This window comes from Schistocerca piceifrons, chromosome X (assembly GCF_021461385.2).
Source record: "Schistocerca piceifrons isolate TAMUIC-IGC-003096 chromosome X, iqSchPice1.1, whole genome shotgun sequence".
In the NCBI taxonomy this organism is placed as follows: Eukaryota; Metazoa; Arthropoda; class Insecta; order Orthoptera; family Acrididae; genus Schistocerca; species Schistocerca piceifrons.
In genome coordinates, this window is record NC_060149.1 from 706,830,961 (window position 1) to 706,903,049 (window position 72,089).

At 42.8% G+C, this 72,089-nt stretch overlaps 1 protein-coding gene across 1 annotated transcript; it reads left to right on the forward strand.

The window, feature by feature from the left end:
• The first annotated feature begins 44,306 nt into the window (after positions 1 to 44,306).
• LOC124722280 lies at positions 44,307 to 59,407 on the forward strand. Its single transcript, XM_047247467.1, has 6 exons — positions 44,307 to 44,426; positions 54,420 to 54,516; positions 56,110 to 56,190; positions 56,730 to 56,819; positions 56,928 to 57,029; positions 59,163 to 59,407. Exons 1-6 carry the CDS (start codon positions 44,320 to 44,322, stop codon positions 59,337 to 59,339), a joined length of 654 nt encoding a protein of 217 aa, XP_047103423.1. The 5' UTR covers positions 44,307 to 44,319; the 3' UTR covers positions 59,340 to 59,407.
• The last annotated feature ends 12,682 nt before the right edge of the window (positions 59,408 to 72,089 follow it).

The window sequence follows — 72,089 nt, forward strand, 5'->3', positions numbered from 1 at the left end:
GAGTCACAAGAAGCAAATACAGTGCGTGGTAATTACCATTAAAAACAAAACAGAGAAAGCATTATTAAGCTACACTACTGTTGCCCAAAATCTTGTAACATCAATTGCGCTCAGAGTCGCGAGCATAAGTCCTTCTGCGCAAGATGCAAGGACAGTTGATGTTGTGTTGGCTGAAGAGCCAACACCGTGTTACTAGAGGAGGCCGAAATGCACGCGTTTTAGCTCACGCAGGCTGGCGTGAGGAGGGAAGAACTATACTGACGTGAGGTCTGGAACATGACAAGGAATTAGAATTCAGAAAGCGGACGTCATTAGTTGATACTTAACTTTAATCCATTAATGATGAACGTCGCTCTTGACGGTACATGATTCACAATATTATCTGTTCAGAATAGTAACTGAATATGGCGCCTTGCTAGGTCGTAGCAAATGACGTAGCTGAAGGCTATGCTAAACTGTCTTCTCGGCAAATGAGAGCGTAGGTAGTCAGTGAACCATCGCTATCAAAGTCGGCTGTACCACTGGGGCAAGTGCTAGGGAGTCGCCCTAGACTAGACCTGCCGTGTGGCGGCGCTCGGTCTGCAATCACTGATAGTGGCGACACGCGGGTCCGACGTATACTAACGGGCCGCGGCCGATTTAAAGGCTACTACCTAGCAAGTGTGGTGTCTGGCAGTGACACCACAGTTGACATACCCGTAGGTGTTCCATGGCGAGTTCTCTGCAGTCACGGTTGGTGATATCCACAGCGAAGTGCCACTTCCGGATGTTGCTCCTGAATATTCCAACTCCAGATAGAAATCGGCTGTGATCTCGACACTATCCAATTCTGTCCAGATGAGAGGGTTTCCGACAGGGGTGGCCAAGTAGAGGTATTCTCAAGTCGGGAAATCCATAGTTGTTTCGTTGCTGTAGCTGCTGTTGTTGCCCACACTGGGTGTTGTTGGCCACTCCGCAATGTTCTTGAGGAAACTTCTCTGGACCTGAACCTTAGGGCTTCTGTAATCTGCCCATATGATGAATGGTTTTCCAGCTAAGTCTGATTTGTTCTCTCCGCATGGGCAGCTACTTTACGACGAATATCAGGTGGCGCTAAGCCTGTGAGCTGATAGAGCTTTGCAAGTGGCGTAGGTTTCAAACCTGCTATAGTAAGAATATACGTTTCGTTCAGTCTCTTGTCAATTTTGTTTGAGTGCGTAGATTTGCACCAGACTGGGCACGCATACTCTGCAGCACTGTAAAATGTTACTAGTACCGTCGGTCTCAGAGTTTGTGGTCAAGAGATCCACGTACCATCCGTGATATTGCGTAGGATGTTATTAAATATATTGATATTAACAAAACCGTTTCGGTGTTGGCTACATCACTTCTCCTTGGCAATCCCGTTAATCATTCAAGTATAAAGTTAAATCTTTTTGAATCATTGTAAATGGCAGCATCTCTTCTTTCTTCATTTAATTATTAATGTCTGAAAAAGACATAATTTCTAAACATTGTTGTTCGTGTTACTGGAGGACGCTTGTACGAGTCATGCAGTTACAACAGTTGCAAGTGAGTAGAGTAGTTAGAGCAGATCAAAAAGGACACAGAAGATGTTTATGTAGTTAGGTTTCGTATCTTTAATGTATTCATGAAAAAACTCACTGACTCTGTGGCACCTAGTGCCTTATTCATGATAGTATCCACATGATTTTTTTTATTATTTTAGCAGTGTTAAAAATTGTGAGATACTTTCTTCTTTATTCTTTTAGATAAAACAGACAGCAATTACATGATTTCTTTTGGCAACGTTGCGTGTGAGGTTCTTGATGTTCAGTGCGCTTGTAAGAAGGTACACCCAAATAATAAAATTTATAATATTCCGTATCAGTCATCTTGAAAAAAGTGTAACTTCAAATTAATTTCAGTTTCATGTGTGGGCTAAATAGTGGTTACATACAACGAATCATCAATTAGTAAGTTCTAAGAGACTACGTGAAATTAGTGCACGGATACGGGCCAAGTGTGAGTGCCAACGTTTGACAGTGGCCGCTGCATGGTCCCGAGTGTTTACTGGGAATACTACAACGAAGGAGGAAGATGCTGAAACGCGCCGTGGGCGACGCAAGGATTGCTCACACCTGCTCCACGAACGTGACCGATGACGGAGGACGGCTATCGAGAATTCTGTGAGACAATAGAATGGCGTATTAGCTGGCATGACATCATCGTGTTACGACTACGAGGCTCATTCCGAGAGTACAGCACGTACTCATTTCGTGCATTTCAGACAACATACACTACCGGATAAAAATGTAACACATTGAAAGTCTGTGTTCAGTGGCACCAGGGTAATTATACGTGCATACTGAGGGGTTTCAGTGTTACTGATTCATTTCTTACGGTCATTGGCGATCAAAGAGTGCCCAGGAGGTCTGTTTGTGCATATTCTGCTTTGAGGTGAATGGTGTTTGAAACATTGATTCTAGGGTACAACCATGCCCCACCGACGAATTCATACTCCTGTTGAACAGCTTCATTCATTTGAACATGGTCGCATTGTGAGCCTGTGGGAAGCTGGATGGATATATCGATGGATTGCTGTATACAAGGTGTTACAAAAAGGTACGGCCAAACTTTCAGGAAACATTCCCCATACACAAATAAAGAAAAGATGTTATGTGGACATGTGTCCTGAAACGCTTAATTTCCATGTTAGAGCCCATTTTAGTTTCGTCAGTATGTACTGTACTTCCTCGATTCACCGCCAGTTGGCCCAATTGAAGGAAGGTATTATTGACTTCGGTGCTTTTGTTGACATGCGACTCATTGCACTACAGTACTAGCATCAAGCACATCAGTACGTAGCATCAACAGGTTAGTGTTCATCACGAACGTGGTTTTGCAGTCAGTGCAATGTGTACAAATGCGGAGTTGGCAGATGCCCATTTGACGTATGGATTAGCACGGGGCAATAGCCGTGGCGCGGTACGTTTGTATCGAGACAGATTTCCAGAACGAAGGTGTCCCGACAGGAAGACGTTCGAAGCAATTGATCGGCGTCTTAGGGAGCACGGAACATTCCAGCCTATGACTCGCGACTGAGGAAGACCTAGAACGACGAGGACACCTGCAATGGACGAGGCAATTCTTCGTGCAGTTGACGATAACCCTAATGTCAGCGTCAGAGAAGTTGCTGCTGTACAAGGTAACGTTGACCACGTCACTGTATGGAGAGTGCTACGAGAGAACCAGTTGTTTCCGTACCATGTACAGCGTGTGCAGGCACTATCAGCAGCTGATTGGCCTCCACGGTTACACTTCTGCGAATGGTTCATCCAACAATGTGTCAATCCTCATTTCAGTGCAAATGTTCTCTTTACGGATGAGGCTTCATTCCAACGTGATCAAATTGTAAATTTTCACAATCAACATGTGTGGGCTGACGAGAATCCGCATGCAATTGTGCAATCACGTCATCAACACAGATTTTCTGTGAACGTTTGGGCAGGCATTGTTGGTGATGTCTTGATTGGGCCCCATGTTCTTCCACCTACGCTCAATGGAGCACGTCATCATGATTTCATACGGTATACTCTACCTGTGCTGCTAGAACATGTGCCTTTACAAGTACGGCACAACATGTGGTTCATGCACGATGGAGCTCCTGCACATTTCAGTCGAAGTGTTCGTATGCTTCTCAACAACAGATTCGGTGACCGATGGATTGGTGGAGGCGGACCAATTCCATGGCCTCCACGCTCTCCTGACCTCAACCCTCTTGACTTTCATTTATGGGGGCATTTGAAAGCTCTTGTCTACGCAACCCCAGTACCAAATGTAGAGACTCTTCGTGCTCGTATTGTGGACGGCTGTGATCCAATACGCCATTCTCCGGGGCTGCACCAGCCCATCAGGGATTCCATGCGACGGTGGGTGGATGCATGTATCCTCGCTAACGGAGGACATTTTGAACATTTCCTGTAACAAAGTGTTTGAAGTCACGCTGGTACGTTCTGTTGCTGTGTGTTTCCATTCCATGATTAATGTGATTTGAAGAGAAGTAATAAAATGAGCTCTAACATGGAGAGTAAGCTTTTCCGGACACATATCCACATAACATATTTTCTTTCTTTGTGTGTGAGGAATGTTTCCTGAATGTTTGACCGTACCTTTTTGTAACACCCTGTGTACTGCGTACGCTGTATCGTTGATGTGTCGTTGTTTTCAACAGTGGCCTCTTGAACATTCCCATAGCTATAGACCAGATTCTGGACGTCCAATTAGTATAGACGCACGTCAAAATCGACGCGATGTTACGAGCAGCGCTGATCGACCGAACATCATCCAAGGACAAAATCTGGGCACATGTTGCACCTGCTGTGCCATCAGGGACCATCTGCTTGCAGCAGGACTAAGAGCACGTGTGAGTCTGGCCAGGCCACCATTGACACTCCAACACCGCCAATCATGACTACTCTGGCGTCATCAAAGAGTTGAGTGGAAAGTGGAATATCGCTCTGTTGTGTTCAGTGATGAGAGCAGGTTCTGCCTCTCTGCGAGTGAAGGACGAACACTTGTATGGCGCAGACCTGGTCAGCTGCCTTTTCCAGAATGCATTCGCCCACGACACATAGATCTCATCCCAGGTTTCGTGGTGTGGTGGCCATCAGTTACAACTCACGGCCAAATCTGGTGTTTCTGCAGGGTAAAGTAACCAGTGTCCGCTACAGTGCACAGGCTGTTATCCCCGTGCTACTCGCCTTTCTTCCACAGGAAGATGATGCGCTTTTCAGGAGGACAACGCACATCCACATATAGCTGCTGCGGCTGCACATGCTCTTCGTGGTGTACAACAACTACCCTGGTCAGCAAGATCGCTAGCTCTCTCGCCAAATGAGACATGATGAAGGGGGAACTTACTCGTTCTCCAAGGCCTGCAATAAATATTACTGAAATGAAACAAAACGCCCAAGGTGCTAGGGACAACCTATTGCAGGATGCCATTCTGCATCTTTATGATCGTTTGCATGCGAGAATACACACCTACACTGCAGCCAGAGTGGGATAAACTGTGTAACGATGCAACTGTCTGGGCACCGTTTACTGTGACACATGTATTTCATTTGGTCTGAATTTATTATCATATATTCCTACAATGGTGAATTACCTGACACCTCACTTGTCAGTAAAATGACCTTGTCCTTGAGGGTGTCGCATTTTTTTCCGGCAGTTTAGTAGCAGAGAAGGCCATCAGATTTCCACTAACAAGAACACAGCACAGAGGTGCTTTGTTTCGACAAGTCACTATGGAATAGAAGCCTGTAGATACACTTGTGATTGACTGTATCAGCGATACTTAGATTGAGTGACCAAATATCATGGAAAGGGTTGTCCCCTTTGAAGATGTACCGTGTACGACGGCCGAATGTTGCGGCTAGAAGCGGCGTATGAAGCGAGAGTATACAGTACGACTGACCGGTCGACAGGGGTGTGGTGATATGGCAGCACGTCGCAAGTTAACCGCTTTGTCATAACATATCGAAGATCACCGAAGAATCCTGTTACCCAAGGACAACAGCTACTAGGGTGTATCTTCAGTACAGTAGAAATGTATCCACACGCGTAAAGCGCTGCAAAGGTCGACCACAGAAGTTTGACGAAACGACGCCACGTCTCTTCGCTGTCATACGAGGCGATCGACAGTTTACTTCATTCTACTCTGTTCGGAGTCAGATCGGTGGCGTCTTGAATCTGAGGCGTTAGGAACCCATTTGTGCCGTGAATGTAGGAGGACAAATGTACAGTAGAGGATTCAGTAGCCAATGACTAACCTGTGTCTCAGAACCTACTATCGCGCAGTAAGAGCTTTCGCTCTGATGACAACGAGGACGTATCGTGGTATAATCCCCATGAAGCACTTTTTCATACGAGGAGCGTTCTTCTAAGAATTTGGACGCAATTAGACAGCGATGATGTTATCCATTGCCTGACTGTAGAGACGTGCGATGTTGGCAAATCATCGATGCTGATTTCCTTTTCATCATAGACGTCTTGATATCGATAGCCAATAATGCTCGACCCCAAAACATCGATGTTTTTAACATCGATGTTAAACTATCAGTTTATAGATGGTGTAAATATGACAATAAGAGTGGATTGCAAAAAGTAAGTTAAACATGTCGTCCCACGCTAAGACCATTGACCATTGCACAACAAGCGTGGCACCTCTCAGAAGAGAGTACATGTTCTGGGTTTCCTGCAGAGAAATTGGTGCTGCAGTACGGTGCACCACACTATGTGAATGAAATGATGAGATAGCTGAAAACGTACTCCAAAGTTGTAGTGAGAGGGACAGTATGATTCTTATGAGCAAAACGTCTAAATTGCACACAGATCACGGAGGAATTCTGGCGGTATATGCACCAAATGCTACGTCCCTTCCAGCCGCAGTGAAGTGGTTCCAACAATGTGTCTAAGGCCGCAAAGACGTGGGTGATGCTGATTGGAAGGATGGCCATCACATCGTCCACAGACAACAATGTCCAGGTAGTCGGGGAACTGATTCGTAGCAATCGCAGATTTTTAAACTACGATGACGTTCACACGGCGGTTCTCGAATGGCTCCGTTACCGATGAGCGGATTTCAGTCGTCGAGAAATCTAACGATTGGTAGAACAGTCCGTCTGTTATTCACAGTGACTATGTTGAAAGAGAGTGTCATGTGTCTTTGTTTCTTTAAAGTGTTGTATACTTTCGATAAAAGTTACTTCGCCTGCCATAATAATATTTAATTTACTTTTTAAGTCCACTCGTACAAATTAGTCAAATAAAATACCTATTAACCAACAAAGACAGCAATAGTTCACATTACATATGCCGCAACTTCTCGTCAACAGACTGAAACGCTTTTTTTATTTCCAGTTGCTAGTCCCGTAATGATCCAAATATAAACTGATTCTTACTGTTCACTTCACATTTAATGTAACACGAAATTCACCTCCGTTTTTTGTAGTACTTTTCGGAACAACTCAAAAGTTGAGAAATGAAAAAATAAGGTATCAATAACTGACTCGTCAGAGAATACGACGCTCCTACACTGCTGTATCATTCCGTAATCATCTTCAATGTCAACACAGGCCGCGTGGAAATGAAATTGTGCTGAAAGCGTTTGTTCTTGGAAATAACGATCTCTCAAATTAACAAACCAAAAGAGGAAATTATTGGAGTACTGAGGGAACAGAAACATTTACTTGGATTAAATAAAAAAATTAAGTATAACGCTGATAACCTCGTTGTTGTGCGCCCTAAAACACGATTAAATATAATCTTTCGTATCCTAAACGAAAAATGTACTTACATAATTCAAAATAACATTTTTAGCACTTATAAAAGCTATTCAGGATAATATGGATACACACTACTTGACACCACGAAAACATTAAATGAATTACCAAACCAGCCGTTTCTTGTTATTTTTAACCGTCTGCTACTACATCACAACAATTTCAAATATGTTACTATACACAGATAAGGGGTGCTAACCTCTTCGACATGAGTGCATCTGCAGAAATCTTGTGTACTGGGATGGACTTGGACTCGTCTAGCTGCATTCATTCACGACACGCGGAATATAGCGGTCTACTTCTGGTCAGCTGCATATTAAATCGGTGGTGCAGGGCGGGCTGGTCAAAGATAGTGCGAAGGGGTCTTTCAGTCTCTAATTTTATCCTAAGACTGCGAGAATGCTCTTAGACTCCCATCTGCATAGAGATAGATCGAAAATTATGCACTATGCTCGAGGTGCTAGAAATATGTAGAGCGCTGTCTGGTATACTTTGATGATGTATGTGTTCCAGAATTAACACTGAATGAATGTACTGCACAAGTACTCGCAAAGTAGAGAAGGGCCGGTTTAGCTATGATACTGCAATTGGGAAACATGCTGTTGCATCATTGGTCGGTGTTGAAATTACTGTAAAATTGCTAAAATTGTTCGCACTATCAACTGTGAAGATGTTCAGCAGAAAAAACGATGTTTCAAACCACAACACATGGTCACAGGGAGCATCTATTGTGACTTACAGTAGGGTTTGAGGGATACAGTCATCCTCCTACGGCACGGGCGATGCAACTTTACACTGGTCTGTGCAATGGATCAATACCTGTATATTCAATAGGATCGTCACATGTGCTCGATGCCTGCATGCAGATGGTATTTGTTTTCGATATATGGGATGAGAGAGATGCAGAAAAAATCTTATCGAGTGTTCTATTGGATGAAGTTAGTGAAGCTTTTATAGTTTGTAATTTTTCTCTGTTGGATGGTTCAGAATAATGATGATAGCATGTTGGGGTGATAGACGTTAATGGGACCTGAGGGACGCAGATCTGCTTTGGACAACAGTACCTGTATGCAGTTTGGGGACGTACCACAATGCTGTAGCAAAATCTCGTCCTTTGCCCAGTTCCTGTACTGTTTTTTCTACTACCTCATGTTGCAGGAGCAGGCTTCGTTTGGCGCTCACCTTACATACCGTACACTGTTGGTGGAGCTACAACAACTTGTTCCCATTTCCACCGGATGGTCAAAACATAGTCCTGTCGCACTAACTCAGGTAACTCTGTTTCTACATGGGTTGCAGAAGGTGGTAGATACGGCTCTCTCCGACTTCTGCTCAGTTTCTACTTAAATTGGAACAATCACATGCTCAAATCTGCAGAAATGACAGCAGTTGCAAGAAGCATAGGAACTATCTGAAATTTTACTGTAGCAGATAGGTTCTAAAAAAGTGACTCGTTTCGAGATATGAGAGTGCCAGAAATATGATTCACTAGTGGCTGTAATCATTAAAGGACTTCTCCATTGGATACAACGCAGATATGTGGTTGAATGGAAAGACTTGATTCCAAATCATAGACATCATTTCTACTAGAAAGCGTAGCACTAGAGATCTGAAAAGCTAGTGTACATTTCTTACGACCCCAATCAGCACACCATCTACTGTTTGGATCCTTCTCAATCAACCATCGCCTATAACCCAGTCGATATATCACTGAAGCTCTGACGTGGCATCGAGACAGAGTGCATTAAAAATACTGGACAAATATCTAGCGGCGGCGTGAGGCTTCATACCATGTTCCTCAGCCAAATCACTTTCTGAATTCGGTGATTTTATCACGAGGTTGCACCTTTGGCGACGTGTAACCACACTGTTGGTCTAATAATATACACTAAGGCGATCACCGTCTATATTCAATGTTGCGGTATTTGTCTGGAAAAAACCACTTCATTCGGAGGTAATGCCATACCTCGATTTATAAATCTGGTATAGCTTTTAACACAGATACTTGAGTGCACCTGTAGAACCAAGACCGACTGTGATAGTAATATGGTCGTTGCGATTGTATTTTTTTTTAACATCTGGCGGTTTGTAAGACGATTATGCCTCTCTTTCTAAGACACAGTGGTACCACTAGCAAGAAAAACTTATGACACTTGTCCACCCATCGCCGATTTTCGGTCAATATTTTTTCGTGTCGCTGGGAATCAGTTATTGACGAAGTATTACACTTAGTAGTAGGGGGTGTGTGATAGGTTCGCCTTGAGCATCAGGCTTATAAAATGTGTGTGTGTTTGAGTGTGTGTGTGTCTGTGTGTGTGTGCGAGCGTGTACCGATATGTGCAAAGGAAATGACTCTGTCCAGTCGTAATGAAGGTATGGATTTAATGTGAAATACTGTTATAGCAAAGGGAAAAGTATGTCAGGTCATAAGAATGGTACAGATATTTCTATTTCCAGGACCACAGCTGTCAGCAGGGTGTATTTCTGATACTTCACTCATTGTCGAATGTCGTCCAATTGAGACAGTGATCGTAACATTTAATTGAAAGTATAGCGATCAAATATGTATGCGACTGGTTTCCTAGGATAATTCTGTCTAGGGGTGTGTGGCGTGTTGGCGGTGCCATGATTCATGTTTCAGCCAACGGTAGGAGCTGTCCGAATGGAGAGGCCTGTTGGAATACAGAAATGTAGCTGACTTAACCGTGTCGTTCTCTAGACAGCCGAATAGCGAACTAATACTTAGTGTTTGTTGGACAGCTTTCGTCATCACGTGGAAATTTGAGAATATTCAATATGGACATGTGTTTGCACTTGACCATTATCCCCTTCCATGTAAATTGTCCCATTGACTGCTTCTTCACATTTCCGTCTTCATTTAGTTGTGAGAACATTGATTGTGGTGTGCGCATCTACGAGGTAAAAGAGAGGTGTAAGACATGTTTTCTGTTTCTCTAGACATGAGAAACACCATGGCTGACTTTGTAAATTATAGGAATGATTTGGAATCTGGTACATCACCAACATCAGTATTCGCGAGTGGAAATATCAGTTTCCTCTATTTTTTTTCGAGTTTTCATGTAAAGGTCTTCGCAGATGGGATAAGTTTCTAGTTACTCAGTGGTTTACAGCATGATGCACCTCGCTAAAGTTTTGGGTTTCTAGAGAAATATGCAAGCAATATTGTTGTGTGCTTGATATCGAGAAGTATTATGTGAATGGTATAATGTTCTGGCAAACCCTGTGAAAATACATGTTCAAATTGCTCTGAGCACTATGGGACTAACTTCTGAGGTCATCAGTCCTCTAGAACTTAGAACTACTTAAACCTAACTAACCTAAGGACATCACACACATCCATGATTGAGGCAGGATTCGAGCCTGCGACTGTAGCGGTCGCGCGGTTTCAGACTGAAGTGCCTAGAACTGCAAGGCCACTTCGGCCGGCTTGCGGGAAGTATCTAGTGCAGTGAGGAGTATACCTACAGAGCATGTGCTTATGCTGTCTGTCTTCGCGGCTTATGTAGGAGTGTCTGGCGGTCGATAGCTATATGCTTGATGCAAAAGGGGCGATTTTGTATGGCGCAGGATACGAATTGTAAGTTTACTACGTCGACACCGTACATGGTGATATATTGCCGGGTTGGAGATTGGTTTCACGCTCTAATATTCAAGCTTCTGGTCTCAGTGGCAGAGAAGCGTAATTGAGCAAGTGTCTTTCCATATTTGATGATCTGTAGGACACTTTAGGACACTTTTTCAGGGTTTAACTGTCTGTGCAATATGGCGATCTGTGCAAAATAGTGTTGGCACTGAAAGTCTCGCCTGCAGAAAGAAAGAAAAATGCACACAGTGCTTCCGCACTGGCAGCATCAGTAATTTGGAGGGTAAATTCAGTAAGAGCCGATTAGAATGCCCCATTCATTCACAAGACTCCTTTGTGCTGGGACATAAGACCCTCTACATGGCAGCGAGAACGTTTACCATTTCTGAGATGTATGTTGAAAGCATTGTTTCCAGGAAGAGTAACACGTGATGGATGGGGTGCCTAATTAGGACCATCAAGAAGAATTCAATAGGTATTATTCTGGGCTATTTTCGTAAACAGCTCCTGGTAGGACAAGTATTTCCATGCAGACAAGCTGAGACATCACAAAAGCTCCTACAAAAGCGACTGTTAACTATTTCTGCAGCACTTTACTATTTCCAAGAGGTAGACTTGGCTTTTATTTACATAGACATGTGGCATTAGCATAACATTGAGAACCATTTAGCTGTGCCTGTGCAGGTGAGCCACTATGTAGACATCTCTCACTTGAAACTGGACTTGCAGATACATGTCAGTCACAGTAAACACGTGCATGTCTGGAGGCATCTCACATGTCCTGTTAGGGTTGCTAGAAACAATGCACTCTGTGCTATTCTGGGAAGCATTGCATCAGATTTCTATACCGCGACCTGTGATGTCAGTATAACATTGCCAACCTTTTAGCTGTGTCTAGAAGGGTGAGTCACTTGGCAGTTAGGTCTTCACTAGACCGTAGGTAGAGAGGATTCGCGCCAGCAACAGTAAATACCTGTGTGTCGAGAGGGTGTCTTGACTCTTATTTACATAGACATGTGATGTCAGTAACACACTCGAAGAATTCTAACTGTATACCCGAAAATAGACATGACTTTCACCTACTGGCTGTATGTCGTAGCTGCCTGAGAGCAATAGATCGCACTCCTGCATTCGTCTGTCTGGCGGTGGCTCACTGTGGCATCGTCGCATGCACGCATTGTAGCCTCTGATACATTGCAGTTGACGTTAGTTCAAAACCGTTTTTTTCGTGCAATGAGTGTTTGTACACTCCATTACTTTCGGTTGTTTAAGCGTTGTGAGCATGTTTGCAGAGCCTTTTACATGCATTATTTTTGATAATTTTCGAGTTGTTTTCGTGTCTGTAGACTTTGCAATGCATTATTTCGACAATGAGCGTGTCTGCAGAGCGTTTCACACGCACTATTTCGGTGATCTACGAGTAGTTTGCAGCTCTGTAGGGTGTTCAATGCATTATTTCGGTTGTTTACGAGTTGTTTGCTTGTCTGTATATCAGTGAACTACATTATTTCGCCGGCCGAAGTGGCCGTGCGGTTAAAGGCGCTGCAGTCTGGAACCGCAAGACCGCTATGGTCGCAGGTTCGAATCCTGCCTCGGGCATGGATGTTTGTGATGTCCTTAGGTTAGTTAGGTTTAACTAGTTCTAAGTTCTAGGGGACTAATGACCTCAGCAGTTGAGTCCCATAGTGCTCAGAGCCATTTGAACCATTTTTTGCATTATTTCGATAATTTACGAGTATTTTGCAGGTCTGTAGGCTATGTAGCATGATCCCAAGCACATCAAGGCGAGTGTTTTGAATCAGTGTAATAAGTAAACTATGTGAAATCCATCCCTAAATAAATTGTTCGAAAATAAATAAAGTACACTCCATCCTCTCTCCACCAGCCCAGCACAGGCTGAGTGCTTTCCCCACCATTTCCCCGCCTCCCCCCCCCCCCCAGACCGCCATAGGACAACAGTGCCCTCTGGTGGCAGTACTTTGTACTAGGTCAGTTGGATTCCGGACCTCGTAGTGAACACAGTGGATGGAGCTACTGCCTCAAATTGTTTAAATAAAGACTGCCTCCAAAAGAAAGACTTATGTCCATCCTATCCAGCAGCCCAGCGCAGGTTGAGTCCTTTCCCTGCCAATTCCAAGGAAGAGGTGGCAGTTGGATGACTTAGGTTAGTAAAGGTATCCCAAGTGACCTTTTTCCACCAAAATTTGAGCTTCTCGCCATTTTCTGGGTGAGGGGAGGAGGAGTGGGTTAGATTAGTGGAGGTAACCCAATCGACCTATTTTCCAGCCAAAATATGAACTTCCCACCATGATGTCATTACGATGTTCCCATATCTATCGCCGCCATCTTGGATCCGCCGTCTTGAATAAATTTGGCAACAATTCAGAGTGGGATGACATGCAGGTTGTCCCACTTCTGACGTTCTGTGTGTCTGTTTTGTTAAAGTCCTATTGCCCATCCTGTTTGTACTCTATAGCAGGTTCAGTTGAACCCTTGCATTGGCGTATTGTGCAGATGTTTACAAAATGAATCTGTCACCCCTTACGGTCGCATGTACTCGTCAATGCGTTGAAATCACAGTCCCCTACATCAAATCTATCCTCCCATTTACGACTAGACATACGTGATTTTTTTTTAAATGAACAGTTGTCTGATCGCTTCCAACAGACGTCTGGTGGTATGTCGGAACACAAGCCACAGTAGCTTTATGTTGAACCAGCATAACATTTCTATCATTTATGGGTGTATGGCGTCTGAAGTTCCGTACATTCTTTCACAATAGTCGGAGTTTGCCAGAGCAGGAAGAAGTGATACGCCAAGCCAAGTCACAAACTCCTGCTACTTCACGCGAAATACCGTCACGTTGAAGGTGGCCAGTGATCGAAGACGCTTCTGTAAAGTTCGTTGCCTGTACTGCAGGAAGACTATATCCTACAGACTATTAATCACAAGGAGAGGTTTCTTGTGTCTGATACATTGTGTTTTGCTGTGACACATCGAAGTAGCGTATGACTACAGCTGTGTACCCAGCCATACATTTTGTTTTTCTGTCATGACTTCGAGATCTGTGACAGTAACATGTTTCCACCCGTAGGTTCTCACAGAAAGCCGCATGGTTAAATTATGCTGCTCTCACAGCACACAGGATGGTTGAAATAAATCACAGAGGCGGTGTTTCTTATTGACAAAAATGTGGAAGACATCGCACATATGGAAACTGGAAGAGTTTGCGGCATTGTGGAGCGTTTCCAAATAGCTGTCCTCCACACTTAACCTCATCTTCCACAGTGACGGGGTAGCAGCTCTCTCGGTGTTCCGTTTTTCGAAGAGACACAGAGCACTGATTCCTCACACTGGTGATGCATATAGCGCCCAGGAATGTATGTGGTATGCAAAAAAATAGTTAATTCACATGATAAAATTAAAACCATATGGTCAGTTGTGAAGGAAGTGTCTGGTCAGCAGCACAAGGTCGACGATATGAAGTCAGTTCGCAGTAAAAATATTTCTGTTACTGATAAATCTATCTCCTCTGTGATACAGACAATAGGGAGACTGAGTCAATAATTAAATCACTGAAGACTAAGGACTCTCATGGTTATGATGTTGTGTCTAGCAGAATGTTAAAGTACTGTGCTGCACATGTTAGCCCTGTAGTTAGCCATATTTTTAATTTTTCCTTTAGGAATGGTCAGTTTCCTGAGTGATTAAAGTATTCAGTAGTAAAGCTCCTTCATAAGAAGGGAGAAAGGGATAATGTAGATAATTTTAGACCTATTTCTATGCCATCAGTGTTTGCAAAAGTTATTGAAAAGACTGTGTATGTAAGGATAATTGATCGTTTTATATCACACAATTTGCTATCAAATGTACAGTTCGGCTTTAGAAATTGTTTAAACTGAAAATGCTATATTCTCTTTTCTCTGTGAGGTACTGGATGGGCTAAACAAAAGGTTTTGAACGCTTGGCATATTTTTGGACTTAACTAAGGCATATGGTTGTGTTGATCACAATATATAGCTCCAGAAGTTGGACCATTACTGAATACGGGGAAAATTAATCTACTTTGCTTATTTTCATTCGCTTATGTCGTATGGTATTATATTTTGGGGTAACCCTTCCCTTTCTGAAACGATGTTTTTGGCTCATAAACGGGCTGTTCGGGCAATAAGTGGGGTAAGTTTATGAACCTCTTGTCGACCCCTGTTCACTAGTCTCGGTATTTTGACATATTATTATCATAACAGATATCCAGTGGTGTCATAGTCATCCTCATACACCCTGTTTGACCATCCTTATCCATCACTTTTTCACTGAATCCTACCAGTACCTCAACACCATTGCACAAAAATTTAATCATCTCCTTTTCACAATCAATTTTGACATTCACCTACTCATAAAGTCCAATCCAATGATCCAAATGAAATATAAAACAGCTAAAACTAGAATTCGTTTTATTATTATCGTTATTTTTTTTTCTCAACCTACCTGTGGAACCTGCCACACTCACACCAGATACAGCCATCCCTAAAGCTTTAATATTTGTTCCCATAATGCTCCTGACAAATACGTGATTTCACTCCTGTTGCTCAACAAAACCCTTTCCTTTAAGCTATAAATGTTAATAATTATCATGGTATACTACTTTTTATACAGTTCGCCTTCATTTTCTTCTGTCAATAAATTTTGTTCAATAGCCTCTGCTGTCCAATCGGGTTTCATTAAAATATTAGTTTGCTCAGTATTGTTTACAGTTTCCTGTGAGATATGATCGGTTTCCCTTGTCTTGGTTCATCTTCCACTTCCTACTTTTCCATAGATTCTATACACTGACAATCTTTAGTGCCCAACTCATCTGTTCTCTTCATAACATATAATAGATTGCTCTCTTTTTTCTGTCTCTCATTTGCAACTTGAACTACTTTTGTATTTGCTGTAATCTGTCTTTCACTATTTCCACCAGTGCCAACTTAACACCCAACGTTACTGTCCTTCCCACCTTCTTCTTCAACATCATCTTCTGATTCTTCTCAATTGCCACTTGACTGACTATCATGACCACTATACTATACCTTATTCTCTATACTCCCTTCACGATTGTCCACTACACATCTTTCAAACCTCCCTTTTGTCACTACTCCCACTTCTTCCAAATATTCCTTAACACCACTACTTTTCATCTCTTCCACAAACTGATCACATACCATCTGATAAGAGGAAATATTTACACTGGTGTTGCAAATATTTGTATCATAATCATTATTTATTTAATCTAGATTGCAAATCATTATACCTTCATCCTCATTTTCTGTATTGCTGTAGACCAATCTATTCTCCCTACTTCTATCTTCCTGCCGATTAACTCTCTCATCAACTTGGCAGCATTCTTCCATAATACAGAATCTGTTTGTTTTCCTACTTTTAATCTTCTCTTACTGGAGACTGAATCTTTTTCAAATTATAATTCCTTTGTTTGCTACTGCCACTTTTGATGTTATTATCCCAAACTGAAAACTTCCACCTTTATTCCCACTGTTCCCTTCATATCTAGTATTTATTTAAAAGCTTTTACTATCATCAGTTGATTGCCTGTACCTGTAACCACTGGAACTCTGCTTATTACCTGCACCAGCTAAGCCACTCACTGTTCTGGGCCAGAGTTTTCTCATGACCTCAATCATGAAATTGTCTATCTGTGCCCCTCCAAGGCCTCGTACCTATTCCTCCTCTTCTCCCTCTATCTATCCTTGTCATTTGTGCACTATGTTAATGGTGCTGGTTCCCTTGACTATGCCACCTTGGATTACTATGTAAATTTCTATCACTTCTCTGTTCCAGCTGTCTCTTTCCCCCACATTTCTCAAAATGGTTTCCAAATTACAATCTCCCACACTAATATACCTTCTCCCACGGCAATATTCTACACAATTCCATTTGCCTACTCTGTGGCTAAAATTTTTCTAAAAAATTTTCCAAAAATTCTTCCTTAGTATTATACCCTACAACAGCTTTAATCACCCAACTTCGCATATCTCCTGTAAGCCTCGGCTTTGCAATTCTGATTTTGTCAACTTCAGTAGATGCTTATGGAATCATCTTTCTATTTGATGGTGGGTTCCCTTCGAACAAAATTTTTCATCATCAATTCCTATACTCGCATAACATGCCTCTGTAAACCGAGAAATACTCTTCCCTTGATGACATTTCTTTAAGATATCTACTTTCACTGAAATTTTTGAAGTAACGGTTTTTCATTTTTCTGTCTCTTGTACCTTCAATTCGGATAGTTGCTTCTTGATGGAAGCCTCCAATGATTTATTTCTCCCATTAACGTCTGTTCTAACTTCAGATACCTTGTTGTCTTATCTTTTCGTTAATTCGCGTTTGTAAATTCTGTTTGCTTTCATTAGTACTACTTTTAGTCAGCTCAGTCTGTCTCTGGAATTTGTTTACTGGCTGAACAAGCACTGTAAGAACTTCGATTCTTATCTTTTTTCAATCGTTCAACGGCAGCTTTTATTTCGCGATTGACTCTCTCTCCCAATGTGTCCACCCGTTCGTCCATATTATTCACACTTCCCTTTAATGTAGCTCTCTCCCCATGTAAAACTTCCGTGTTTTTGTTTAACAAAGATAGTAAATTGCTGTTCACTGATTGCATTTAAGATCTGTGTGTGTATATTTTCTTACTTATCTCAGATCTTGCTGCTAACATTACTTTCACCAGATCACCGATTTCATTGTTTTGGCTCGATTCAAATTCCGGCTTCACGTTAATTTCACGTTTTTGATCCGTCAATGAAAACTTTACCTCTCCTTGATCAAAATAGTGATTCTCCTGTTCCCTTTTTACGTCTGCAAGCATACCTGTTTCGTAATCTATCTCATTATGCTTTTCTGTTTCATCGACAACTTCTGTTTAAATTCAGTATTTATTAGTATGTAGTTCCCATCTAGCTGTTCAGTTCCTTCTATGCCGTTCTTCCGCAGAGACACAATTGTCAACACGCTAGACACAATTGTCATCACTGCTTCAAAAGATGTTCAAATCTGTGTGGATTCCTAAGGAACCAAACTGCTGAGGCCATAGGTCCCTAGACTTAAACACTACTTAAACTAACTTATACTTTTTTTTATAAGAACAACACACACACCCATGCACGAGGGAGGATTCGAACTTCCAGCGGGAGGTTCAAATGGTTCAAATGGCTCTGAGCACTATGGGACTCAACTGCTGAGGTCATTAGTCCCCTAGAACTTAGAACTAGTTAAACCTAACTAACCTAAGGACATCACAAACATCCATGCCCGAGGCAGGATTCGAACCTGCGACCGTAGCGGTCTTGCGGTTCCAGACTGCAGCGCCTTTAACCGCACGGCCACTTCGGCCGGCTCCAGCGGGAGGGGTCGCGCAATCCGTGACAGGGCGCCTCGAAACCCGCGGCCAGTTCAAATTTTCTGCCTCCCGTCAACACTTGTCCCTGACAAAGTTAAGTATTGTCCCGTGCCCTATGATCGTCACGTATACCGTGGCAGTCGGGATTTACTATTTAATTGTGTTGATCTATTAAAATTATTACGTGAATGCATCTGACTACCAAACGTCGTATTATAGCAAAATTTCAAGTAAACGCTCTAATAATACTTCACTTTTATGTGCACATACTGATAATTTAAAAATCAAAAATAAATAAAACATTTACGACAATAGGGGGGTAGACGTAGGTTTGGCATTGACCTAATATACTATATCAGTGAATCACTTAACAACGTGGCGTTACTTGTTACATTTACAGAACATTGGCGCACACCTTAAAATACTCAAACTACATTATCAATTAAAATCAATAAATGCACGAATCAAAATTACACTTTTCCTTTATATTCTGAAAGTGAGTATCTTTAAACTTACATTCACGTCTTGACTTAATTGTGTCGTTACATGACCTATCGTCGAATATTGCTCAAAAGTGTGCGACCCATGCCGAATTAACTACTTGAGAATACTAAATGTATACAAAGAATAGACTCACAAATGATCACAGGTTACGAAGGTCCTCACAGAGCGTCACGTATAGTTTCAGGAGGCAGTGTTAAAAGAGGAATGTAGGGATATACTACCGCCCCCTATGCATTGCTCCCGTAAAGACCACGAAGACAAAATTACATCAATTACAGCTTCCGCAGTACCATTTATAAGTAGTTCTTCCTAGATGTAGAAGAAATATGTGTGACCTGCGTGGCGTTGTGCCCGTTTTATCATACAATATCTACTCATAGATGAGAGTGCGGTAGTTTGCTTCTGCTACGACCGGTGATCACATTCGTCACCTTACTTAGCTTCTCTCATATCCTGATCAGCCAGAACATTATGACCGCCGATCTATTATCGATATAAACCCGTACAGGCGACAGCGGCGTCAGCTGGCGGGAATTGACTACTTGTCAGACATACGCACGGCCGATGTAGTATCAGTGAGCGTGCTGTCTGTGTGTAGAACGGGGAAGGCGCACGATCTACCTGAGTTTGACCGAGGACAGATTGTGATGTCTCCGAGGCTCGGCACGAACATTTCAGAAACTGCACGACTTGTCGAGTGTTCGAGGAGTGCTGTTGTGAGTGTATTCAACACGTGACGAAATCAAGGTGAAACTACGTCCAAGCATCGTGGGGTTGGGTAGGCACCCCACATTACAGATGTCGGACGTCATAGACTGGGTAGACTGGTAAAGCAGGACTAGCAGCGCACTGTAGCGGAACTGACATTAGACTTTAATGTTGGGCGGAGTACAAGTGTTTCTGAACACACAGTGCGCCGAACACACCTAACGATGGGCTTCTGCAATCGACGACCCATGCATGTGCACGTGTCAGCACCACGACTTCGGCAACAACTACTGAAATGGGCCCATGATCATCGGCACTGGACGTAGGCGCAGTGGCAGAGCGTTGCATAGTCTGATGAATCCCGATACGTTATTCATCAAACCGATGGGAGTGCACGAATCCGTAATCGTCCAGGGGAACAGCTCCACGACATATGCACTGCGGGACGGCGACAAGACGGTAGTGACTCCATCATGCTCTGGGGAACATTCACGTCGGTATCCATGGGTCCAGTGGAGCTCGAGCAAGGGACCATGACGGCCAACGAGTATAGTATAATGCTTGCAGCTCACGTATGCCTCTCATGACCCTCATGAGGATCATGCTCCTTTCAGCAAGATAATGTGCCACGTCACAGGTCAGAAGTGTGACGGAGTGGTTCGAGAAACACAATGGCGAGTTCCAATTGGCGTACTGGCCTTCCAACTCGCCAGATCTGAACCCAATCGAACACATCTGGGATGCGATTGAACGTGGCATCAGAGTTCATCGCCTTCTCCTCGGATTTTACGGTAATTAGGTGACTTGTGTATGCAGATGTGGTGCCAGTTCCCTCCAGCGACCACCCAAGGTCTCATTGCTTCCATGCCACGACGAGTCGCCGCTGTTATCCGTGCGAAGATGCACGTACCGGCTATTGGGAAGGTGGTTATAGCATTCTGGCTGATCTATGTATAAGATATGTGGGGTCGCGTGAAGAAATTTCCAACTTATGGTTCAGGGCTGCAGTGGGGTGGCACCTATGTTATCCTCTAAGACACTTAGGACACTCTACAGAAACTAAAATAAATAGATAAAATCAACAACGTGGCAGTAACTTTTACAATTTGACATCAACATTATGAAATTTCTGCGAGCCGTTTTCCAGCGGCAAGTGGATGGCAGTTTTTCTCCCATGTCATCTATTGACAAAACTAGATGTTTACAACCTGACGTCAACATTATAAAACATCTGCAGATGGCTTTATAGTATGAAGTGCGTCGCAGGTTCCCTCTCTTGTCATCTGTTGAGGCTTAAACCTTATACTGCTCGATGAACGGGAAGAAACTTCCTTTGTAAGCAACTGAAAATCTGCATCTGTTCATCAATACAGAGTCATAACTGTGCGACATGTTGATAGTAATCGAAGCAGATTAAACTATTTTGGTCGAGGCTTCGTATTACTTTGCTAACGATCCCCGTGTTTCATACGTGTTAGCTGCAGAAGGATCTCAGAATATGAGGAGAGGATTTACATTTTCCCTGAACTGGAAATGAATCGCTAGAAGCATCAACAGTAGGTTGCGTCATGACCTTGGAACACAGACGTCCCGTCCTGGCACGAGCAGTAAATGTCAGCAACGAGGATAACCGAGATTGCTGTGGCCCGGTACTGTGACTATAGAAACGTAAGCTGTAAAAGTCGAAAGAAATCTATAAAATGACGAAAAGAACAGGGATTGACAGCCGACAAGAATGCATTAGAAATACTTCCACGCCTGTGGCATCTTCGTGATAAGTATGTGTGCCAGACTTCCGTGAATCGTTCACATGCATATCGTGAATATTTTCCCATTGGCATCAATATATTGGCATGAATACTAATACGGAAGTTTTAATTCTGTGCATGTAAATCCTTTGACCTTCAGAACAGTTCTACTCAAAGTGGAAGAAATAGTTTTAATTGACAACCAAGGCGTTGGGAATCTCTTTTAGTGCTTTCTATCCAAGACAATAGATTTGTCAGCGCTGTGGTGTCGCATGGGCTCGAGGGTCATCCCAACTTTCATCTCTAGATTACTGGTATAGTTCGGGAGGTTCACTAAGGTCCGACGTGTACTGGCAACCGGTGCAAACGAGGGATGAATTCCTCGTTCATCCTGTACACGCTGAAATACAAAACTAACAGATGCAGGTGAATAGATAAATCCAGTCTTCCTAGATTTTCCAAAGACGTTCGACGTGGTGCCACATCTTCGACTAGTTATAGGCTACTGGTATATTTCACAATCTCTCAAAAGCATTTGATTGTGTTCTTTTAAGTAAATTAGAATATAAGGGTGTGCAAGGAAATGCTACATGGTTCAGATCGTATCTCTGTGGCAAAAAACAAAGGATGTCAATAGGAAGGAGTCCTGTATTAAGTTATCAGTCATCATCCAAATGGGAACTAACTTCATGTGGTGTCCCAGAAGGTTACATCTCAGGTCCCTCACTTTTTCTTGCGTATATCGATAAACTTTCATCAGCGACACTACCAGATACCTAATTTGTTTTCTTTGAAGATAGTACAAACATTGCAATAAATAGAAAACTAATTATAGTTTTAGAAAGATCGACTAATGAAATTTTCACGGGCATTAATAAATTGGCCATAGCCAATTCTTTGTCACGAAGCTTTGAAAAGACACGCTATACACTGTTCAGAACTTGTAAGAGTCCCTCCTGCCCCCCTCCCCCCCTCCCGTATACGATGAAAATATGAGGACAAACATATAGAAGAGGTTGACAGTGATAAATTCTTGAGATTACAAAATGGTCAGGTCCTGCAGAAAGTGTCATCACTTATGTCTCTATGCTGGTCGTTTCTGGAACACAACCTACGACCAGCTTAGAGACAGAAGTGATAACACTTTCTGCAGGACCTGACCATCATTTTGCAGGACAATGCTCAAGCACGTACAGTGCAAGCTCTCACTGATTTGTTTGACTGGTGGGGCTGCTAAGTGCTATTCCACCTACTGCACTCCCCTGACTTAAGCCCTCGTAAGTTCAACTCGAATTCTAAATTGAAGGAAACACTTCACGGCATTCGCTTCGGAGCTGGCAACAGACCGCGCCGCTCGCACTGCCAACTCATCTGGCACTGCTAAGAGTATCTTACGACTTCCACATCGCAGGCAACGGGTTTTACACACTGCTGGTGACTACTTTGAAGGTCAGTAAAACTTTGAAACACGTATCTATTTTGTACGAGCTGTAAATAAATAGTTGCCACTATTAAAGTTCCAACTCTCGTATTCGAATATTCATAGCAAGCATGCAATCGATAACTGATAAGCTCCTTCAAACAAAGTGCTCTCTGGCTTTTTAACATAAATTTACTCGTAACAGAAGTTGGTTCTGATGTAACATAACATACTCTGTAAACTACAACAAAAGATTTTTTTGTAATCTACTGTTTATTTCAATACCAATAATTTTTAATGTTAACTGCGCAAAAGAAAGTGCCCCAGAACCTGCTAATGTGCGAAAGTATGTAGGATTAGATTCAAGAGGAGCTGGAAATTATATAACAGGCTTTATGAAACGGTAAAAGAGAACTTCGTTATGAAATAAAAACAAAACAAGAGCCAAAGTAGCTAACCCTCCTTGAACTACAGACAACGGCGAGGTGAGATGGCTCGCATACCTCAGCGATACGGGTGGCCGTACCGTAGGTGCAATCACAGCGGGCAGGTATATGCGAAGAGGCCAGATTAACCTGTGGTTCCTGAAGTGGGCAGCAGCCTTTTCAGTAGTTGCAAGGGTAACGCAAGGTTAACTACAGACGTTATGTTTCCTGAGGGTATTCAGCTCTACTGTGTGGCTTAATGGTGATGGCATCCTCTTGCAAAAAATTTTCCAGAGGTAAAATAGTCCCTTATTCGGATTTCCGAGGGGGAACTACTCAGGAGGATGCTGTCATCAGGATAAATAAAACTGGCGCTTTGCACGTCAGAGCGTGAATTAATAGTTTCCGTCATGAGACAGACAGATTAGAGAACTTAAAAAGGAAAATGGATAGGCTGAAGTTGTGTATAGTGAGAATAATGAAAGTGTAGTGGCAAGAGGAACAGCATTTCTGATGAGGTAATTTCGTATGGCTCAGTTGCCGTTTGCAAGTCTTTCAATTGGACACCATTTCGGCGACTTGCGTCTCCCTAATCTACCCCAGTTATCCAGCCGAGGTAATTGGACCTGCAGATTAACGTGGAATCCAAACCACGTATAGGTTTTAGCGGCTGCTCACACCGTTGAGAGAAGAAGGATAATTTAAAGGTGGACTGAAAATTTCTGTGGTCCGACCGGGATTTGATCTCGCTACCTCTGGGTTTCCAGGCACGCGCTTTTCTACTGGACCACTAAGTTCAGCTTCTGCTGAGTAAAATGATTATAAATGCACAATCAGATAGGGGTAACGCAGGATAATGAATAAGAACAGAATGAATTCCGGTCAAAAGCTACTATAAAAAGCGTAGTGAAAGTGTTATCGTAGTCGAGGAAGACACGAAGTCAATACTCTCCACAGTGCAAGTTTATATGTCAATTAGCTCGACACATGATGAAGAGGTTGACAGAATGCATGATGAGATAAAACAAATTATTCTGATAGTGAAAGGAGACGAAATGTTGTGATGAGAGACTGTAATATGATATTAGGAGAAGAAAGAGAAGGAAATGTAGTATGAGAAGTTGGGGAAAGGAATGAAAGAGGTGTCTACCTAGTAAAATTTTTCACAGAGCATAATTTCATCGTCGGAAACACCTTAAGACACGGGAAGGTTTCACATTGTTTATATAATGATGAGACTAAGATTTCGAAATGAGATTGTACATTGCGAAATACTTCCAGGGCAGATGTGGATTGTGACCAAAATTTATTGCTTATAGACTGCAGTTTAAAACAGCTGAATTGCACAAAGTTAGGAAATTAATGAGCTGGGACCTGGATAAGTTGAAAGAAACAGCGTTTGTTGAGAGTTTCAAAAGGAGCATTAGGCAACGATTGTCTGAAACAGGGGAAATGAATACAACTGAAGACTAGTAGGTAGCTTTAAGAAATGAAAACGTGAAGGCACGATAGAATAAAATAGACAAAAAGACCAGGCCCAGTACAATTTCTTGGATGACACATGAGATACTGAATTCATTTGATGTAAGAAGAAACTTTAAAAATGCAACAAATGAAGCAAACAGAAGGCTATATGTACACCTAAAAAATGAGGTTGACATAAAATGCTAAATATGAGATAGGAGATATGATATTGTGAGAAGAATTTGCCGAATCACTGAAAGACATAAGACGAAACAAGGCCATTGGAGTAGATGACATTCCCTTAGAATCATTGAAAACCTTGGGAGCCCCAACTACGACAAAATTATCCCAGCTGGCGTGAAAGATATATGAGACAGGCCAAATACCCACAGACTTCAGGCGAAATTTAATCTTCGCAATAAGCGTGACGGCAAGTGCTTGTAGGTGTAATTATTATAGAGGCATAAGTAATAGTTGGTAATTTACGATACGAAATATTTGCAGAGGACTGGAAAGACTGGCGGAAGCTGGCGTCGGGAAAGATCGGTTTGGGTTCCAGAAAAATGTTGGAACATGTGAGACAATACTAATCCTGCGACTTATCACAGAAGATAGGTTGAAGAAAGGCAGTCAACATTTGTAGATTTAGAAAAAGCTTTTGAAATTTTTGACTATAATACATTCTCTGAAATTATGGAGCTACCAGAGATAAAATACAGGGACGGAGAGGTTGCCTACAACTTGTACAGTAGCCAGAATGCAGTTATATAAGTGGAAGTCATGAAAGACAAGCAGTGATTGAGATGGGAATAAAGGAAGAGTTGTGGTCCTTCCCTGATGTTATTCAATTTGTACATAAAGCAAGCAGTAAAGGACACCAAGGCGAAATTTGGAAAGACAATTAAAGTTTAGGGAAAAGAAATAGCCACTTTGAGGTTTGCGGATGACATTGCAATTTTATCCGAGATATAAAAGGACGCGAAAGAGCAGTTGAACGGAATGAATAGAGTGTTAAATGAGGTTATAAGAGGAACATAAAAAAATAAAACAATGGTAATGGAATGTATAGGAATTAAATCTGGCGATGCTGAGGGTATTAGATTAGGAAATGAGACAGTAAAAGCAGTCGATGAGTTTTATCATTTAGGCAGCAAAGTGACAGATGTTGGCCGAACTAGGGAGATTGGAAATAGTAAGAAAAAAGAGAAATTTGTTAACATTGAACACAAATCTAAATTTTAGGAAATCTTTTCTGAAGGTATTTGTCTGGAGTGTAGTGTTGTACGGACGTGGAACATGGGCGACTAACAGCGTAGGCAAGAATAGAATAGGAATATTTGAATTGTGTTTGCTACAGATGAATGCTGAAGATTAGGTATTTAGATCGAACAACTAATGAGGAGGTACTGAATCGAATTGGGGAGAAAAAATATTATGGTACAACGTAACAAAAAAAGGGGATAGATTGATAGAACACATTCCAAAGCGTCGGGAATAGTCAGTTCGGTAATGGTAGGATGAGGGAGGGATGGGGGGGAGGTAAAATTTGCAGAAGGAGACAAAGGATCGAATATAGTTATCAAGTTCAAACTGATGTAGGTTGTAGTAGTTATGCACAGATGAACAGGCTTGTGCAGAATAGATTAGTCTAGTGAGCTGCATCAAACTAGTCTTTAGACTGAAGACCGCAAGAGTAACAAAAATCAAACAAAGATAGTTTATTCGGAAGTACTCATCTTTGTACATCAGGGAAATCAAATTTGCTATCTGGTAAGATTCAAAGTGTTGTTGCTCCATTCCGTGCATTTTGAGATGCTTCGATCCACCTTGCCGTGGTTTCCATACTGTGGTAGAGACGTTGCTGCACAAGCCGGACTCACTCGTTGACAGTGGTCCTCCTGAGGCCACTCATTATTTGAGGACAGTTCTGTGACGACACACTACAACTGGTCCCAAGCACAGTGAAATGTGTTCATGTCAGCTGATACTGGAGGCCATTCCATCCAGTTGGCCATTGCTTGCTGTATTATTGCCGGTGTATTATCGTCTTGAAGGACGAACCTATCGCCGAAATGTTGACTGTAGGGGTCGAGAATAGGTTGAAAGACCCTGTCCTCCACATCTCGCAAATTATCCTCGATAGCGATGAGAGGCGCCCGACATAAGTATATGATGGCAGCACGAAACAGTACTGACCCACTGACCCACTTCCCATCTTAACACGTGGTACTGTACATCTGAGACGTGCAGTGATACAGTGATAGCTGGTCGACTCCATACCTTTATACGAGGAGTCAGACAAATCCTGCAGTCGTCGGTGAAGAAAACCAGACGCCGTTAATCCAGGTTTGATTCCAGATGTTCCCTTGGCTATCTTCTCGGTGTAGCTCGGTGCCATGGGGGGATGTATTATCATTCGCAATGGATGCCTAGAGGCCAAACTGGTCGTGTTTCCACAGTTGCGTACTGTCTGTGTCGACACAACGCCCTCTCCCCCCCCCCCCCCCCCTCCCCTAGGTATCAAGCAGTTGTGTTGCATTCTCCTCGGGGTAACAGAGAGACATAATTTTTACGTAGAGGATGTCAACTGGTATTGTCCACCGCGGTCGAACACTGCGCGACAGTTGTTCGTTGTTTTGTGGCTCAACAGAGTAGCTCAACAGAGTAGCCGAGTGTTCGAATGACATCGATGTGGTGTGCTCTGAACCGGGAGGCAACTTTTCGTGCTGACATTCGTTCATGCCCCTAAACGATAGGCTTGAGATGCATCTTCACGGTACGTGACAGACTGAATAGTGGACACAAGCTACAGTGTCCTGTTTACGGTTAGAGATACAGTACGCTCTACTACACTACACTGAGAATCCAGGAGGTTGTATGTAACGATTTCCTGTGGTCAAAGAAGTACTGAGAAAGAGGTTTAAGATAAGAAAAAAAAAAGACAGTGCAAGGTATGCGGGTGGTGGAAAATGTCTTTTGAGCAGTTCGTGTTTGTCTTCACTCAAACATATTTCACTATAGTTGTGACCTTGTCAGTGATCTTTTATTTATTTATTTATTTATGAGAGTTTGGAATATTTGGACTCTAGGTTATTGCTGTTTTTAGGCCTATTGAATCTTATCTTACAGCTGTTTTTCCTTTTGCTGTCATTCAGTCACTGATCTCTGATAAGTACAGCGTGCCAGCTAAGACACATGCGTGCTAACATGATACACCTATAAGAATAGTACTTTGTAAGATCAGGAAAATGTATACTGAGGCAACAAATGTTGGTATCTCTTATCATTGACATCATATTTTGCCGTTATTGACCTGCTCTGAGCTAAGCACACATAACTGTGTTGCTAGAAAGGACACGTTATTAATCATGTTTTGTGCAAGACCGGGCAGAGATCTTAAACATCTACAACGATTGTGACAGTGGTACATTTTGTTACCTTTTCGTACAGCTGCTGAAGTGCTCTTGGATAACCAGTAAAGTCCTCCGTTATAGATGTGGTGTATAGTGTGAGCCTTAATATTTATCCATTGCGACTTGTAAGCATACCTCACTCAAGAATCATCACTTCTGTCTCTAAGCTGGTCGCAGGTTGTGTTCCAAAAATGAACAGCATAGAGACATACGTGATGACACTTTTTACAGGACCTGACCATCATCCTGCAGGACAATGTTCAAGCACGTACAGCGCCAACTGTTACTGATTTGTTTGACTGATGGGGCTGCTAAGTGCTGTACCATCTACTGCACTCCCCTGACTTAAGTCCTCGTAAGTTCAACTCGGTTTGTAAATTGAAGGAAACACTTCACGGCATTCGCTTCGGAGCTGGCAACAGATCGCGCCGCTCGAAATTTCAACACAACTGGCACTGCTAAGAGTATCCTTCGACCTCCACATTGCTGGCTACGGGCTATACACAATACAGGTGACTACTCTGAAGATCAGTAAAACTTTGAAACACGTATCTATTTTGTACGAGCTGTAAATAAATAGTTGCCACTATTAAAGTTCCAACCCTCGCATTAAGGGTGATGGCTTCATGAGAATTATGACGCTTGAAACAATATAAATGCGATTTGCAAGAAGGCAAAACCTGTCAATGACTACAATGTTCGCTCAGGATCAAGAAGGGCTAAATCGCCCAATACCTAACTAGTACTTCTCAGGAAGTTTGGACCACGAGGAAGTGAGCTTCGTTGCTGTGATTAGAGTACAGCACATTGTGACATTCCAGACAACGAAATGGCAGACACTTTGGCGAAAGCGGCAGTTCGTGATGAGATAAAGATCCACGGTGGTATTACTAGGAACTCTACAATCGAAAAAGTGCGACGCCTTGGCCAAGGAGCGGTTAAGTATCTGCGCCTAGCCGACGATGTGCGTATGTAGCAATACACGTTCGGTATATCACCCGCTTGCGATGCGTTGTTAGTATATTGACATGTCACAGTCATTAAATTTTACAGAGACGACTAAAAATTTTAGCTTCAGTCACGTGCAATTAAGAAAGGACCTTCGTCACGTTAGTTTAGCTACTTCCTCGTTGTGTGGGCATCAAGAAGAAGAAAATATCAAGCATCTCTTTCCTGCCTGGCTAATTCTTTTTTATCATTGCTGAGGAAACAGTGGCATCTAAAGGGCATATTCTCAAATACACAACTCCTGTGGATATACTACATTTCGTGGTCATTGGTCGTCCAGGGTTGCAGGTCCACGGTTCCATTATATGTCTAACGTGATCTTACCTTTGTAAATAACAAACAAAAACATTGAGTAATATTTGTTTATTATTGATCAGTATAACAACACGAGTACGACGCACTGACAGATCTCGCTGCCTCAGTGTTGCCAGCTTCACAGCACCATCTCGGCAACATGAACTCTGCAGCTGTCAAAACTTCTGCCAGCCATCGTGTCAAGATAGTCATCACAACTGTCCATCTGCCCCACCCCCCTCTTCAGCAGAGGCTGTTGTTTTTATTTTAATGACTAGAAACATAGAAAAACACCAATAACTAGAAAAATACAAAATAAATACCAAACAGAATGTTATCGTGATGTATGTCAAACTATTCCACTTTATCAGAAGAGTACGAAACTGATATTAGACATTGACTAGCCAAGGTATTACGACAGTTATTGATAGATATTTATTGACATTTTAGGTAGTTAATAGTAATTAAAACATCATCTTTTCAGCAAAAAAACGTCGTTGGAATCGAGGTGTTTTGATGTCGTGCTTCGACTGAAACACTTTAATTGCTTCAAAAGGCTTTGTTCTTGCTTTACGTTTTTGTAGAGATGTCAAACTGAATCACTGGCGAGAGCCTTGCAATACATCGAGCAGAGTTTATACACTAAAGAGCCAAAGAAACTGTTACACCTGCCTAATATCGTGTAGGGCCCCCGCGATCACGGAGAAGTGCCGCAACACGACGTGGCATAGACTCCACTAATGTCTGACGTAGTGCTGGAGGGAATTAACACCATGAATTCTGCAGGGCTGTCCATAAATCCGTAAGAGTACGAGGGTGTGCAGATCTCTTCTGAACAGCACGTTGCAAGGCATCGCAGATATGCTCAATAATGTTCATGTCTGGGGCGTTTGGTGGACAGCGGAAGTGTTTAAACTCAGAAGAGTGTTCCTGAAGCCACTCTGTAGCAATTATGGAAGTGTGGGGTGTCGCATTGTCCTTCTGGAATTGCCCAAGTCCGTCGGAATGCACAATGGACATGTATGGGTGCAGGTGATCAGACAAGAAGCTTACGAACGTGTCACCTGTCAGAGTCGCATCTTGACGTATCAGTGGTCCCGTATCACTCCAACTGCACAAGCATCATGCCATTACAGAGACTCCACCAGCTTGAACAGTCTTCTGCTGACACGCAGGGTCCATGGATTCATGAGGTTGTCTTCATACCCGTACACGTCTATACGCTCGATACAATTTGAAATGAGACTTGTCCGACCAGGCAACATGTTTCCAGTCATCAACAGACCAATGTCGGTGTTGAAGGGCCCAGGCGAGGCGTAAAGCTTTGTGTCGTGCAGTCATCAAGGACACACGGAGGATCTTCGGCTCCAAAAGCCCATATCGATGATTTTTCGTTGAATGGTTTGCACGCTGACACTTGTTTATGATCTAGCATTGAAATCTGCAGCAATTTGTAGAGGGGTTGCACTCCTGTCACGCTGAACGATTCTCTTCAGTCGTCGTTGGTCCCGCTCTTGCAGGATCTTTTTCCTGCCGCAGCTATGTCGGAGGTTTGATGTTTTACCAGATTCCTGATATTCACGTTACACTCGTGAAATGATCGTACAGGAAAATCCCCACTTCATCGCCACCTCGGAGATACTGTGTCCCATAGCTAGTGCGCCGACTATAGCACCACGTCCAAACTCACTTAAATCTTGACAGCCTGCTATTGTAGCAGCAATCACCGATTTAACAACTGCGCCAGACGCAGCACCATATTCTGCCTGTTTACATAGCTCTGTATTTAAATGTTCAAATGTGTGTGAATTCCTAAGGGAAGAAACTGCTTGGGTCATCGACCCTTAGACTTACACACTGCTTAAAATAACTTAAACTTACTTATGGCAAGAACAACACACACGCCAATGCCCGAGGGAGGACTCGAACCTCCGGCGGGAGGGGCCTCACAGTCCGTGCATGACGCCTCAAACCACGCGGCCATTACGCGCGACTGTATTTAAATACGCTTGCCTATACCAGTTTCTTTGGCGTTTCAGTGTATATAAAAAATAAATGTAATATATGTCTGTCTGAAAGTTTATTAGGGTTTTGTTTACAAATTTGATGAAAACTGGCCATGCGGGTTTTGAGATCTCTGCTAATAACGTTTCCGTGTTACATGATATCTTTCTTCCGCCACATTCTAGGAAAATGTGGCTTCTCCCTGCAGTAGTTCTTACAAGAGATGCGCCTTGATACAGAAGTCCTTCATGAATAGTAGTAGTACGAGCCCATTCCGACAAAACTTCTTACATTCTGAACGTGCTGAGGAGCCAGAAGATTTGTGACTGCTCTTATTTTCTCCGGACCAGCATGGAATCCATCGTCACTCACTAGGTGCCTGAAGATTTTTGTTTCTCGGGTGATGCGGAATCAAATTTTCGGATTCAGGTAGAGACCTGTAGTCCTAATACACTTCAACACAGTTATTAGGAAGTTTAAATGTTGTTAAAATCTCTTTAAGAAAAGGACAATGTCATCCAGATGGCAAAGGTACGTTGTGCATTTAAGGTGTCTAAGCCAGTTATCCATCATATGTTCTAAAGTGGCTGGAGCAGTATATGGTCGAAACGGCTTAACTTTGAGCTCATAGGTGCCATCAGGAGTTGTGCAAGTAGTTTTTTCCCCGTCATTGTCGACAGCCTCAGTTTGCCAGTAACCTGTCTGCATGCCCATAATTGAGAAATACTTTTCCTATTTGCAGAAAGTCTAGAGTGTCATCAGTGCACAGCAATGGATAGACATCTTTCTTCGCTACATTTTAGTCGTCAGTAGTCGATGCAGAAACTCCATGTGCCGTCCTTCTTCTTCCCCAGGATCATAGGGGAGAACCAACAAACTTCTTCAATGACGTTATTTCGCAGCATCTTCTCCATGTCCTCCTGGATTATCTATCTTTCAGCTGTCGACACTCTTTATGAGCGCTAACTAATTGGTGGAGGTTTCTCAGTGTTGACATGCGTTTTACCATGGGCCGCTTGGTGTGTATTTTCTCCACTTTGGATTTAAAAACATCCTAAAATTAACTCAGAGTTGCTATCGGTCACCGACGTTGTTGCTCAGTCAGGCTAGATCCTATTGGCAGTTCGATAGTAGCTTCCTCCCCTGCATTGTCTGTAGTGGTAAGAGAGCATGATTCTTCGTCGATGCCATTACTCTGCCCTTCCTCGACTGGTTCGGCTGTCCCTAAGCACATTCTCTCAGAAATTAATTGTGGCTTCAATGTTTAACTGACCATCTCGATTGATAGCGGAATACCAACGACTTCAACGGCAAACAACCGACTAGGGCACTGTTGGTCATGTGTGCTCGTTGGAATAATTTCGTCAGTCAGGAGCTCTGATCTTCCACCGTCAATGACTGTTTGTGATGCCTGTAAGAAGTTCCATTCGACAATAACAGCACGAATACTTTCTGATAAACAACAAACTCGAAAGCTATCTTCAGCACAACCGTTTTCTTATCACGAAACACGGTATCTTTTAGCTGGCCGTGATAAGCACTCGATATTACAGGAAAAGAAACCTCTGAGTCTACTAATACCTGAATTAGTTGTCCGCCGATGACGACGTAGATGAGATTCCCTGTCATCTTGGTAACTATCATCCATGGAGGATTTTCATCGGCAGCGGCTTCACTTTCTTAGATTGTCGCCTCGCTTATTTTTCCTGAATTAGGTGGCTAAGCGAGCGGCTGGTAGCTCCTTACGGCGACGTAAATGGTTACGGCATCTTGGGGAGTGACTTCGACCAGGGTATGAGCTTCGACACACAGGTCAGCTATAATCGTTTGCAGTTGTCTGCCGTGAATGAGTCTGTTGTGATGGTTGACGTCTTGCAGCGTAATAGTCGTCGAACATTATGCTTCTTTTTCTGCAGTAGCGAGCAACTTGTCCAGAGCGTTCACAGTGAAAACAGACTGGTGTGTTGTTCTCCTTCCTTCAAATATCTATTCTTCTGCGCAGCTTCACGGCGCGTTTGGCTGGTGGAGATTGGTGCCAAAGATTGACACACCTCTTCTTCGACGTTCTCTATTACCTTCAGACGTATGAGGTTGACGTTCATGGCTGGTCTCTCTTCTGTACTAGGCCCAACAATTCTGGCTGCCATGAAATGCTGTATCTCTTCTCTTACAGCCTGGAGTATGAGAGAAGCGAGGTCATGGTAGTCCTCCACAACTGTTCGTATTCCGGTAGGTGATGGCTTTTACATTGCCCAATTGGAGACACGGGGATGTACATGTTTTGAAGTACCAGGTGCCTCCACCAAATAATGTCACTGTGTAATCACACTCAAGTCCATATCCGAAAGCCGGGTCATTAAAGAGATATAACACTTAGGACTGAAAGCAAGTTTATTACGAGCGCCAACATATAGCCAGAACAGAACTAACTTCCTCGACGGAGAGTACAGCTGTTTATACAAGCATCCCGTATTCCAGATTGCTGGTATTCATGCAAACATCTAATATTAAAAAGTATTCAAACAGTAGAAACATGAAATATTTCGAGCACCACCCAGAAACGATAAATACTAAATAACAGATAGTTTGAACTGGCAGCCCGCAGCACACCAGTCAGCGACCCTAACCAGTGCAACACACTGCAAGAACAACAGCTCGCTGCAATATCTGTAAAGTCATACAATACATTTATTATATGCAAACAACAAACACGCCTTCGGTGCAGATGGTCTAGCGGGGAAGCGCGAGCCTGGCAAACTAGAGCTCGCGTGATCGAATCCCAGTTGGACCACGGATTTTTCAGTTTACGGTTTAGCCCAGCCTTCGCCTCTCAAAGATGTGAAATGTTGCCAGAAACGACGAGTGGTTCGGATTCCAAGTTAAACTGTAGGTCCCATTTCCCTCGGGGATATCCTTATGTGATGCGGAATTGACAACTAGATTGTCACGAGAGGAAAACCTGCAATATAAAAGTAGGCAGAGAGTACCGTCTTCTCAGCACAGAAGCAATAACAGCAGAATTGGTTGACCAGGGCAACTCAGTTGCTTCGAATGTCACCTGAGTACTAAATCCATCAGCGACATTCCAGCCTGAGCAAGCACACCACATGCTTTCCTTTCCAGTCTTGCTCTTGAGTATTCTGCAACCACAGCCAGCATCTCATCAGCGTAGGCTAATATTTCTGACACCTGATTCCGAGATGTTAGCAATGGCTCAAGGGTAAGGTCCCAGAAAATTTGTCTCTGTGGACAGCCCTTAATGATTCGCCTCTTTGTTTTACTGGATGTTGCCCCCCACGCTACACTGCGCCCTACTCAATAATCTAGGAAGGTCTATTACAAACATTGCCTGTCACCACAGACTATCAATTGCACCCACAATGTCAACCACGATCTCTACGATATACTTGCTACTATCAGATGAATTTGCAAATGCGAATAATGACTACCATCAGCTGTAGAATGGAATGACGACAATGAAAAATTTGTGCCGGACCGTAGACGTATGGCTGACGGCATATGGAAGTTTGGGTCTGGCCGTGAGCTGTGCACGGGTACCCAAATGCTAAGGCGACTGCTCGCGATAAGCGGGAAATCCTCATTCGTGTCCGGGTCCGGCACAAATTTTCATTGCCGTCATTCCATTCTACAGCTGATGGTAGTCATTATTCGCAATTGCGAATTCATCTTATGTGTTTCGTAACGGCTGTGGTCACCGCAGCATATCTTCATCAGAATAACGCAGGCACTGCAGTATCGTACTTGCTATCACAGTTGTCCACAATGCTGAGAGCACAGTTAATTGCCACGTCGTTGGATCTGCCCTTTCTGAAGCCGAAATGGCTCTGGCTGAGGTCACTTAGCTCCCTGTGATCTGCTGCACAGCAAGTGCTCTTGAACTTTACCCAAGGTGCTAAGAAGACAGATTGGTTTTTAGCTCTTTGTAAACACTAGATCCTTCTGAATTGTCACAAATTGTCCAGAATCCCAGACTAGAGGAATTCTTCCTGTTATTAGTGAGGTTCAGCGTTTCATTACCAATGTAACCTGGAGGTGGTCCATAGCTACAACAGACAGGAAATCTTTCACCTCTTTGTTATTTCAGATTATGTTGTATGCTACTCCTGTAACATCAGCGGCGGACCTTATTACATTAATTCACGCTGCAACCGAAATACTGAAAGCCCAGCCGTATTTATTTCAGTTTGTGCGTCGGTCTCGACATACCTGTTGTATACTCTACAATTAAGTTGTAGGTCAAAATTTTGAACCTCTTTTGTAGTATACAGACACCCTTGTCGGATTTCTTAACAAAATGTGGAAATCGGTCCATCAAAATATCGGAAAGTTCCTCTAAATTTGACATCCCACAGGGCACTAACTATCTGTTCCCTCTTCAAAACTGGTCTGTTCACCGTACTGTTCCTCATACAAGTGTCGAGTGTCTGAGGACGCTAAACTGCGAGGTAATTTGCGGCCTGCTCCACATAATAAGCATCCCACAGGCACAGTCCGTGTATTCACATTGCACGGACGGATAGCAAGTTGTATAATTACCTAGGATAATTAACACAGTCTATCTGGTAGAGCAGGGATTTCCAAACTTTTCCTCTGATGGAATACTTTGAGAATACTGATACTTTGTTGGAACGCTTTGTTTAATCTGGGGCTTACTAAAATCTTAAAAATTGAGAAAAATTTGTTTTATTCAGTTATCACTTCAATTTTAAATCACAACTAATGACACAGAAATCACAATAAAATTTAAAAAAAGAAGCAATTAGTACGTCAAAATGTCGAAAAAACGCCATATTGTTAACAGTTTTTAGGGGAGTACTTAATCACCTCCTGCGGAACATCAGTTTTGGAAACTTTAGTCTAAAGAGGATTTGACCCCAACCTGGTAACAATTTGTGTTGACCTGTCCTTAGATGTCTTACGAAATCGTTCGCCCCTGGGGAAATTCAGAAGCGCTAGTGGAAAATTAAAACGAAACCCCTGAGACATTGGGCTCGAATGAAGCAGTTTCAGCCACATATTACATTCGCTGGGCACTGGACCATCTCAGCACAGAATGTTTCGAGACTGGATTAATAACAAAAGATAAAGAAAAGATGAGATGATGGTTCAATGCTTCAAGTGTTCTACATAACTACCGTCAACTTGAGTAAAAGATAGAAGGTTCACACAACGCTGTAAAACTGTCAGAAAAGTCCTTCTTTGGGATGTTGTGCAAATCATGCGTCACACTGGCGTGAATGTCGGTTACGTTGTCAAAGCGTTGAGCCTTCAGGTATTGATAACATCAAGTATCGTCATCAGCGATGAATTTTTTCAGAAAAGAGTTTTCTACGTCTTGCATTTCAATCAAGTCGTAGCAGGCGTCCATATGTCGTTTTTGTTCGGGAGTCAAGGTATGCAGGACGAACTTGACGCATATTTTTCTCTTCGTCAAAACATTTTGGAAATTGTCTTGAACACTTAATTTAAAGATGTTGTTCCATTGCGATTTGTCAAACAACGAAATTGACACACTATAGCCGCATGTAGACTACTTAACACTGCCTGCTCACTACTTACTGGTCGAATGCACATAAACTGTTTACAGTTGTTAGTTGAAGCTGCCATCATAGTTACTGCGCTGACGTAGCTTATACGCTAAGAATAAAACCGGTCTCAGATCTTTCTGGAAGGGCGGTGTATATCATTCTAATAGCACGGTCATACACCTGGAGACAAAAGTTACTTCAAGCCTTTTCTTCCTACAAATTGCAGACCTACAATCATGGATAGAGAAAATCAGTGTCAGATATCATCTTGGGAGATATTATACCACTCTACTTCCAACTGTTGTTCCAGTCGATCAAAGCGTGTTGCCAGTAATGCAGAGCGAAGTAGACACTGTGGCTTAAGTGATCATACCAGACAAAAAAATTTGTCAGCCCCAGGAGACATGACGCTAATACCGCTTAACAACTCCTCTAGCCTTGACAGTGGCCTCAACTCAGCGGGAAAGTCCACATGATTTACCAGTTCTACCTTATCCAACTGAAGAAACTCATTAATGATTAGATCCCATCGCGCTTTCCTGAAAGCGCTTAACACAGTACCCCGCTGCAGACTATTAACGAAGGTACAGGCATACGGAACAGGTTCCCGTATATGTGAGTGGCTCGAAGACTTTTTTAAGTAACAGAACGCAATACGTTGTCCTCGACGGCGAGTGTTCATTGGAAACAAGGGTATCGTCAGGAGTGCCTGAGGGGCTGTTCTTATTCTCTATGTACATAAATGATCTGATCGACAGGATGAGCAGCTATCTCTGCCTGTCTGCGATGACGCTGTGGTATACGGGAATGTGTGGACCTTGAGCGGCTGGAATAGGATACAAGAGGACTTAGACACCATTTGTAGTTGGTCTGATGAATAGCAGCTTGCTCTTAATGCAGAAAAATGTAAGTGCTTGCAGATGAGTAGGAAGAACAATCCCGTAATGTTCGAAAACTGCTGCTAGACACAGTCACGTTGATTAAATATCTAGGCAGCGATATGAAATGGAACGAGCACGTAAGTACGCTAGTAGAGAAGGCGAATGGTCGACTTCCGTTTATTGATAAAGTTTTAGGAAACTGTGGTTCACCTGTAAAGGTAACCACGCATAGGACAGTAATGCGACCCATTCTTGAATACTAATCTAGTGTTTGGGATTCCTTCAGGTCGGATTAAATGAAGACATCGTAGCAATTGAGAGGCGGAATGCTAGACTTGTTACTGATACATTCAATCAACACGCGATTATTATGGAGATGCTTCGTGAACTCAAATGAGAATCCCTGGAGGGAAGACGACTTTCTTTTTGCGAGGGTCTAAGGCGCTGCAGTCATAGACTGTGCGGCTGGTCCTGGCGGAGGTTCGAGTCCTCCCTCGGGCATGGGTGTGTGTGTTTGTCCTTAGGATAATTTAGGTTAAGTAGTGTGTAAGCTTAGTGACTGATGACCTTAGCAGTTAAGCCCCATAAAATTTCACACACATTTCAACGTTTTTCGCGAGACACTGTTGAGAAAATTTAGAGAAATGGCCTTTGAAGTTGACTTGAGAACGGTTCTATTGCCGCCAACGTACCTTTCGCGTAAGTACCACGAAGATAAGAGAATGTCGAGCTATCACGGAAGCATAAAGACAGTTGTTTTTTCCCTCGCTCTATTTGTGAACGGAACAGTAAAGGAAATGACAAATGGTGGTATAAAGTACCTTTCGACATGCACCATATGGTGGCTTGCGGCGTATGTATGCAACTGGTAAATAGATGGAAATGGAAATGAGCGTTTGGCGTCATTGGCTGGGAGGTCCCTTACGGGCAAGTCCGGCCGCCTTGGTGCAGGTCTTATTACATTCGATGCTACACTGGGCGACCTGCGCGCCGGATGAGGATGAAATGTTGATGAAGACAACACAACACTCAGTCCCTGAGCGGAGAAAATCCCCGACCCAGCGGCAATCGAACCCGGGTCCCTTAGGGCAGCAGTCCGTCACGCTGACCATTTTTTGTTTTTGTTTAAAAGATCTCATTTTGTTCGTTGCATCTACTCTTGGCGGACGTCGTAAGACATCCGTTTAAGTTCGTTGTTAATCGATTAACTCATTTTTTTTATTACAGAGGGCAGCTAACCCTCTGACCGAACACGCTGAGCTACCGTCCCGGTGCCTTTCAGCTATCGGGGCGGACGTTAGATAGATGGAAGATGTTGACAGCTACACTTCATACTCTGTTCCAAATTATACCAGACATTTCCCAAGAGATTAAGATCGGTTGGTTTAGCCCACAAGTCGAGGTGGCTTATGGTGACTGACTGTCGGTTGAGCCAAGAATGTATGTGTGGAGCCCTGTGAAAACGGTTGTTGTCATCTTGGAAGGCGGGAGTGTCCACAACATAATCATCATGAGGATGCAGAAGATAGGACAGCAGTTGGTGACCGAAATTTTTGAGACAAACATCCGAGTTCATGAAAACCTAAATAAGTCGCCCCAAGTCATGCTACGAAAATGACCCCCAAAATAACACAGAACAGCCTGCAGTCTGAACTACTATTTCCACACTCAGCGCGTTAAACGGCAGCACTTAGTCACTTAAAATGTTTTTATAATTGCCGTGGTTCGTAATCACGGTAAGTCGAATGAATGGGATCGAAATCATGGGAGGACAAAAAAACCAAAAACATCCCAGAACCACCTTTAGCCTGAACTACGCCCTTCAAACACTGTGGGTTAAACAATTCGTTGTGTCGTCGGTGCACATGCCACCTTGATTCATTTTTTCAAATGAAAAATCTCTACTATTTGGACCACAGTATACGGGTCTAGTCAGCTACCGTCCAGTTTCTTGGTTGTTTGGCCCACTGAAGACGTTCAGACTATGTACCACTGTCATTAATGAACTGTTGCGACATATCCAGCTGAAAATGTCTATTGTACGCAGCTTCCTTCGTAATGTTCACTCGGAGACTGTTTGAAATGGATCTGCACTCACTGAGAGCAGCAATTCCTGTCGGGGTTGAAACAGATTGCCACTAACGAGGTGTGGCACATGTCTGCAGACCCTATCCGTTAAGATCTTATTACGACCACTTTTCTTACACCCTGTTACAATGCTGCGAGTGGTGCACCATTCTGTGTAGATGCGTTGATACACTGAAAATCGGGAAAATTCATTCACGGTGTGGTCATGAGCACTCCATACACGACTGCTACACCTACATAAATACACTCAAGCCACCGTATTGCACGTAGCGGTGGGGTACTCCGTACCACTACTAGTCATTTCCACTGGCAATTAGAACTGCTGAGTATATGCCACTGTATGAGTCCTAATCTCTGATATCTCATCTTCGTGGTGATTACGCGGAATGTATGTTGGCGGCAGACAGCTTCAGTTGCCGGTTCTCTAAATTTTCTCAAGAGTGTTCCTCGAAAAGAACGTCGCCTTCGCTCCAGGGATTCCCGTTTGAGTTCCCGAAGCATCTCCGCAATACTTACGTGTTGTTCAAACCTACCGGTAACAAATGTAGCAGACCGCCTCTGAATTGCTTCGATGTATTCCTTCAATCCGACCTGGTACGGATCCCAAACACTCGAGGAGTAGTCAAGAATATGTCGCACCAGAGTCCTATATGCGGTCCCCTTTACTGGTGAACCACTCCTTCCTAATATTCTCCCAATAAACCGAAGTCGATCATTCACCTTCCCTACCACAATACTGGCATGCTCCTTCTATTTCATATCGCTTTACAACGTTACGCCCATATATTTAAACGAGATGTCTATGCCAAGCAGGACGCTACTAATGCTGTACCCGAACATTACTAGTTTTTTTTCCTGCTCATCCGCATTAACTTACATTTTTGTACATTTAGAGCTAGCTGCCTCTAATCACAGCAACTAGAAATTTTGTCTAAGTCATCTTGGCTCCTCCTACAGTCACCTAATTTCGACACCTTCCCGTACATGACACAGTCATTAGCAAACAATCGAGGATTGCTACCGAGATCATTTATATATATAGAATAACGATTCTATCCCACTTCCCTGGGGCATTCCTTACGATATCCTTGTTTCTGATGAACAATCGTCGTCTAGGACAATATATTGAGTTCCATTGCTTAAGAAATCTTCGAGCCACTCGCATATCTGGGCACCTATTCCATATGCTCGTACCTTCATTAAAAGTCTACTGTGAGGCACCGTGCCAAACTCGGGTTGCCCTTGCTCAACAGGCAGATTCCATATTTATAGATTTATAAAACCGTGCTGATTCGTGGGCAGAGGCTTTTCCGTCTCAAGGCAGTATATTACAGTATATTCGAACTGAGAATATGTTCAAGGATTCTGTAGCAAACCGATGTTAGGGATATTGCTCTGTAATTCTGCGGGTACATCCCTTTAAGCTTCTTATAGGGTGACATTTATTAAACTATACGAAATAAAACCGTCATAACTTCTGAACCGTTTGCGTTACGCCGTTCAAACTGCACATTTGGCCGCGGGGCGTTATGGGAATTAATATGCGGATTGTTCTTTGGTTTAGCAACGAAGCCCACTTTCATTTGGATGGGTTCGTCAACAAGCAAAACTGGTGCATTTGGGGGACTGAGAAACCGCGAGAAGTCTCTTCACCATCAACGGGTGACTATGTGGTGTGCAATTTCCAGTCACGGAATAATCGGTGTAATATTCCTTCATGGCACGGGACTAGCGAACGGTACGTGAAGTTTTGGAAAATGATTTCATCCTCATTATCAAAAGTGACCCTGATTTCGACAAGATGTGGTTCATGGAAGACGGAGCTCGACCCTATCGAAGCAGGAGAGTGTTTGATGTCATGGAGGAGCACTTTGGGGACTGGCATAGGCCTCGATTGGCCGCCATATTCTCCAGATCTGAACACATGCAACTCCTTTTTGTGGGGCTATATTAAAGAAAAGGTGTAGAGCAATAGCCCCAAAACCATTGCTGAGCTGAAAACAGCTATTCAGGAGGTCACCGACAGCATCGATGTTCCGACACTTCAGCGGGTCATGCAGAATTTCGCTATTCGTCTGCGCCACATCATCGCCAATGATGGCAGGCATATCGAACATGTCATAACCTAAATCCAAGTATCTGTAGTGACGTTTACATGTTGAATAAAGTGCGTGCACGCCGTAGTTTGTACTAATTTACGCTTTTTTCATATAGTTCAATAATTGTCGCCCTGTATATACAGGAGTCACCTGCGCTTTTTTGCAGTCGCATGGGAGTTAGCGCTGGGTGAGAGATTCGCGATAAGTGCAAGTTAGGTAATTGGTCAAAGCCGTAGAGTACTCCTTGTAAAACTGAAATGAGATTCCATTCGGTCCTGGCAACTTATTTGTCCTTATTTATCCATGACAAGGTTTATCTCTGCTATTACGTGAAATCCAGACCACGCCCACTTTCCACGGTATTTAGGCCGTTCTTCGACGTCCGGCTCGTCAGTCGGCAAGACTCAGCACAACCAGGAGTACCTCCGAAGACGTCAAATGTAGCTTTGGAGGAAACGTCAGGGACAGAAGAGTTCTATGGACCACGACCATACGACCCGGAAGAATTCTCGGCAGGCCGGCCAGAGTGGCCGAGCGGTTCTAGGCGCTACAGTCTAGAACCGCGCGACCGCTACGGTCGCAGGTTCGAATCCTGCCTCGGGCATGGATGTGTGTGATGTCCTTAGGTTAGTTAGGTTGAAGTAGTTCTAAGTTCTAGGGGACTGATGACCCCAGATGTTAAGTCCCATAGTGCTCAGAGTCATTTGAACCAATTCTCGGCAGCTCAGCTCATTTGTTTTCAACTCTCGTAGTTGTTGCTCTACGCCAGGGATGCTTATTGCTATGTCATCCATACGAGAGTACGTTCGTTGGTCAAACGATCGTATGTTGTATGAACGTCTTTAGTTTTGCTGTCTTCAACTGCAACATCAGACTGGTCAATGAGCAATTGGATGAAGGCCTTAGACACACTTAGCGGTTTTACATATGAATATTCTCGGTTTCCCTGCCAGATCTTTTTCTACGGTATGACGGTGGCAGCTGTTGTATGTTTTACGCTTAAATCTTTTCACAGACGCCCAAAATTCTACTATCCTTCACCAACCGCCATTTGCGCGTTCTCTTTTGAACCGACAGTGCAACAGCCTCTGTTTCCTCAGCATTTTCCGAATTTCGTTATTAAACAATGGTGGGTCTTTTCCAGCCATAATCCACTTACTAGGCAGATAACTCTCCAGATCGCAGTTTACAATCTGCTTTAACTTCGCCGAACTTACTGAAACTTAGTGACCTCAATTTACTGTCTGAGTGAGATGCTAACAACTGCTTATGTGCTCTATCTATCAGAAAAACTTTCTCTAGCCTTCTTGACGATTTATTAACTTTCGTAGCCATATTTGCTATAATGAAATTATGATCGCTAATCCCCGTTTCAATATTGATGTTGTCAACAAGTTCCGGCCTATTTGCAGCTACAACAAAACTCTTTGAAATGGATCTACACTTACTGACGGCAGCAATTACTGTCACGTTTGAAACCGATTGTCACTGACGAGGCGTGACACATATCTGCAGTCACTATCCGTTAGTATCTTATTACGACCACTTTTCTCACACTGTGTTACATTGCTGCGAGTGGTACACCATTCATTGTATATACGTTGGTCGGTCCGCGTTGATAAGCCAAAAATTCGGCCAACTTCATTCACGGTGTGCTCAGGGGCATCCCCAAACACGAGCTGGCCGGAGTGGCCGTGCGATTCTAGGCGCTACAGTCTGGAACCACGAGACCGCTGCGGTGGCAGGTTCGAATCCTCCCTCGAGCATGGCTGTATGTGATGTCCTTAGGTTAGTTAGGTTTAAGTAGTTCTAAGTTCTAGGGGACTGATGACCTCAGTAGTTAAGTCCCATAGTGCTCAGAGCTATTTGAACCATTTTTTGAACCCAAACACGATAACTCCTTTCTTCCACTCCGTCACGTCTCCACGTGTTACTGCGCTAATCCATAAAAGCGACTAGAATGTGCACACCACTTCACTAAAATGACTTAGCGTCAAGCGGCCCGTTGCTCATGTAAGCTTGTTTCTAATATTTTGTCCGGTTAGCTACGTGTGAGATATTTATAATCGTAATCTTTACCTATACCTGAGATAACGGGTCACGAGCATCGAAGATCTGACCTGGCTATGCTAGGATCCAAGTGTACCCGCAATCACAGCGCCTTCTTGCTCAGTCTGAAAATAATTGTGTGGCGGTAAAAAAGGCGGCGCCGAGCTGTGAGCAGCGCGGGAAAACACTAGGCTCAAGGGTATAAGTGCAGGTAACGAAGCGGGCGTGCTTCTTTTTTCTGCGAACGCCGTGACGTCAGGTCGGAAGCTGAAGGTTGCGCATCCGGGTGTGTGTGTGGGTATATAGCGGCGGCGCGGGGCGCTACCTCACAGTCCCAGCCATGGCCGCCACACCTGCAGTGTTCGCCGGCGCCGTTGCGTTGCTCGCTGCTTCCGCCAGTGCTTTCAACGCACAGGGGCCAGTTATAGCATCAGAGTTCACCACCAGGCATGTATTCGCTGCGGCTCCTCATACTCGCGACCTTCATGTGGCCTGCTGAACACCGTATTTAGTAAACTGACTGTCCAATATCACTTTTGGTTGCTCGTCCAAACGCTTCAGTACCGTACGGTCTGTTGGCTTTCGCTTCGGTATGTTCGGCCGACGTTTGTTAAATGCTTTTCTGACTCTCGTATTGGAATTTTCAGCTCCTCCCGTGCTTTCAGAAAATAATAATGAAATTAGGTATAGGTCCGCCATTTTGCAAGTACACAATTATTAAACTTCCCGGCAGATTAAAACTGTGTGCCGGACCGAGACTCGAACTCGGGACCTTTGCCTTTCGTGAGCAAGTGCTCTACCAACTGAGCTACCCAAGCACGACTCACGTCCTCTCCTCACAGCTTTAATTCCGCAAGTACCTCGTCTCCTACCTTCCAAACCATCTGTAAAGTCTGGAAGGTAGGAGACGAGATACTGGCAGAAGTAAATCTGTGAGGACGAGGCGTCAGTCGTGCTTGGGTAGCTCAGTTGGTAGAGCACTTGCCCACGAAAGGCAAAGGTCCAGAGTTCGAGTCTCGGTCCGGCACACAGTTTTAATCTGCCAGGAAGTTTCATATCAGCGCACACTCCGCTGCAGAGTGAAAATCTCGTTCTACACAATTATTCTTTTGCGTTTATAGCCAAGCATGGTTCATCACAGTTGTGGCACCCTCAGTGGGGTTTACATTTTACATTGTGTGTATCCTGTGACTGCGAACTGAAATCAGCCACAGGTCTAAATTAAGGGTCCATTCTCCTCTGTCAGCCTTTAAAATAAGCGATTTTACGACTATTTTGGAAAAACTAAGGAGGCAATCAACGTAAATCTTTTTGCACATTTTTTGTTGATTCTTGCACAACATATGATTTTTTAAAAGAAATTCGGTAATCATTAAGCCCTCCATCCCAGGAGCTAAGGTTGCTCTGTCCAAAATGAGGTGTGACCATGACCGAAGTGCTGCAGTCTGGAAATCTTATCTGTAATCAAAAAACAATTTCTTTAATACATAGAATATTGCGCACATAGTAATAACATAGTTTCTTTGAAATTTGAAAAAAATATCAAACTGCACAGGTTTGAGACAAAGATATAGTTTTGACTTTTTTTGGTCACGCTATTTCCAATAACTGATGAATAAATTAAAATAAAAAATAGCCTACTACTCCCCGCGGACATGCCCGAGGAGTAATTCTGCCAAATTTCAGAAAGATATCTTTCTTAGTGCGCCCGTAATCCATTCCGTCAGCTTAAGATGAAGTGTGTTTCAAGTTGACGTAATGGATTGCGTGCACACTAATGTCGATTTCTTTTTGAAATTTGGCTGAATTACTCCTCGGACGTGTCTGCAAAGAGTAATAGTCTAATTTTTTATTTTAATTTATTCGTTAGTGATTGCAAAAAGAGTGGCCAAAAACACACGACAAAACTACATCTTTGACAGGACACACTTCATTTTGGACAGAGCAACTTTAATTGCTGGGATGGGGAGCTTAATGTTGACTGAATTTATTTAAATAAATCGGAAGATTATATCCAATAATCAATGAATAATGTTCAAAAAGATTTACGTTGCTTGCTTCATTGTTTTTCCCCAAAAAAATCGTAAAAACGTTAATTTTATAGACTGACTGATGGGAATGGACCTTTAATACAGTGGTTTATATCTGCGTAAAAAACGTATTTTTTGTTTCTATGTAGTTGGAATGACGTTTTCTCCTACTCATTCGTGAATCCTGCGTCTTGTTACGCTGCTGTCGCTTGGATACACAAAGGTAAATTGTGCAATGAAACGTATCTGCAACCCATTGTAACAAAACAAGACGCAGGATTCACAAATGGGCTGGAGGAAACGTCACTGCATCTATACAAAAACAGTTTTGACAAATAAATATAAACCAGCCGAAGCTCAGGACAAGCCAAATACAGCAATGATGGCGTGGTGTGTTAATGACCTGTGGCTGATTTCGGTTGGTAGCCACAGGACATACACAATACAGGGTGTTACAAAAGGTACACCCAAACTTTCAGGAAACATTCCTCACACGCAAATAAAGAAAAGATGTTATGTGGACATGTGTCCTGAAACGCTTAATTTCCATGTTAGAGCTCATTTTAGTTTCGTCAGTATGTACTGTACTTCCTCGATTCACCGCCAGTTGGCCCAATTGAAGGAAGGTAATGTTGACTTCGGTGCTTGTGTTGATATGCGACTCATTGCTCTACAGTACTAGCATCAAGCACATTAGTACGTAGCATCAACAGCTTAGTGTTCGTCACGAACGTGGTTTTGCAGTCAGTGCAACGTTTACAAATGCGCAGATGGCAGATGCCCATTTGATGTATGGATTAGCACGGGGCAATAGCCGTGGCGCGGTACGTTTGTATCGAGACAGATTTCCAGAACGAAGGTGTCCCGACAGGAAGACGTTCGAAGCAATTGATCGGCGTCTTAGGGAGCACGGAACATTCCAGCCTATGACTCGCGACTGAGGAAGACCTAGAACGATGAGGACACCTGCAATGGACGAGGCAATTCTTCGTGCAGTTGACGATAACCCTAATGTCAGCGTCAGAGAAGTTGCTGCTGTACAAGGTAACGTTGACCACGTCGCTGTATGGAGAGTGCTACGAGAGAACCAGTTGTTTCCGTACCATGTACAGCGTGTGCAGGCACTATCAGCAGCTGATTGGCCTCCACGGTTACACTTCTGCGAATGGTTCATCCAACAGTGTGTCAATCCTCATTTCAGTGCAAATGTTCTCTTTACGGATGAGGCTTCATTCCAACGTGATCAAATTGTAAATTTTCACAATCAACATGTGTGGGCTGACGAGAATCCGCACGCGATTGTGCAATCACGTCATCAACACAGATTTTCTGTGAACATTTGGGCAGGCATTGTTGGTGATGTCTTGATTTGGCCCCATGCTCTTCCACCTACGCTCAATGGAGCACGTTATCATGATTTCATACGGTATACTCTACCTGTGCTGCTAGAAAATGTGCCTTTACAAGTACGACACAACATGTGGTTCATGAACGATGGAGCTCCTGTACATTTCAGTCGAAGTGTTCGTACGCTTCTCAACAACAGATTCGGTGACCGATGGATTGGTGGAGGCGGACCAATTCCATGGCCTCCACGCTCTCCTGACCTCAACCCTCTTGACTTTCATTTATGGGGGCATTTGAAAGCTCTTGTCTACGCAACGCCGGTACCAAATGTAGAGACTCTTCGTGCTCGTATTGTGGACGGCTGTGATACAATACGCCATTCTCCAGGGCTGCATCAGTGCATCAGGGATTCCATGCGACGGAGGGTGGATGCACGTATCCTCGCTAACGGAGGACATTTTGAACATTGCCTGTAACAAAATGTTTGAAGTCACGGTGGCACGTTCTGTTGCTGTGTGTTTCCATTCCATGATTAATGTGATTTGAAGAGAAGTAATAAAATGAGCTCTAACATGGAAAGTAAGCTTTTCCGGAGACATGTCCATATAACATATTTTCTTTCTTTGTGTGTGAGGAATGTTTCCTGAAAGTTTGGCCGTACCTTTTTGTAACACCCTGTATACAATAAAAGAGAAAAGCCCACTGAGGATGCCACAACTGTGGTGGAACATGTTTGTGTATTAAAGCAAAACAATAATTGTGTACTAGCAGAAAGGTGGACCCGTATTTAATTTCATTACGATCTTTCTGAAGTTTCATCAGCGCGACTGACAGACATTGCTGGTGGCGAGCAAGTGTGTGAATCTCTGACAATGCCAGCGACTTGTGCTGGCCAATCGTCAGATAAATTATTAAACAAAATTCGAGCCAAATCCGGATGGTTCTTTTGAAAATGGCACAGCCGACTTCCTTCGCCATCTTTTCCTAATCCGAGATTGTGTTCTTCTCGTTGACGACGGGACGTTAAACGCTAATCTTCTTTCCTTCTTTTACAGAAACTTTAACAATTTTGCACTCCAATAGCGATTCTAGAAATGCGATTTTGGCTGCCAGATTTTATCTTCCGCAAACGGCGTTCGGCTCCATATAAACGTTCTACTGCATTTAAGTAGTGGTTCTGACGTCAGGCTGTGACTCGATTTTTAAAATGTTGCTTTAAATATTGGACTGACGAGAAAATTATTCATCTTCTATATTTGATTTGCCGAGAGTTTTGCTGTTCGGCGAGCAGGATAACTGACAGTGACCGAAGCAGAAAGGATATAAAATGCATACTGTCAATAGCAAAGGAAAAGTTTCTAAAAGAGAGAAAATTGTTGACAGTGAATGTAAATTAAATATTATGAGATATTTGCTGGAGGTATTTTTCGGGAGTGTGTAGCCTTGTATGGAACCAAACATGGACGGTAAAGAGTTCAGACAAGAAGAAGGTAGAAGCTTTTGAAATTTGGTGCCACAGAAGTGGCCGAAGATTAGATGAAGAGATACTACATCGAAATGGAGGTAAAAGAAATTTATAGTACGATCGGACTAAAAGATGAGACTAATTGATAACACTCATCTTGTGACGTTAAGGAATCGTCAATATGGTAAAGGAAAGAAGCGTGTCGGGTTCAAATTGAAGAGGGGAATTTGGAAAAAAATACATTCCCAGAGTAATTTTTGTAATTTCGGAAAAAGACTGAATTATGCAAAAAGTGAATCCTATTATTTAAAAATAGAATAAAAATATTACAACTCTATTATTGGCCTCGAAAAGAGGCAAAAGTCAGAAAAGTATCTGGAGATACAACTCTCTCCCCTACAGCTGATATTTCTTGCTCCAGTTTGTCATCTGCAACAAATCAGGATTTATCCATGGTACATTACGTACGCAGGGTGTCCTAGGAGGAATGGTCATTATTCAAGGATATGATAGGAAAACGTATTCGAAGTAAAAATCTAGTAAACATGGGCTCTAAAGTGCATACCTTAAGACCTATGAGCATTTCGATTTCGATACTGTAAAACACGTCTCTTCTACTGAACAATATTATAACAAGGAAAGTTGCTACTCACCATATAGTGGAGATGCTGAGTTGCAGATAGGCACAACAAAAAGACTGTCACAAATAAAGCTTTCAGCCAGTAAGGCATTCTTCAAAAATAGACACACACACACACACACACACACACACACACACACACACACAAGAGAGAGAGAGAGAGAGAGAGAGAGAGAGACAGTCTCGCAAACGCAAATCACACATACGACTGCAGTCTCAGGCAACTGAAACTAGACTTATCTGATATGCAAAAACAGAAATTCACATGGAAGATCAACGCCTTGACAACATAACCGCCATTGAAGCCAATATGACATGCGAGTTGAACAATATGTCAAAGAAATACTTTTCTGACACTGTTACATGTTTGTTCCTTGTGTACACCACCTGAAGCACTAAAACCACCATCTTAACGTTTCTCTGTCTTCTGTTAATCCACTCTCAAAACTTATTGCAAAAAATTGACTTCTGAACAGGTGTGTGTGTGTGTGTGTGTGTGTGTGTGTGTGTGTGTGTGTCGTGTTTGTTGCCGAAGGCCTTAGTGGCCGAAAGCTTTAATTGTGAGAGTCTTTTTGTTGTGCCTATCTGCGACTCAGCATCTCCGCTATATGGTGAGTAGCAACTTCCCTTTTCATACAATTGTTATATTGCATCCTGGATATTCCACTGTTTAATCTTCTACTGAACAAGTGTTCATAGCTCTTAAGGTATGCATTTTAGAGACCACGTTTACTATACAATTTTATTCTTGTTTGGTACCGTACTCCTAAAATATGGAAAGCGAAGAGCTTACAGTAGAAGAGATTTGTTTCACAGTATCGAAGAACCGAAGTTTTCTAGACTATTTGTTTCGAATGCTCGTTCCTGTCATATCACTGCATGTTGACATTTCTTCCTGGGACGCCCTGTATGTTTACATTATCAGGCTCTAGGCCTAAAATGAAACCATTGCTTTTTTCCCTGTTTTGTTGATGTTGGGCTATGTACGTACTGCCATTATTTTACTTTTTGCTGTCAATAGTGATTTGTTAATAATCTTTTAACTATCATTCGCTAGGTTAATGTAATAGATTTTGAAACTACTGTAAGGACATATGTTACTTGTGATGGGCTTTGTAAATTGGTGAGCGACGAGAGGGGGTTTTGTATGTACATACTTTTTTTTTAATAAGGCAACTGAAATTATACCTCATGGTCTCCCTGACTATAGTATGTACGACTGGCAGTCTTTTTTGTGTTGTTTCTGTTATTAGCGTCTATTTTCATCCGTGGTTATTACTGTGTAAGAAGACTGCTCCATTTTGATATAAGCTCACCAGAAAAAACGTTAGTCACACCCTTAGAAGAACACACTAGTCGCTTTGGAGAGCTGTATATGACGTTCAGTTGGCACCAGGCTGTCATGTACTCGTCAAACGCTGGCGTAAGTCAGGACAGTGAGGTATATTCGTGCCAGTCGGTTGTATGGAAGTAAGTGCAGTAAGATGTGTCGAAGTGGAGGCATGACAGAAGGGCAGAACGGAGCTGTTGTGTTTAGATGTGCCCATGAACACCAATGATTGAAACTGGCCGATATGTTTGTGCATCAATGCGGGCTGTCTAACATGTCTACAGGGAATGGTGTACTACTGGCAGTCATTTAACTTGGCGTGTGAACAGTGACCATAAAAAGAGTCTATTGTGTTTATTTCAACATTTTCGATTTTGCCCTTTCTTCTATATCTTCATGATGAGTTTTCTGAAAACACTCCCATCTTCCAAGACGCTAGCAGCTGTGTTCATAGGGCTGCACGTGTACATTCTTGGGCTGTCTAACACTCAAGATCCCTACTACACCTCATCTGGCTCGCCAGATCACCTGATCTTAATCCCATGTAAAATGTCTAGAACAACTGGGAATGGAGGATGAAATGTAGCAATCAACATCTCCGCAGTTTGGTAGCTCTATGTGATCTGATCATCAATGAGCAGCTTCAGCTGGATATGTAGTACATGAAGAAACTTTTGAATTCTCCTCTTTGTCATAATGAGGCTGATATCAAGGCTAGAGGTGGTGTTACAATGTATTAGCGTGATGTCTCCGGGGGTTGGCAAGATTTTTCGTGCGCCTGAGCATATATTTTAATTCTGAATACACTCTATCACCTGACGTAAAAAACTGGTCTCACAGTGCCAAGTGTAGTGTGCTACACTGGTTGCCTGAAACGGTCTATCGTTGACAGTGGCTCACTGTCCCTTTCTTGCCATACATTAAATTAAGTATAGCTTAAGGCGCTGTCACATATGAGACTGAGTGGTCATTGAAAGTCGAGTAGCTGCTGACCTAGCACCCAAGTTAGTAAAGGATGAAGGTGATTTCCAGGACAGTTCAGGGCCACCCAACAACAAGTGTCATGAGGATCTGACCCCTCCCTGCCCCCTCCCCCCACCCACAATGTCGCCTTCTCCACCTTCCCTCTTCAAGGTCACCCCCTCCTCTCCTACCACCTCCCCCTCTCTCTTCTCACATGCAGCATTGCCATATTTCTTCCAAAATGGGGGATTTAGCCAACAAGTGTTGCTTAAAAAATTCAAGGTGGTAGAAAGAGGTCAGTTAAAATGGCTGAATCAACATTTTATATCTTGTACTATGTTGAACGTAATGTACTTGTAATATTTAAGAATGATGACCTTCTGTCTGCATCAACTTTCCACAAATGTGTCTCAGTTATTGAGTAGAGTAATCGACTCAAACGGTAGGTAATGCATCAGTATTTGTGTTGATGTTTCATGTCTTTCTCTTATTAGTACAGTACTGGGTCAGGTACACTTTGTGGAAGTTTAGCCAGTTGCCTCATGTCTCAAGCAGCTGTTAGTGGAAATCTCTCTATGACATGTAATGTCTTCAAGTCTTTTTGTTATATGAAAAGTGCTGTTTCATCCGAATCAGTCTCCATTAGCAAAGGACTCTACTTACTTTACTTTCTGTACTGAATATACATGTATCTACAGTACAGCAGTAGTGTAGTTTGAAGTAAAATTTTGCAGTCTATCTCACTGCATCTGGGTTTTGTAGATACAAGCCTTGCACTCAGATGTGCCAAGAAGGCTGCACCTGCTATCCCTTCCAGAGAAACTTCACAGGCAGTCCTCCACAAGGGAACGGAGTCAGCATGCATCCTACCTACTGGCAGCATCACAGCATTAATGCCTCTGTTACAAAATATTTTGTCTCTGACCTCTTCTGCTGCACGCACACACACACACACTGTCTTCTTTTCCCTTCCAACCAGGCCTTTGAAGCATGTAATATTTACTGCGCTCTTTACAGTCTCAGTCTCTTGAAGTGAAACAAAACTCCAAAGTAAAGTGGCCAGTTTTGCTTTATCTCACTACAGTATGACTCTTATCCTTATAATTAGGCATCAATGCGACACTGATTTTATGCTTCTCTATTCCTTCACCTCTTTTTACCACATATGGAATCGAAAATGATCTGTGATAAGTATTTTAATCTGCACCGGGGCCCTAGAATTGTTCTGGAAACTGCCTTCATCCTCTACTCATGTTGGGTGCTTCCCATTCTCCCATTGTGTTGGTCTTTGGTGCCATATCAAACTGGACGAATAATAGTTTATACATGTTCGTGAATCTCGTCCACCCATCGCCCCTGCTCACAAGCATTCCGGGTGAGCAATCATTCATTAACCTAACTATTCGTTATTGTATTCACTCTTGTGAGAACGTAATCAAAACATTTATGTAAAAAATTATGCCTTCAAATTTATGTTAATTTGTGTTTCAGGGCTGTTATTTTCTTCCATTGGTAAATTCTTTGATTTTGAACTTATCATTCATAATCTTCTGATTTGAATGATTCATTTTATCACTTACATGTTTCTACGTCGGGATACGTATACTGCACAATCCACTGTACAGTGTGTGGTGGGCGGTTCTCCCTGTCAGACATGGATCGAGGAAAAAGTACTGTTGGCACCTCTCCTTACCATTATTCAATCTAAATAATTTCCAAAAAAGTTAAAAAAAAAGTCTATTCTGACCAAACTAATGGCCTGAAGTAAACGAGAACAGGATTTTCATGGTCCTTGTACAGTCTCACTAACTGCAATGATTTCTGTGATATTGAGTGCATCGAATTTCTTACGAAAAGGTCTATATTTTCTACAGTTTTATCCTGCCTACGAAGATTTTATGGCTGCTGTGGACTCCTAGTGTTTATGACCAATGACTTCAATAAAATACTATTTTATTTACCATATTTTTTATTGCCAAAGCCCTATTACGCTTCGTCAAAGCTTGTAATAGGTACCATAGCTTGTAACAGCTACCTATCTTCTCGACTTCGTATTTTTCTTATTGGTCATTGATTGGACTTCAGAAAGCAGGTGATAAAATCTTCATTAGACATTCTCCAGAAATCTGGCGAGTACTCATCGACACCTCGGTAAATACCTCGCCTATTCAGAATTTGGTGGGCACTTGCTCTGCGATCGCCGAATGCCGCATGTAAATTTTTACTAAGGCCTAAAAGATTATTCTTTTAATTATGACTTTGAAGGTTATTAGTTTCATTGTTTTGAATTTTCTTTTATTGGTTATTTGTGTTTGAATTAGTGTGGCTTTTTTAACTTTATTAGAGCGAAAGGTTTTCGGTTCTGGCGCCGGCTTTACATAGACCGGCAGATTACAGTAACGTAATTTTTTGTAGGTATTTTCGCTACGTTCATCTGTACTTATGTATTGTTTATATAGAAGATTGTTTCCGAATTGAAGTGCCATATATAACCTGCTTTACCGTCTTGATGATAGTGAATGATTAGTAAAATAATTTTCCCTAGTTTGTGGATACTAGTGTAGCTTCACCTCTACAGGCCTGTCACGTGTGGGAATTCGCACTGTTTTTATTGCACTCGTAAGGAAGTGGCTAACAAAGTAACGCTTTGCTTGTGTGTTGGCAGCCTGCTGTTCGACGACCTAGTGCAGCCGCTGTGCACAGAATCCACGACCAATGACGCGTGCTACGGCTGTTTCGCGCGCTACGCCAGGATGAGGCAGGTAGTGTATACAGCTTGACAGACACGAAAAATGTGACCTCTTTCTAACAAAAAAATAACATTCTGCCTTCTACGAGATAATATTACAAACTATAAATAGTATTCTCTCCTTTGTGTATTAACGAACATTTATTTACATAGTTTTTATTTATTTGTGATCATACGCAAGTGTTGCTCTTCTAGTGGCTGTGGAAAAGTGTGTTTTCTACGACAGAAAAAAGAGAGGTATACTAGTTTATTGTATTTCTAGAATATGCTATATAAATTATGAAATTGCTGCGTGATATATCACAAACGTCCACAGCTCGTGGTCGTGCGGTAGCGTTCTCGCTTCCTACGCCCGGGTTCCTGGGTTCGATTCCCGGCGGGGTCAGGGATTTTCTCTCCCTCGTGATGACTGGGTGTTGTGTGATGTCCTTAGGTTAGTTAGGTTTAAGTAGTTCTAAGTTCTAGGGAACCGATGACCATAGATGTTAAGTCCCATAGTGCTCAGAGCCATTTTTATCACAAACGTTTATATGAAATAAATTTAATCTGCATGTAATATCTAATTATTCATTGCGCTTTCTACTTCTAATGCGTCCTGGTATCAGCAGACTCAAATAAGTATGTTCAGGGCAAGAATGGATGAATTGGTCCAGTTAGCTGCCTCGTGTGTCACTGGTTCCCTGTTGTGCAAATGTTCCTAAATTAATGATCTACTAATATGTAATATCTAATAACCTAATAATCACCATGAAATTTGTCTCATCTCATCTTTCTTTCTCAATGTCATGTATAAATATGGTACTGAAACGGTGCATCACTTTTGTATCCTGACAGTTAAGACAAAAAACTCCGTGTTAATGAACACCGTGGGCGGAGAACAGTCCATCCGTTACAGCAGTTGTCTCTATGACAGTTGGGGGTCAACATAAAATGATGTATCAACAGAAAAGTTCTTCTTCCAGTTCCCCTGATGTCCCCACAGGTTAAAATTGCGGACGAAGCGTACCTTCCGGTATTGGTTTCATTCTGCCATAGGACGACACCGACCTTCTAATAGGCGAACATTCAACCAGCAGATTCAAGTTACATACATTGATCTAGCAGAAAAACCATTTCTACTGACTTTTATTAAACTTCCTTCCAGCTACTCCGTTCAGTGCTCGCGACATCCTTTGCTGTAGCTGAATCAAACTTCTTCTTCTACTGCTCGTCTTCCCTTTCACGGAAATTTGAGGCCATATGAATTTTTTGGAAATTTGTGGTAAGTTCCTATGGAATCAAACTGCTGAGGTCATCGGTCCCTAGGCTTACACATTACTTAATCTAATTTAAACTAACTTACTCCAAGAACAACACACACACCGATGCCCGAGGGAGGACTCGAACCTCCTACGGGGGGAGCCGCGGCTACCCCGCGCGGTCGAGGCCATATGATCCACTCCGGTTTCAAATATATGTTTCAGAAATTTATCATTTTGTTTCGCTTTCTTTTACTTCAGGCGAAATAGACAAATCATATTTCCTTACAAATAAGATAAATAGTTATGTTTTCCCATGTTTTTCGGAGAAGAACTACAGCTGTATTTTAATTACTTTTTAATTACAGGTACCAGATGCATACGATGAACTCAAAAAGTGCGCCAGGGACTACTTGAATGGTACGTCCTATGCAGAATGTCAGGCAGTGGTGAGTCAATAAATTATTTTCATAATGATAACAATATATAAAGTTCACCGAGTCTAAACTGCCCTTTAAGGTAATGTTTATGCACAACATACCCGTAATGAGGCAGTTCCGAATCGCTGTTTAGCCCGTGCATCTTCTATAGCTCTGTAGCTCTATATAACTGTCACGTCGATAGTCAACTTAGCTTCAATATGCTTGAATTATTCACGAACAGTAGTGTTAGGTTTATTCTTGCGAGAGTCTTGTACGTAGTTTCTCGCAGTAAAAGGAGAAATTAAATCCAAACGTCTCTTTCACGCTTCAGCAGTCCCAATTTGTAAACGAGTGGCAAGAAAACGGTCGTTTTTAATCACTCCACAAATATTAATTTGCCTTGGACATTATAATTAGGTGACGATCTAACGTGTGCTGCTGTTGAAAACTTTCCCGTGAGTTGAAACACGACGCGAGAGACCAACGCGCTTTAACATTACCCTACCTTGATGCTCTGTAAGAATGTAAAAGTGACTGCTTCATCCCATTTTTTCTTTCATTTTCAGATCGGAGATGCTACAGGCAGTCAAAGCGGACAGTCGAATGTATTCTGCGATTTTGAAAAATGCGTTAGGAAGCGGGACATGTTGCATCTGGTAAGTGTGACGAACAATAACTTATGTACATGTGCGCCTTGTTTGAGAAATTATGAAAATTTCTGAAACAACTTTCTTTATCTTTCATCATTTGTTTGCTTTTTTTAGGTCGATGAATGTGCCAGACAGAGTGACAATTCCAAATCTGAAGCGGAGAAGTACGTACAAACAACATCCTGCGTTCTTGAAGAAATGCACCGACGCAAATTTGTAAGTGCTTAGCTAACTAAAAAACAAAAAAAGCGTGATGCTTATCGAAAAGCAAACTATGTACGGATAATGCTGAATGCATTCGAAGAGTTATGGACCGTTTTTCACGTAAACCATTATTTATGGAGCTATTGATAATTTTCTGTATCTCACAAACAACAATTTGGAAAAATGTAATACTAACTCACTCGTTCGGAAAATGATATGTAGGTATAGATGGTTCGGTAGTATTCAAACCTGTCATGACCTTCCTGCCATTTTTGGAATTTAGGTTGTATTGAACTGGGGACCTAGAAACGACGGAGAGGTTTCGTTACCGCCGTAGCCCTCAGTTGTACACAACCCCACAACAGGCTACAGCAGTCCACTCACCCCACCACCGCCCCACGCCGAACCCAGGGTTATTGTGCAGTTCGGCCCCCAATGGACCCACCGGGAACGTCTCATACCAGACGAGTTGTGTTGTAGAGTCTGCGTGGTATAGTAATTATGGTGTACGCGTACATGGAGACAGTATTTGTGCAGCAATCGCTGACAGTGTAAATGAGGCAGAATAAGAGGAACCACCCCGCATTCGTCGATGCAGATGGAAAACCGCCTTAAAAACTATCCACAGACTGGCCGGCACACCGAACCTAGACACTAATCCGCCGGGCGGAATCGTGCCGGGGGCTGGCACGCCTTCGCGCTCAGAAAGCACTGCGTTAGACCGAACAGGTAACCGGGCGGGCCTGGAATTTAGGTTACTATGTTATTCTTAAAGTCTATGCGTAATTCGTCTATCTTAATGCATCTTGCTCACCAGGTGGAATAGTTTTGCATAGTTTTCTCTTCCAAGGCTGTGAGACTCTTCAACACGTGGCGAAACAACGTCCAGACGTTGTGAGGTTGGGCGGCCACCGCTCATGTACAGATGTCGGACGTCGTAGGTTGGGCAGACTGGTAAAACAGGACAGGCGACGAACTGTGGCAGACCTAACATTATACTTTAGTACCGGGTAGAGTACAAGTGTATCTGAACACACAGTGAACCAAACACTCCTAACAATGGGCCTCCGCAGCCGATGATCCATTTATATGCATTGTTAACACCATGTCATCGGCAACTGCGATTGAAATGGGCACGTTAGCATCAGCACTGGACGTTGGCGCAGTGGCAGATTTTTGCATGGTTTGATGAATCCCTATACCTCCTTCATTATGCCGATGAGAGGGCGAAAATCCGTCGTCTTCCAGAGAACAGCCCCTCGACAAGTGTACTGCAGGACGGAGACAATCTGGCGGTGGCTCCATTATTCGCGTGGGTACCCATGGGCCGAGTGGAGCTCGTGAAAGGCACCATGACGCCCAAGGAGTATCGTACATTGGTTGCAAAAATGGTTCCAATGGCTCTGAGCACTATGGGACTTAACTTCTAAGGTCCTAAGTCCCCTAGAACTTAGAACTACTTAAACCTAACTAACCTAAGGACATCACACACATCCATGCCCGAGGCAGGATTCGAACCTGCGGCCCTAGCGGTCGCGCGGTTCCAGACTGTAGCGTCTAGAATCGCTCGGCCACCCCGGCCGGCCACTGGTTGCAGATGACGTACATCTCTTCATGACGATCGTGTTTCCCAACGGCAGTGGTATTTTTCAACAAGATTTCACAAGGCCAGAAGTATGATGAAGTGGTTCTAGTAACACAGTGGCGAGTTCCAATTGATGTGCTGGCCCTCCAACTCGCCAGATCTGAACCCGATCGAGCACATCTGCGTCAGAACTCATCGCCCCCCTCCCCAGAATTTACAGGAATTGGGTTACCTGTATGTAGATGTGGTACCAACTCCCTCCAGCGACCTACCAAGGCGTCATTGTTTCCGTGCCACGACGCGTCACCGCCGTTATCCGTGCCAAGGATGGACATACCGGCTATTACGTAGGTGGTCGTAATGTTCTGGCTGATCGCTGTACGTAGACGGCACAATCTCAATTCGGAACCATACAGAGGGGTGTAGACAGTCTAACTCTGCGAATGGAAAAGGCTAGGGGAGAGGGGTGGGGGAGGCTGATGCTGTATGTAGACTGATGTAGACCGTACGGTAACTTGCGGAGTTCAGACGTGCTTGTAACACAGGTTGTCTGTTTACAGCTGTCGGGACCTCGATACCCAGGCGGCTTCTCGAGTCCGAAGGCGTACGCGCTGTACGTGACGGAGGCCGGTGAGCTGCGTGTGATGTCGACGTACGTGGGCGCCAACGATCAGTTCAGCTGCGAGCCCTCACCTTCCCCACTCGGGCCGATTCCTGCTTCGGCCGACGGAAAATAACACCTCGCAACCAATTTCCTTTAATGTAAAACAAAATTATCCTTCAACTATTAAAAGGCTTAACCATATTCTGTGTATATTTCATTTCTATCATCGAAATCGTAACCTTTGCTTTCAGAACAATTAATGGCAGCTCCAGATATTTGTGGTCATTTAAATCTGCATGCTGGACTGGGGCTCAAAACTGAAACCTGTGCTTCGCAGGTGGCGCTCTTACCTACTTGGTTAAGCTCCATTAAATGCAGGAGTAGTATTTGTCATAGCAGACTGGAGAAAGAGAATATTAACATACCATTACTTAATTGCAGAAGCGACAGTGGAAAGATCCCAGAACTATACCCGGATCAGAGCAAGAAAGAGATTGACAGTTCATTGCTTACACGAGAGCTACCATAGCAATCATCAACCACAGAAAGTGTCGGTCGCGCCTTCTGTTTTGTTCCCCGTTGACATATCGCTCTGTGGACGACAATTACGGCGGCTAACATAACTGTTGCGTTTCCTTTTCGCCATGTGCTTTGTTATTTGGCGCTTATAATACCCAAAAATGGATCAAATGGCTCTGAGCACTATGGGACTTAACATCTGAGGTCATCAGTCCCCTAGACTTAGAACTGCTTAAACCTAACTAACCTAAGGACATCACACACATCCATGCCCGAGGCAGGATTCGAACCTGCGACCGTAGCAGCAGCGCGGTTCCAGACTGAAACGCCTGAACCTCTCGGCCACAACGGCCGGCTATAACACCCAAAAGAATGTCTGCAGCCACCACTGATAGTAAGTAGTAAAGTTAGAAGACTGTTACCAGCTTGCAAGACGGCCTGAGTCCTGCATTTTAACGAGAAACGTATGAAGAAATTCAGAACTGAATGGTACAACTGTTGCACACGCGACCATATTGTCTCTGTAAAACTTATTTACGGTTTTTTCTGAACCAGGAGTAGTATTATGTAATAAACATCTTCACTATTAGTTCTAAAGTAGATAAATACAGTATAGCACAACTAATTCGTTAATGTGCTTCGTGTTAGCAGTAACTTTATTGCACAGATTAACAATAACGTATTTATAAACTTCTGATATTCCAGATCAGTTCATAATGCAGCATATATTGTTGAAAATACGTCACCACCTTACACACAAATAACATGAACATATTGTAAGCCACCTGTTGTTCCAAATTCCACATCTATGGCAATGATGAATATTTATACGAGGGACATTCAGTAATTAGACATATTGATGTAGAAAAACTGTATATTTTTGCAAGATGAGGCTTTACTACTTCTCAACATAATCCCCACCAATATTAATACACTTGTCCCAACGATGAACTAATTTTTATACCTGATGCAAAGAAGTATTTTTCCTGTAGTTTGAGCCACTTTCCCATAAATTCTTTGACCTCCTCATTGCTATTTTTTTTTTTACCACGTTATGCCTCCTTGAGTGAACCAATAAAATGAAAATCCAAGGACGTCAAACCTGGAATGAATGGAGGATGAGTAAGTACTTCCCTACCCATTTTTTCAATGGTTCTTGAGTCAGCTGTGCTGTGTGAGGTCGAACACTCACGTGTAGCGATATTACGCCTTTTCTTGTTCTCTCATTGCTGGCTTAACATTGTTCATCAACATGTCTGGGTAGTTTGCAGTGTTTGTTGTAAACTAATCTTCTAAGTAATCACAAGAAACGCCATCTTGGGCATCCCAAAAACGGTCAATATGACTTTTCCGCTGATGCTTGCGTTCTGAATTTCTTTCGAACAGGTGAATTAGTGTGCTTCCGTTCCATGCGTTCTCTTTCGAACTCTGGTCCAAAATCGTGAACTCAAGTTTCATCACACGTTATAATCTTTCCCGTTTCCTTGTGTTGTTGCGTAAACCCTTTCGGGGGTACACCTTGCACTTGTTTTGCTGTACTTTAGCTTGTTACTGATAACGTTATGAACTGTGGCAACACTTACTGCAACTATTTTTGCTATGTGTTCAATTGTAACATGTCGTTCTTCACCAATAACGTCATCAATGCGGGTTTCAAGCGAAGGAGTTGACACTTCTGGCCGGCCAGAAAGTTGCTGCCGGCCGAAGTGGCCGTGCGGTTAAAGGCGCTGCAGTCTGGAACCGCAAGACCGCTACGGTCGCGGGTTCGAATCCTGCCTCGGGCATGGATGTTTGTGATGTCCTTAGGTTAGTTAGGTTTAACTAGTTCTAAGTTCTAGGGGACTAATGACCTCAGCAGTTGAGTCCCATAGTGCTCAGAGCCATTTTTTGAGAAAGTTGCTCGTCAGTCACTGAGGCTCGGCAGTTTTTGAACTCTTCTATCCACTTTTAAAAATGTTCGCCGTTCATTCAACTTTCACCATAATGTAAAATTATTCGAGGAAACATTTCATCTTCGGAAAGCAAAATACGGATCAGTGAACGTTGTTCAACTAATGTGCAAATTTCAAGCGGACACTCAGTCGTTAAGTGCAGTACTGACTTTATAAACAAAAACATTTTTATCCGTCAGCTGGCATAGTATCACATGAGACACTCCGGAAAGGTCTCTGAATTTAATGCAAGCCACTGGCACAAAGTCTGATGATCAGGATCTTTACGCCACTCCTTCCTCCCCTTTGCCGTAAAGGCCAATAGTACTATATACCAGCTCTAATTTCTCTTATTTTATTATGGTGAGCACTCCTCCCTATGTAGGTAAAGTATTTTCACACTCTGAGGAGAAGGCTGGAGACTGCAATTTCATGAGAAGATCCTTCCACAATGAAAGACGCCTTTATTTTGATGACAGCCACCGCAATTCGCGTATCATATCAGCGGCAGTCTCTCCCCTATTTCGCGATAGTACAAAACGAGCTGCCCTTCTTTGAACTTTTTCGATCCTTCGCAAAGAGTGAGAGTTGTGTGTTTAAGTGTATCCGAGAAGTGTAGGTGACTGTAACCGGTGTGTGTAGTGTGGTATCATGTTTATTTTGGATAATGATGAAGAAGGGAGAGGGTGAAACCCGATGCTGGCACTGATTGTGATCCGTCTGTCGCATGGGGACGTTAAGTTCGGTATCGACTAGCCGTGAGGGGTAGGCTATATGGCAATAGTAATTGGTGTACCCATGCAGTTAGCCAACCACATGCTGGCCACGACAGATTTTGCTTAACTTCTGTGATCTGACAAGAACCGGTGTGTCCAACGAGACAAGGACATTGGCATTTCTTTCGTACAACCTAGATTACAGAACATTCTAGCAACAAGTACATTTTATCACCGGTGCACAGAGAAACGATCTGATGAAAGTTAAGGAATTTGTGGGAGTAATGCAGAGCAACCAGATTGGAAAAAGTGACATAACTTATGTAGCATTGTAAAACTGCGTTACCTTGGCCTAGATCGGTCCGCGCCATCAACCACGAACGTACGACAGAACTACAGTTTACAGTGTTATTTCTCTGCACTAGTAACTTACTTAAAATAGTCAAGTCTAGAGAACCGCTTCTACTTACCGCATGAAGAAGTGCTCTCTACCCATTACCATCTCGAAAGTTTCTTGGTCTATTTCGGTAAGACAACACTAAGAACTGGGCACATTTTTCTCTTCCTCATTAAGTTTCTTCAGTCACAATTAAGTTGTAATTGCTTCCTGTTCACAGGCATCGGGATTCACAACCGACACAGGTGGCCTATTGCGTGATTTATTTCGTAGACACAAACCTTCTTTGAGGTTCGAACTTACATTTTTTTTCTTTTTTTTTTTTTTTTTTTTTGTCGGCGAAAGTGGTGCAAAAGTCGACGAGGATTTCAGGGTCCGAATCTTTGGTAATAGGGGTCTTTCTGCTTTGTTAATAATTTCAAATTCTTCGTCAGATTCAGCTTCATTCGCAAGCTGAAGAAAATATCAAACCAATCTTTCTCGTTTAGCTCCCTTGCTTGTAGATACTTTGGCCGTATTTGTATTTTGTAGCTGTTTCATTATTATGCTTTGGTGTTCAGAACGGCCCGATTAATTTATAACCAAACTGCTGTTCGAACATTCGGCATCACTGTCATTTTACGTAGCTGTGACTCATCAAATAAGATGGGCGTGTTTACAAATTTTCATCTTTATTGTCGAATCGATACAACTGTGTGCGAAAACATGAATACAGGTTTGACAGTCATGGCACCTTATCTCGCATTTGCAGGAAATATTAATTATTTTCTTTTTGCGTACAGACCGAGAACATATGAAAAGATAAATTGGTTTTCTCTCGCTCTACTTGCGAGTGGGACAGCAAGCAAAATGATTATAGCCCATGTCGTAGGATGTCGCTTCCGCGCATAGAGGTGGAACGAGAGGGAAGTGTGGAGGGGATAAGGTTTGCGCATGGCTGACGGTAGAGAGCGGGCAAACAAAAGTCCGTGTTGCCACTGTGTTACTGCGGACAACAGGCAGGTCCATTTGCCTTTGGTACATCGTATTATACGTTCAAATCTACGAGGGAATAGTACATTTTAAAACCGGTTTCGATCAGACGTCTACATGAAATAAATATTACTTTACGTCTTGAGGTTGTGTCCACTGCTTCATAGTAATCGTCTGTGTTACGTCGGAAGGTGAGAACAGCTGACGCAGCTTTTTGAAGACGTCAAGTACAATTTTTCTCCAAACGAGTACTGTCTAACGACAAGGTCATCGAAAATGGTTGCAATAACTGCCATTTATTGCGATTTGGACTACACTCCTGGAAATTGAAATAAGAACACCGTGAATTCATTGTCCCAGGAAGGGGAAACTTTATTGACACATTCATGGGGTCAGATACATCACATGATCACACTGACAGAACCACAGGCACATAGACACAGGCAACAGAGCATGCACAATGTCGGCACTAGTACAGTGTATATCCACCTTTCGCAGCAATGCAGGCTGCTATTCTCCCATGGAGACGATCGTAGAGATGCTGGATGTAGTCCTGTGGAACGGCTTGCCATGCCATTTCCACCTGGCGCCTCAGCTGGACCAGCGTTCGTGCTGGACATGCAGATCGCGTGAGACGACGCTTCATCCAGTCCCAAACATGCTCAATGGGGGACAGATCCGGAGATCTTGCTGGCCAGGGTAGTTGACTTACACCTTCTAGAGCACGTTGGGTGGCACGGGATACATGCGGACGTGCATTGTCCTGTTGGAACAGCAAGTTCCCTTGCCGGTCTAGGAATGGTAGAACGATGGGTTCGATGACGGTTTGGATGTACCGTGCACTATTCAGTGTCCTCTCGACGATCACCAGTGGTGTACGGCCAGTGTAGGAGATCGCTCCCCACACCATGATGCCGGGTGTTGGCCCTGTGTGCCTCGGTCGTATGCAGTCCTGATTGTGGCGCTCACCTGCACGGCGCCAAACACGCATACGACCATCATTGGCACCAAGGCAGAAGCGACTCTCATCGCTGAAGACGACACGTCTCCATTCGTCCCTCCATTCACGCCTGTCGCGACACCACTGGAGGCGGGCTGCACGATGTTGGGGCGTGAGCGGAAGACGGCCTAACGGTGTGCGGGACCGTAGCCCAGCTTCATGGAGACGGTTGCGAATGGTCCTCGCCGATACCCCACGAGCAACAGTGTCCCTAATTTGCTGGGAAGTGGCGGTGCGGTCCCCTACGGCACTGCGTAGGATCCTACGGTCTTGGCGTGCATCCGTGCGTCGCTGCGGTCCGGTCCCAGGTCGACGGGCACGTGCACCTTCCGCCGACCACTGGCGACAACATCGATGTACTGTGGAGACCTCACGCCCCACGTGTTGAGCAATTCGGCGGTACGTCCACCCGGCCTCCCGCATGCCCACTATACGCCCTCGCTCAAAGTCCGTCAACTGCGCACACGGTTCACGTCCACGCTGTCGCGGCATGCTACCAGTGTTAAAGACTGCGATGGAGCTCCGTATGCCACGGCAAACTGGCTGACACTGACGGCGGCGGTGCACAAATGCTGCGCAGCTAGCGCCATTCGACGGCCAACACCGCGGTTCCTGGTGTGTCCCCTGTGCCGTGTGTGTGATCATTGTTTGTACAGCCCTCTCGCAGTGTCCGGAGCAAGTATGGTTGGTCTGACACACCGGTGTCAATGTGTTCTTTTTTCCATTTCCAGGAGTGTATATTATAAGTAAAAAAAAAATCTTCAGACTGAAACCGAAATCATTGTATTTGTTGGACAACTGCTTCTACTAAATATAATTTTTTTCCAGTGTGTATAACGCGCGTATGTAGATGTGTTTCACTGCAGCACAACGTAAATGTACGTGGAAAAAAGAATTACTGTTAGCAAAGGCTAGTGCAAAAGACTATCGTAAAAATTGTCAGTATGTTATCATATTTTTGTGTGTCAATGGGCATTAACAGTTTAAACTAATTTGTTCGACATTACAGTGGGAGAACGCATTTATGATCCATTGAACAAGCTAACAATTAACCACCTTTTGTAAATAACTCGACGGAACGCTGACCGATAACGCAGAAAACCACCGATATCTCAACAGGTATCCCTCCCTTTCATTTTAAGGCGTTTTACAATTCGTGCCTTGAAAATGACTTGGGTTAACGTGTCGAAATATTGGAGTTTATGACGAATGTATCCGGCTGCATTCTCTCGAGTAATTAAAGAAAAGCTTAATGTCTCCTTGAGCAATGTGTTGAACATTGTAGTCTGGATACATCATAGGATAAGTATTCCTAATCAATAAAAGTTAGGAAGTTCTCATGTAGTATGTGTATGCAATTGATGTGCTGACATAAACATTTTCAAACCGTGGGCCTTTAAAACCAAGAAAGATCATTACTCTACTTTGTTTCGAAGTCTACGTCGTAATACCATTTACCAATCGAGCCCATGTCCGAACCATGTGACCGTAAATTTAGGATGATAAGTTCAAGGCTTCACCTCCCTGTCAAAGTCTTATTTCGGAAACTTTTCAGCGTGCCCACACTGAAGGGGCACAAGCGTTTCAGTGTCTGTTATCTTTATTGTTTTTTTTTCCACATAGCTTGTTACCTGTGCACAAATTAATTCTATCGGATTATATTGACAGTGATTTGTGGATAAACGCAAAACTCTGTGACCACATTCACATGCAAGAAAGTCAAGTTTGTACATTCTGTTGCGTGACTTTTACAAATTAATGAGCTGCAGGAGTTCAGCACTAGTCTGGCTTATATTGTCTGGAGTATTTTTATTTTTCAGCCAGAGCACAATGACCCCTTTCCTGGTGCTCGTACTTGGTCATTTCTATGTACCATAACTGGCTTGGTAGTTACAACGACCTACTTGGAAGCAAGGTATGGCAAGAATTGTTCAGTGAACCACTTCTTGAAAGTGACAGCGTTCATATCCGAATGGTAGTCACTACAGTTTTTATTACACCTAAATACGAGTTTACTCTCAGAAACCAAATCAGAAGAAGAACCAGCATGCAGAATAACTAGGCGAGAACGTTTCCCTATGTGTACTTTAAAACCGACAGTACCATAACTCAATTTCCAGCGGGTCTTCATGGACCCATGTTTCATCAAGATAACATTATAGAACTACCACGTCATCTTGTGTAGTGCATCTTTATAAGGGACATGATTCGTGCAGCTTCTATGTCACTTCATTCAAATAAAAACTATTTTTAACGCATTTGAAACCAATATCTTTCAAAATTCTTTGCATTGACGAAGTGCTACCTTTGAGGCCAGTTTGCTCAGGCATAATTGTAAGAAGTTTTCGTGATGTTAGGTATTTCCTCCTTGTATACATTTCAGACACGGTGAGCTTTAAAAAATCGTTGTCAAAACCAACTATTTGTGTTACAGCCTTATCGCGATTTCGCTGCTGTCTGGCGACACGAAAAAGAATTTTCCTGAGGTTTCTATAGTTCCGACACTTTCGTTTACTACTCTCGGTACAGTTCATTTCCCGATAGGTGCTTCTGTAGTTCCTTCTTGAGTCTTCAGAATGTCGAAAATAGATGTACCGGTCTCAGGTTCACATTTCAAACAGTTATAAACGCGGGACACTGATCTCCTCGATTTCTTGTGAAGCATCTACATCTGTATCTACATGACTACTCCGCAATTCACAGATAAATGCCTGGGAGAGCGTTTATAGAACCACCTTTCAAACTATTTTTCTATTGTTCCATTCTCGAATGTTGCGCGGGTGACACGTACACTTTAATATTTCCGTGTGAGCTCTAATTTCTCTTATTTTATTATTGTGAGCATTCCTTCTATGTAGGTAAAGTATTTTCACACTCTGAGGAGAAAGCTGGAGACTGCAATGTCATGAGAAGATCCTGCCACAATGAAAGACGCCTTTGTTTTGATGACAGCCACACCAATTAGCGTATCATATTCGCGGCAGTCTCTCCCCTATTCCGCGTTAGTACAAAACGAGCTGCCCTTCTTTGAACTTTTTGGATCAATCCTACCTGCCGTGGATCGCACACCGGACAGCAATACTCCAGAAAAGGGCGGAAAAGCGTGGTGTAAGTGGTCTCTTTAATAGAGCCGTTGCATTTTGTAAATGTTCTACCAATAAGTCGCAGTCTTTGGTTTGATTTCCAAACAACGTTATCCATGTGATAGTTGCAATTTAAGTTATTCGTAATTATAATCCCTAAGTATTTAGTTGAATTTACAGCCTTTAGATTTGTGTGTTTTATCTCGTAAACCGAAATTTTGTTGATTCCTTTTAGTACTCATGGGGATAACTTCAGACTTTTCATTATTTAGACTCAATTGCCACTTTTCTCACCACACAGCCGTCTTGTGTAAGTCGTTTTGTAATTTATTTCAATTATCTGATGACTTTATAAGACGGTAAGTCACAACATCATCTGCAAACAGTCTAAGAGGCTGCTTAGATTATCTCCTAAATCGTTTATTAGATCAGGAACAGAGGAGAGCATATAACACTTCCTTGCAAAAGCCAGATATCACTTCTGTTTTACGCGATCATTTTCCGTGGATTACTACATACTGTGATCTTTCTGACAGGAAATCACGAATCCAGTCGCTCAGCTAAGACTTCATAGGCACACTTGTGAGGAACTTCACGTTTATTGCCGTCACCTGACATATTCATTTGGAAATCATACTAAAACATTTACAGATACACGTTCACAACTATTCTACTACACCAAAGTAACATCGACGTCTCAGTGAATAATTCTGTCGCTCTGTGAATGAAACTCCATTGTCGCTAAATATGGCAACAGCGCAGCACGATGGAGAGAGTCTCGCAGACTACTTTGTAACTTGCGACTAGCCGCTCAAAAAGGGGAAAAGTCTTATTAGCTGCTAGCAGTTAATTTCGGGGATGCGCAGAACGGCTGAAAATAGGGCCGCTGTCCTACATGACACGAACTATAGTAGTGGTACAACGTACCCTTCGCCATGCACCATATGGCGGCTTGCAGAGTATGTACGTAGAGGCAGACAATCATACAATCATGCTGATACACTCAGTCATCGTCTCCGAACTGTTCCTTTTCTGTACGTAGTACATAATGCTATAAAATGTGTTCATATTCTATCGCAGTTAGCGTTTTCTTGACCTTAGATTGTCAAATCCTCGTAAAATTTACGATTGCAGCTGGCATCCCTTCGCTCTTCCCGCTAACCTGAACACATGAGCGACACGTGCTCTTTAGTACCTTCATAGCAAACATTGCTATTAGCAATGGTTGAATTATTTATTGACCGACTCTGGTGGTTTGCTGACACTGATGCTCTTGTCGTAAATATTAACAATGTTTAGTCATGGTGTGCCAGTTTTCTATAGTCAGCATTTTTGTTGTATAGCTTACAATTTATCTTAGTGTGGCATCTTTGGTGAAATATCAAGCAATCACAGTTAGAATAGTGTTAGTTTATATCACACTGCCCCAATTCAGTGTTGATCACGTCTTTTGCTACTGAAACTAGCATAATATGGATGGTGCTCAGTTTGATTTTGATACTAACATACTTTGTGGTTTGCTCGAAGAAGCTGACAAAGTCACAGACAATGGAAAATTTAGTGGAAAGGAAGATAGTGATCTGTAAATAGATGACAGTGATGTAGACCCAGACTTTGAAGCAGCAAATGAGGAGAATAAGGCATCAGAAAAATAGTCCTTGGGTGACAGTGGAAGACCGAGCTAGGTCATGCATAGAGAGTAATAATAGCTTCTACAGCTGAAGATTCTCTGTTCATTTCGTGTACCTGTGGAGTTATAGTAATTGGTAACTAACATATAACAATAATTATAACTTCTTTTCCTGTAACATTTCAAGCAGTGAAGTTGTCATTATAGTTCATAAAACAGGACATTTTCTACTTATTTTGTATATAACATACCACTGGAGCTCTAATAATTGTAATTAGCTAGTGCATAGCCTATAAATTATGATTTCCTTTGAATAAAATTTGGAGCCGTAGAATTTACGATGTTTTAGTAGCAATGCAACATTTTCCCCCCTTTAGTGCTGTCAGGTTAAGCTCAACAAGGGGGTAACACTAACTACGAAAAATATGCCCATACAGTAATACCACCTCTTCTCCAATTCACTGTTGACACTACACATGACGGCTGGTAATGTTCCCCATGCACGTGCCAAATTCAAATCCTCCTCCACTTTTGTAGTCCTGTGTTCCTCAGTTTCATGTAATATTACGGTCCATAAGTAAAAATTATCAATATATCGTCAAATCCTTCTATCGGTTTGCCACAGTGCATATGGTGATTCACCACACGAAGTCATTCGTTTCCAGTCATCCACTGTCCAGTGACGTGGCTTATTGGGAGCTGCTCGACCATTCTACCCCATTCTTTTCAACTCCCTGCGCACTGTCAGTATGCTAGATGGACTGATAGTAGCATTTTGGAACTCACGAGTGATTCCTTCCGCTGATTTCATGCCATTTTTTACAACCGCCCTTCGCAGTTCCTGTCTGTCAGTACTTGAGGTCTCCTAGTCTTGGTTTAGATGCGGCTGCTCCTTCGCGTTTCCACTTCACAGTCACATTAAGTTCGCGTTTTCTGATTGTAAAGGAATATAGGTCAGAATAGGCAGCACGAAACCTGAGAGTACTAAACCGTTAGTCACATATAGTATATTAACTGAGCGCATTTTTCAGCAATTGAAACATGAACTGAAGGTAGAAGATTGGCCGAATATAATGAAAAATCTTGATGAATGATTCTCTACGTTTTATCTATAATTAAAAATACAATAGATGGGCATCGTCCGTTTGTCACAAAAATAGGCATCCCTAGCAACAGACAGAAACTTCAGCACTCTAACAAGTGGTACACTCAAATGCTCGAACAAATAAGGATACTGCTACTTATGCACAAAAATAAGACTACTAAAAGTGTGGAAGCCAGGGAACACTATATGACCCATATGAAGCTGTTCAAATATGAAACAGAACCAGCATCGTCCGTTTGTCACAAAAATTGGCGTCCCTAGCAACAGACAGAAACTTCAGCACTCTAACAAGTGGTACACTCAAATGCTCGAACAAATAAGGATACTGCTACTTATGCACAAAAATAAGACTACTAAAAGTGTGGAAGCCAGGGAACACTATATGACCCATATGAAGCTGTTCAAATATGAAACAGAATCAGCTAAATGTAAAGTAAATGATGAATATATCACAAGCTCAAAAAACAATTGTCAATCAACTTGGAATATTATAAAATCAATATGGGCAAAGGGAAAACCACAGCCCCAATAGATTGCAGTGCCCTTAACCAATGCTTTACAAGCTATACCAGTTCCCATTCTTCATTTACCACAAATAATTCCAATAATTGTTCTGCTGCTGTTTCTCAACTTAAGCAACGAACACCAGCAACCAAAAAATTCTCTTGGTCAAAACTCATCTCAAGTAACATCATCAAATCTATCAATAAACTTAAATCTCAAAAACAGAGGATTACTATAGGGTTAGTGGCAATATTGCCTTTGAAATCGTGATGCCACTAACATATCTGGCGAATCGTATTCTCAATGAAGGTGTGTCCCTGAATGTCTGAAAATGACGGTTACACACCCAATTTACAGGGTGAATCTCTAACTATTGCCACCAAGAATAGCATGATAGAAACTGAAAAGCTTGTGGGACAAAAGTTGCATGGGACAATGGGGGCCGGAATATGACGTTGGTTTTTTGTTGCAAGGTGGCGTCGCGTCAGAGATATGAAGGTCAACTTTGCTTTTTTAAATGGGATGCTATAGTTTGGTACTTATTTTCTGATAGCGGCTATTCAGATGAATCCAATGATGTGTAAGGTCAACGAAGGTCACAAAGGTGGCGTGAACGTCCCTTTACAGAAGGTGTTCGAAGAAATGAGCAGTGATATCAATGCAGTGCTGGAATCTTCTTTTCATGGATAGAGTGGTATTCCCTATCACACGGGCACTTATCGAAGCATATTTAAATGTACGACGTGTAGGGTGAGTACGTTGAGGATATCTTTCAGTGTATAAGGCTCTAGCTCTCACTGAATTTCGTGGGTATTCTCCGTAAATGAGAAGCATATCGACTTGTTCTTCGAAGGAATACATCACTCACATTCGCTTGATTCGACGATACTAGTCTTACCGTCCCTATTAGTGTTGTATTGCGAAACCGTCCAAATGGTGTTTCATGTCAATGGCACGTTAGATGGATACCACGTATTTGGCGAATATTTACTATTTGCACGATATGCGAGAGAGCGTTGTCAGAGT

Excerpts from the sequence above, each read along its gene's own strand:
- LOC124722280 (XM_047247467.1), top strand. The coding sequence starts at position 44,320 with ATGGCCGCCACACCTGCAGTGTTCGCCGGCGCCGTTGCGTTGCTCGCT. Across the intron at positions 56,191-56,729 it reads ATGCAGAATGTCAGGCAGTG|ATCGGAGATGCTACAGGCAG; the intron begins GTGAGTCAATAA and ends TTTCATTTTCAG. Across the intron at positions 57,030-59,162 it reads AAATGCACCGACGCAAATTT|CTGTCGGGACCTCGATACCC; the intron begins GTAAGTGCTTAG and ends GTCTGTTTACAG.